At 41.9% G+C, this 51702-nt stretch overlaps 1 protein-coding gene across 1 annotated transcript; it reads right to left on the bottom strand.

The window, feature by feature from the left end:
- Positions 1–18055: 18055 nt before the first annotated feature.
- On the bottom strand, positions 18056–45943 carry LOC123741767 (NLR family CARD domain-containing protein 3). The gene is made up of 11 exons (XM_082972975.1): positions 45158–45943; positions 36515–36582; positions 34721–34909; positions 29443–29559; positions 29025–29109; positions 28668–28896; positions 26487–28281; positions 26025–26198; positions 24746–24919; positions 20650–20696; positions 18056–20287 (listed from the first exon to the last, which is right to left on the bottom strand). Exons 3-11 carry the CDS (start codon positions 34891–34893, stop codon positions 19740–19742), a joined length of 3342 nt encoding a protein of 1113 aa, XP_082829101.1. The 5' UTR covers positions 34894–34909; positions 36515–36582; positions 45158–45943; the 3' UTR covers positions 18056–19739.
- Positions 45944–51702: the final 5759 nt, after the last annotated feature.

The following is a 51702-nucleotide window of genomic DNA, read 5'->3' as shown; positions in this document are numbered from 1 at the left end:
TTGGCCCATAGAGACTAAAGGACTATGCTGTGGCCCTCACCAACTGGCCACCTGGCCCATAGAGACTAAAGGACTATGCTGTGGTCCTCACCAACTGGCCACCTGGCCCATAGAGACTAAAGGACTATGCTGTGGCCCTCACCAACTGGCCACCTGGCCCATAGAGACTAAAGGACTATGCTGTGGTCCTCACCAACTGACCATCTGGTCCATAGAGACTAAAGGACTATGCACTCTATGCTGCACACCACATCAAGCCGTCTCTGAACTGGACACTAAATAACTGAACTATACTGCATTAGATATCGGTTCATCTCTCTTAGATATATTTATACTGATACTGTAAATGTGGACATCCACTGTTTATCAACTGTATATCCACTGTACTGTATATCAACTGTATAGCCACTGTACTGTATATCAACTGTATAGCCACTGTACTGTATATCAACTGTATATCCACTGTACTGTCTATCAACTGTATATCCACTGTACTGTATATCAACTGTATAACCACTGTACTGTATATCAACTGTATTGCCACTGTACTGTATATCAACTGTATAGCCACTGTACTGTATATCAACTGTATATCCACTGTACTGTATATCAACTGTATAGCAGGTATAAACTGCTGAGTCGTAGGCCTGGGTTGTATTCATTAGTTTACTCCACAGCCAGCAGTTTTCAAAACTTGCATCAACAGTTTTCTCTAAACACTCTGCAACGTTACCTAAATGGTTTCTGTTTGCCAAACATTTTGCTACGGTTGGCACTAATGAATACACTTAACCTATTTTGAGGAAGTGTAATTTGTTGTTAGGCTTTCCACAATATTTACAAGTCTCTCTTTCACACAGCATTCCTTCCTGAGTGAAAAGAGTTAACTGTAGATTAGAAAGAGAAAATGTTTGTTTGTTGCTTGTTGTGTTTTAAACCTTGTGGCGGATGAATCAGAATTAGTTGGGTAACATAGATAATGAAGATGTTTTATTTGCATAATATGCTTATGTGATATACTTGATCATATTGATCATATTACTCCAGTGCTAGCCTCCCTATACTGGATTCCTGTTAAGGCGGGGGCTGATTTCAAGGTTTTACTGCTAACCTACAAAGCATTACATGGGCTTGCTCCTACCTATCTTTCCGATTTGGTCCTGCTATACACACCTACACGTACGCTACGGTCACAAGACGCAGGCCTCCTAATTGTCCCTAGAATTTCTAAGCAAACAGCTGGAGGCAGGGCTTTCTCCTATAGAGCTCAATTTTTATGGAATGGTCTGCCTACCCATGTGAGAGACGCAGACTCAGTCGCAACCTTTTAAGTCTTTACTGAAGACTCATCTCTTCAGTAGGTCCTATGATTAAGTGTAGTCTGGCCGAGGAGTTTGAAGGTGAACGGAAAGGCTCTGGAGCAACGAACCGCCCTTGCTGTCTCTCTGTCACTTGAGTGGGTTGAGTCACTGACGTGGTCTTCCTGTCTGGGTTGGTGCCCCCCCCCCTTGGGTTGTGCCGTGGCGAGATCTTTGTGGGCTATACTCGGCCCTGTCTCAGGATGGTAAGTTGGTGGTTGGAGATATCCCTCTAGTGGTGTGGGGGCTGTGCTTTGGCAAAGTGGGTGGGGTTATATCCTGCCTGTTTGGCCCTGTCCGGGGGTATCATCGGATGGGGCCACAGTGTCTCCTGACCCCTCCTGTCTCAGCCTCCAGTATTTATGCTGCAGTAGTTTATGTGTCAGGGGGCTAGGGTCAGTCTGTTACATCTGGAGTATTTCTCTTGTCTTATCCGGTGTCCTGTGTGAATTTAAATATGCTCTCTCTAATTCTCTCTTTCTTTCTCTCTCTCAGAGGACCTGAGCCCTAGGACCATGCCTCAGGACTACCTGGCATGATGACTCCTTGCTGTCCCCAGTCCACCTGGCCGTGCTGCTGCTCCAGTTTCAACTGTTCTGCCTGCGGCTATGGAACCCTGACCTGTTCACCGGACGTGCTACCTGTCCCAGACCTGCTGTTTTCAACTCTCTAGAGACAGCAGGAGCGTTAGAGATACTCTCAATAATCGGCTATGAAAAAGCCAACTGACACTTACTCTTGAGTTGCTGACTTGTTGCACCCTCGACAACTACTATGATTATTATTATTTGACCATGCTGGTCATTTATGAACATTTGAACATTTTGGCCATGTTCTGTTATAATCTCCACCCGGCACAGTCAGAAGAGGACTGGCCACCCCTCATAGCCTGGTTCCTCTCTAGGTTTCTTCCTAGGTTTTGGCCTTTCTAGGGAGTTTTTCCTAGCCACCGTGCTTCTACACCTGCATTGCTTGCTGTTTTGGGGTTTTAGGCTGGGTTTCTGTACAGCACTTTGATATATCAGCTGATGTAAGAAGGGCTATATAAATACATTTGATTTGATTTTTATTTGATTTATTAGATTGTATCACTTTGGACTTTTGTGTTGGCAGTTGTAATTCTTCCCTCAGCTGGGGCTCAGTCACTTGGGGCCCAGAGAGGGGAGAGGTCAGGATTGTCTTTTACATGTCTCTGGTGCTATGCAGAATATCAGAAAGGGAAGAGGACAGGATGGAACATTGTCTTCATATGTGAATGTGTCTTTTAAACCATGTGAAGGGATGGCGTGATTAAATGGCTGTAAAATAGTCATATGTTTGAGAAATTGAAGTAATAGGATTTTTAAGGTTTTGAAAATCGCGCCACAGGATAGCAGTGGCTGTTACGTAGGTGGGACGAATTCGTCCCGCCTAGCCTAGAGAGGTTAATGGGGAACCAATTACTGGTCTCCACAATGTCTGTGCGCAAGTCACTTCCTCCTTTTCTATTGGGGGAAGGTGTATGGCAGTGTCTGGAATCATTGTATGTCCTCTCTCATGTTGCACTTATCCTAGGATAGTGTATGACCTAGAGGCTCACTCCCCTCAGTGACCTTGTCCAGGAGTGGGGTCAAGAGGGGGTTTACTTGAGATGGGAGTATCTAGAGTTGACAATTGATTTATGCCATTGGATGAGTTGGTGGTTTTGTACTATGAAGTACCAGGAACGAGATTAGAACCTCGTCATAGGGACCAAACTGAATGATAATTTATAGCGAATGCTATCTGGCTATGGGATACTCCTCTCTCAAGTAAAAGTCTTTCTTTGTGAACAGTTCCTAAATATCTGTGGTTTGTCATGTCAAAAGGGGGTGGATCTTTGCTATAAAAGATCTCAGTAGCCATTGTGTTGTCACTTTCAATGGTTCATTAGAAATGGTGAATCGTTGAAAGTCATTGCTAATGCAAAGCTTTTATTATTAAAGATGTAGTTTAAGTATAACTCTGACTGGTGTGTGAAGTTTATCTCTCCTTATTTGGTAATACAGAAATTATCACCACATTTGGCGACGGGGATGGGATGTGAATCTCTCTGCTATCTATCTATCTGCTCCTGACGACCTGGGTAAATCGTGCGCAAGGGATCCCTCAAACTTGGGATCTCAGGGAGACCAAACTTCGGGAATGGAGCAGATGGATCAACCTAAGATCTGAGAGGCAGCGAGCCGAGTGGATACCACATCCGGAACATAGTTTGAAAAAAAAGAGGTGAGCAAACCACACTTGAAGTCGAGTTTTTAGAAAAGCATCTGTTACGTAGGCTCTGAGTGTGTATTCCTTTTTGAGGGGGGCACCTTGGAGGCGTAAGCAGGGCCGAGTCAGAGGAGAGTAATCTGTGAGTTTGTGGACTCAAAGATCCTCTGCCACTGGTCGGTTGCAGTGACCTAGAGCCGTCCTAACACTGAATTGATCACAGTGGGGATTGGTGCGGTTTGTGGGGGTGAGGGGCCAGGGTGACTGTGTGTTCTGTGTGAAACACGGTACTTGGTGAAGCCCTATTGGAAGAAGGACCTCGTTCTGAAAGTGTCTGTGTGACTGTCTAAGTGACCCTCAGAAGTGGTGAATTCCAATTATTTTAAATGTGCTAGCCAGGTATGCCCTGGGTTACTCTGTGTGGGTGTTTTGTTTTGTAGGAGCGTTCTGTATGAGCGGGTAGGTTGACTCTGTGTGGGTAACCTTTCAATTATGTTCTGATGTTCTGTGTGGACATCTGACCGGTTCTGTGTGAGTATCTGACCAATCCTGTGTGGGTGATGATTAATGTTCTGTGTGAGTACCTAAGGCATTTCTGTTATAACTGTTTTTCTCTCCCTGTGTGTGTGTGTGTGTGTGTGTGTGTGTGAGTGAGATTTTGTGTTTGTGTGTGTGTGACTAAGGAGCCATGGGGCCATGCGCGCCGGTGCAAAGAACCAGGCATTCCAGGCCCTCCTACTGGAGCCTTGAAGGTTATGGTAGATAAATGGGGTAGGGATATTCTGGAACAGGTACCACTATGGCATAGAGAGGGTGGTTTTCCTTTGACAGGGACACTAAGTGTGATGCTGTTAGACGAGATAAGACAGAGATTGGTAGAGAAGGAAGGTAAACTAGGGAAAAAGGATCAAATTGACTGGGTGAAATTCAGGAAATGGGAAAGGGAAGCTGACAAACGAAAGAAGAGAGAGGACCCATTTCGGGGAAAACCCTGTCAGAATATGGTAGTTCAGACTGAGGAAGGAGAAAAGAAGGGGAAAGATGAAACAGTGAGAAGGAATAGGTAGGATGATGATGACAGAGACTGTCCCCCTCCCTACTGTACTCCTCAAATTCTCTACCCAGTGTTGCCGGACCTCCCTCCTCCTCAGCCGCCTCCTGCTGATCCTCTGGATGCAAGACCACTACAACCTGCAGCCCCACCCCCTGTCTCTCCCAGCACCACGGTGATTGATCGTCTGGCACAGAGACTGGCTGAAGTCCTGAAATTGTCTGGAGGCGCGGCCAGTCCCACTGGAGGCGCGGTGAAAGGAGCACGCCAGAAGGGTAAAAAGATCAACAATCCTTTTCTCAAGGCTCCTCCACTGAGCTCCAGTGAGGAAAGTGAGGATGGAGGGACACCCCAGCTGACTCACCCATTGAAGGACCGTCTACGGGCCAGGACGAAGAGGCGTGTCTCTACCCCCTCCCCATACGACCCAGCATCAGACATGTATCGACAATTCCCTCTGATGGCCTGTCCCAACCCTCAGCCTCGACCTGATGATGCTAATGCTGCTGCCGCCGCAGCATGGAACCCCATTGTGTATGTCCAGAGGACGTGGAGACATGATGAAATCAAAGACATTGTAGAAGACCTACCAGAACCAAGTAAGGACGCTGTGAAATATTCAGCAGAGATGAGGGTATTGGTGGGGCAGTACAAACCATCTGCTGCTGAGATAGCCCATATCTGTAAAAAGAAACTGGGACTCAGGTGGGTGGATGTACAGGGACAGTTTGATTGCAACTACCTGTGGGCTGAGAATGGTGCGTATCAGGACCAGATAACGGCTCTGCTGGCCAGGATTGTTGAGATGTATCCAACTAAGACCGACTGGACTGCCATCAGAGAATGCACTATGAAGAAAGATGAGGGCCTGGAGGCTTACAGAAAGAGACTTGAGACCTGTTTCAGGCTACACAGTGGTATCAGACCAAACGAACATGCATATGGGGATCTGCTGAAAGATGCCCTGGTGAGGGGTCTGACACAAGGCCTGGAGAAAGCTGTGAGGACTACCTGCATCAGTTGGGAGACTGAGCCATTAGCAACTGTGGTACAGCACTGGAAGCATGCTGAGAGACAACAAAGTACTCAGAAGGAAGAAAAAATTAACCTGTTGGGGCTACAGGTTAGCAATGAACCCCGAGCCGGGATTGCTAACAAGGCTGGAAATTCAAAACATCAAAAATCTAATAATTTCAATTTCTCAAACAATCAACTATTTTACACAATTTAAATGATAAACATCTCCTTAATCTAACCACATTGTTCGATTTTCAAAGAGGCTTTACGGCAAAAGCATAAAGTTAGATTATGTTAGGACAGTACATAGCCACAAAAGTACAAACATCCATTTTCAATTCAAGGTCAGGCATCACCAAAAGCAGAAACCAGCTTGAATTATGCACTAACTTTTGTCAATCTCCATCAGATGACACTCCTAGGACATTATGTTATACAATACATGCATTTTTTGTTCCATCAAGTTCATATTTATATCCAAAAACAGCATTTTACAGTAGCGTGAAATTCAGATTTTTTTCTTCTCTGAAATGCTTCCGGTGAACATAACAAAATTACTATTCGAAAACATTGGTAAATTATAATATTGTCATTCAAAGAATAATATATTATCATCTCGTAATTGCTACCGAATGGCCAGATCTCAAAATAACTTTACTGGGAAATCACATTTTGCAATAAACGGGGTGCTATGCTAAGAACAACAGGCTATGCTATACAGTTAGCATCATCTAAAATCGATAATAACATTGTAAATACCCCCTTACCTTTGATTATCTCCATCAGAAGGCAGGATCCCAGGTCCGGAAGGCATTCCAGGTCCGGAACAAATGTGGTTTCTTTTGACAAAGTTCATAATTTATGTCCAAATAACACCAAGTACTTAGCGTTCATTATGCTCCCACAAAACGTGGTGTGGGGCTGGTAAAATCACGCCGAAAAGCTAAAAAAACCTAGTAAATAATCTATTTATGTTCGTTCAAACATGTCAAATGTTGTTTAGCATTAATCTTTTGGTCCATTTTTAACGTTAAACATCAGTAATATTTTCACACAACCTATCCTATGTCTAGATAAAAAATGATGACAAACTCACGTTTCTCAGATTTATGCGCAGGCGCAAAAAAATGAAGTGATGACATGTCAACTTCCTTGGATTCTAATTTGCTCTCTGTTTATCATAGACGCTTCAAACAACTTTATAAAGATCGTTGACATCTAGTGGAAGCCGTAGGTGTTGCGAAATGAATACTTTCTCACTATGGTATCTATAAAACAATGACACTAAATAGTACAGTCACAAAATTCAAATTTTTTTGGATCTATTTTTCACAGGTTTTTGCCTGCAATATGAGTTTTGTTATACTTACAGACACCATTCAAACTGTTTTAGAAAATTCAGAGTGTTTTCTATCCGAATGTGTTAATAATATGCATATCCTAGCTTCTGAGTTGGTGTAGGAGGCAGTTAAAAATGGGCACATATTTTTTTCAAAATGTCTCAATACTGCCCCCGAGCCCCAACAGGTTTTAAGGAAGAAAAAGTGAAGACACAGAAACTACAGGCTGCCCAGATGATGTTTTACCAGGGAGCAGCCCCAGCAGGGACAGGACAAGGGGGTGGAGTGCGCAAGTGCTACAACTGTGGGAAGCCGGGTCATTTTGCTGCTGACTGCGCCGAGCCAATGAATCCACAGAGGAACAAAGGCAGGGAGAAGAGGTGCCCAAAGGGAGGGGGCTAGAAGAGGAAGAAAAGGAGCACATGCATGGACAGCCCCATTCCAACAACAGCCGTGGCAGCCACGTCCCAACCAATGGCAGGTCGGGCCACCTCACGTGGTCCAGCAACAGCAACAGTGGAGTCCACAAGGAGTCCCATCAGGCAGAGGACAACCTGGAGTCTGGCAGATGGGGCCGCCGGCACAGACGACCCTGTACAATCCAGGATAGGGACAGGAGGAGGTGTATTGACATGATGAGGAGTCAGGGACAGTTGTGCTAAAATCCTCAGAGCAACAAGAGCATTTGTTTTTAAAGTGTCACACCCTTCCGAGAGTAGAGCCAACCGTGGAGGCTTGCGTCAATGATGAGTCAATAATATTTCTTGTTGATACTGGGGCTGCTATGTCTGTGATTAACTGCAAGGCTATGACAAAGCCTCGCATGTCTAATGAAACAGTCAAAACTGTAGGGGCTTCAGGCCTCCCATTCAGAGAGCAGGTAACTTTGCCTCTGCCTGTCTCCTTTTGTGAGGAGAAGTGTCAACATCGATTTCTCTACTCTGACCGCTGTCCTGTCAATCTGATGGGCAGGGACCTCCTGTGTAAACTGGGCATCAACATAACATGTGGCCGAACTGGTTTAACCATTATTCATGAGGAAGAGGAGGAAGGGGGGGAGCAATTGATGTTAATGTCTGAGTTTTGTGACTGGTATTATGCATGGGATGTTGATGATGAGGTGCCCAATATTGCTCGTGTTTTCTGTATGACCAAAACCCATTAGGGCCACAAGGGCAGTTTCATGTATGATGCAGGCTTACATTGCACCTCCCATTTTTCACCATTGACAAGAGATCTCCATTATGAGAAACAATGACTGTGTGATACATTACAGAATGAGTCAGTGCAGTGTGAGGGTTTATACTGTAGCAGTGATTTTTGTGCTTTAGGGGTTAATCTAACACCTGCACAGAAAGAGCTCTACCTGTTTGAGGATATAGCACCACATGTGTCCCTGGCAAAATCAGACAGAGTAGAATGGGTGGATACTGGAATTTGGATGAAATGCTTGGTTGATGCTATAGACTGGGAGATGCGCCCTGATGGGTCAACTTATTCACCCAGCACACTGACAAGTTGTTACCCACTCAGTTGGGAAACGCCAACTGAGAGGGGTGTGCATGGGGTTGATCAGGTTTCTTTTTCTACCAATATCATGTTGTTGAGTGAAGACTCACCCCTCCTGAGAGGGGTCCCTGAATGCCTATGGGCAAGGGACAAATATGATTTTGGAAGAATAAAGGGAGCTGAACCAATGGTAGTCACTCCTAAAGATACCAGGCGCCCATCTAGAGCACAGTATCCACTCAGTAAGGAGGCAATAGCAGGTATTACTCCTGTTAATGCATCCCTGTTAGCTAATGGCGCTTTAATTCCCTGTCCAGAATCACCCTGTAACACCCCTATCTTGCCTGTTAGAAAACCTTCAGGACTTAAGGCATGTGAACGATGCAGTTTTTGCCCATGCCCCGGTGGTTCCTAATGTTACTACTCTGTTGGGGGCGGTACCACCCACAGCAGAGTGGTTCTCTGTGATTGATTTGACGAATGCATTTTTCAGTATTCCTGTGGCACCAGAATCTCAGTTCTGGTTTGCCTTCACGTTTCTAGGTAAGAGATTTATGTGGACTGTAGCTCCTATGGGTTATGTGAAATCCCCCCTATTTTTTCGGCAGCTTAAGCGCAAAATCTGGAGGGTTTTATACCCCTTGAGGGCAGCACTGATTCAGTATGTGGATGATTTGTTGTTGTGCTCCAGCTCAATGGAAGCTTGTGAAACTGATACTCGTGCTCTGTTGATATTTCTCGCTGAGAATGGCCACAAGGTTTCAAAGAAGAAGTTACAGTTGGTTTCACAGACAGTGAAGTATCTGGGTCATGACATCTCTCCCAATGGCAGGCAGCTGGGTAAAGAGAGGATACAGGCTATTCTCTCCGTCCCACAGCCGGTTACTAAACAACACATGATGTCATTGACTGGGATGGCAGGGTATTTTAGGGCGTGGTTACCTGACTATGCTGAGGTGGTGCAGCCGCTTGCTGACCTTATTTATGGCCACAAAATGGCTATGAATGACAAAATGAAGTGGACACCAGAGGGACTGACTGCTCTGACCAGACTGAAACAACTCATGACTACTTCTCCCTGTTTGGGACTCCCTGACCATTCTAAACCTTTTAACCTCTTTCTTTGTGAGAAAAATGGTTCATGGAGGAAAGCAGCGCCCCGGTTGGGTATTATTCCAAACAGCTGGACAGTGTAGCCAGAGGTCTGGTTTGTTGTTTGAGAGCTGTGGCTGCTGCTACTGAAGCTGTGTTGGCTTGTGCAGACATTGTTGCCACGTGTGAACTCACTGTACATGTTCCTCATGCTGTACATGCTCTTATTTCACAGGCAAAGACGGCCCATCTAAGACGGCCCACCAGCTCAACTGCTCCATTATCAGAATGTTCTCCTGACAATGTGTCATGTGACCCTGAAGAGGTGCACTGTGTTAACCTGTTATGGATAGGGGGCAGTATTTTCACGTCCGGATAAAAAACGTACCCGATTTAATCTGATTATTACCCCTGCCCAAAAACTAGAATATGCATATAATTATTAGCTTTGGATAGAAAACACTCCAAAGTTTCTAAAACTGTTTGAATGGTGTCTGTGAGTATAACAGAACTCATTTGGCAGGCCAAAACCTGAGAAGATTCTGTACAGGAAGTACCCTGTCTGACCATTTCTTGGCTTCTTGATCATCTCTATCCAAAACAAGGGATCTCTGCTGTTACGTGACACTTCCTACGGCTCCCATAGGCTCTCAGAAGGCGGCAAAAAGCTGAATCGTGGCTTTGCAGGCCCTGGCAGAAAAACATTAGCGCGTTTGGATAGTGGTCGGTCAGAGTACTATGAGACTGAGGCGCGTGCACGAGGCGACCCCATGTTTTTATTCTTTCGTCTTTGAATGTAAACAACGACTCCCGGTCGGAATATTATCGCTTTTTTACGAGAAAAATAGCATAAAAATTGATTTTAAACAGCGGTTGACATGCTTCGAAGTACGGTAATGGAATATTTAAAAAATGTTGTCACGAAACGCGTCGGGCGTGTAACCCTTCGTCACCCTTGGATAGTGTCTTGAACGCACAAACAAAACGCCGCTATTTGGATATAACTATGGATTATTTTGAACCAAATCAACATTTGTTATTGAAGTAGAAGTCCTGGGAGTGCATTCTGACGAAGAACAGGAAAGGTAATCAAACTTTTCTAATAGTAAATCGGAGTTTGGTGAGGGTCAAACTTGGTGGGTGTCAAAATAGCTAGCCTGTGATGGCGTGCTATCTACTCGGAATATTGCAAAATGTGCTTTCACTGAAAAGCTATTTTAAAATCGGACATAGCGAGTGCATAAAGGAGTTCTGTATCTATAATTCTTAAAATAATTGTTGTGTTTTTTGTGAACGTTTATCGTGAGTAATTTAGTAAATTCACCGGAAGTGTTCGGTGGGAATGCTAGTTCTGAACGTCACATGCTAATGTAAAAAGCTGGGTTTTGATATAAATATGAACTTGATTGAACAAAACATGCATGTATTGTATAACATAATGTCCTAGGCGTGTCATCTGATGAAGATCATCAAAGGTTAGTGCTGCATTTAGCTGTGGTTTTGTTTTTTGTGACATTATATGCTAGCTTGAAAAATGGGTGTCTGATTATTTCTGGCTGGGTACTCTGCTGACATAATCTAATGTTTTGCTTTCGCTGTAAAGCCTTTTTGAAATTGGACAGTGTGGTTAGATAAAGGAGAGTCTTGTCTTTAAAATGGTGTAAAATAGTCATATGTTTGAAAAATTGAAGTTTTTGTATTTTTGAGGAATTTCTAATTCGCGCCACGCCTATCATTGGATATTGGAGCAGGTGTTCCGCTAGCGGAACGTCTAGATGTAAGAGGTTAAATCCTGCTACTTTGTTGCCCACCGAGGACGGTGGAGAGCCGCACGACCGTGCTGCCCTGGTGGACCTTGTCTCTAAAACAAGGTCTGATTTAACTGATGTCCCTTTGCAAAATGCACATTTGGAACTGTTTGTAGATGGCTCTGCTCAGCGTTCTGAGAAAGGAGAACCATTGGTTGCGTATGCGGTTACTACTGCCTCAACCACACTGGAAAGTGCTGAATTACCCTCCCACCTTTCTGCTCAAGCAGCAGAACTCTTTGCACTCACTAGAGCTTGCATATTAGCTGAAGGCCAGTCTGCTAATATCTATACAGATAGCAGATATGCCTTTGGTGTGGTACATGATTTTGGTACTCTGTGGAAAGCGCATGGCTTCCTGACCTCCTCCGGTAAGACAATCTCTCATTCAAAACTTGTTGATAACTTGCTAAAGGCTATTTTGCTCCCTTCTGAAGTTGCTGTTTGTAAGTGCCTTGCTCATGCTAACTCTTCTGACCCTGTCTCCAAAGGTAATGCTATGACTGACTTGGCAGCTAAGGCAGCAGCTGTCTCCTTGGAGGCCCCTGTGTTACAGATGGTTTTACTTCCTGATCATAACCTCTTCTCTCCCCCTGATATCTCTGACTTGCAATCTTCTGTAGGTCCTGTTGAGTTGAGGAAGTGGAAACAACTATGTACATATGACCAGGTGCAGAAACTCTGGCTGGGCCCGGCTGGGCTACCAGTCTTACCACGTTCATGTTTCCCCAACTTAGCTAAGCTGTAACATGGTAGGGATCATGTGTCAAAGGGGGGAGTTGTTGATTTTGTAAATACATTTTGGTTTGCACCTGGGTTTTCTGTGTTTGCTGAACAATTTTGTGCAAAATGTGTGATTTGTATGACTAACAACATGGGAAGAGGGATTCCGATGCCACTGTCGACTCATCCAACCCCTGAAGGACCATTTGAACACATAATGATGCATTTTATTGAACTCTCTCCTTGTCAAGGTTACAAATATTGTCTGGTGATAGTGGATGCCTTCTCCAAGTGGGTAGAGGCTTTCCCATGTCGACATTCCACTGCTATGGCAGTAGCCAAGAATCTCCTTAGGGAGATCATCCCAAGGTGGGGGTTACCATCTAAATTAACCAGCAACAATGGCTCCCACTTTGTGAACCTGGTGATACAGACCTTGTCTGAGAGTCTGCAGATAGGCCTCAGGACCCATTGTAGCTATAGGCCGCAATCTGGCGGTTTAGTTGAACGAGCTAATCAGACCCTTAAATCTAAGATGGTGAAGCTTATGGCAGAGACAGGGCTTTCCTGGGTCACTGTGATGCCCCTGGCTCTGATGTACATGCGAGAGCGGCCCCACAGAACCACTGGATTAGCTCCTCATGAGGTTCTGACAGGTAGACCAATGAGGATGATCAATTCTCCCTTCCCACAGAACAAGCTGACACTGATGGGCTGTGACGATGACATGGTAAGTTATTGTACTGCTCTAAACAATGTTTTGAAGGCTATTTTCCTCAGGGTGAAAGCGTCTCTACCCTAGCCTCTGGTGGGGATCCTGCACAAACTGCAACCAGGTGACTGGGTGGTGGTGAAAGTCCTGAGACCAAAGCATTGGAACCAGCAGAGGTGGACTGGACCATACCAGGTGATGCTGATTACCCCCACTGCTGTTCGCGTAGCTGAGAGGTCTACTTGGATCCACGCCATCCACTGCAGGAAGGTGCCATACTGCCCACCAGACCCTGAGGATGGAGGACCAGAGACGCCGGAAGTCACCGACTAGATGGCCATGGGAGGATCAGGCCCAGACTCTACGCATAATGTTTCTTGCTCTTGTCTTGAGCCTTCTCATTACAGTTGTCATATGGACAGTGACTCAAGGACAACCGGTCCTGGAAAGACAACATGGTACGGACTTGACTGATGACCATTCAGTCCCATGGCGGGACTTAAATAACAGCCACTCCAGCTCAAGCCAACAGCAAGCTCAGGACAGGAGTCCAGCAAACAATAGCCGCTCCCATATCGAAAGAAGAAGAAGGTCGATGCATCCACTGGATGAGCACCATAGTAGGAATCACGAGGGAAACACTTGGTGGTCACTGCTTAACTATACAGTATAGACTGAACTGATGTTAGGAAATACCTCCTGTTATGTATGTAGCTTGTTTCCACATACAGAGATCTCCCCATTCTTACAGTATTCAGTAGAGGTCATCATTAATGGCACTCTATGTGCACTAGAAGTGCTCTTGTCCAATGAGAACACAGGGGGTCAACACTCACTAGGTAGAACACTGAGGGATAAATGCATTAATGGTAATTTGTCATCAACAAAAGATTTACGGGGGGGATTTGATTGTTCACATTGGTGCAGTAGAATCATCTTAGAACCTAGATCTCGTGTACCAGAACCTATTCAAGTCCAACCCCGGCGAACCCCATTTAGGACCTGTCATTGTCACAACCCAAGCAATATTTCAATACCACAATTTAATGAATCCTATCTGGGAATGTCAACAGGTGTCAATTATAGTGTTTTCCCAATAGGATGTAGCTGGAAGAAGGGAACATGCAGCTCTGGAAACCCCATTAGACTGAGGGTGGGGCACACAATTATTGATGTGGAAACTGACGATCGTTCTCCTCATCAATTTGGCTCAGCAACATTTACTGATCATTATTGGATCTGTGGTGATAATGCCTACCTCTACCTACCAACAAATTGGACAGGGTGCTGTATTTTTGGTAAACTAAACATCTCCCTTGTGGTAATGCATAAAACTAATTCCTCCATTCCAAGCAGGTTAAGACGAATTAAGAGGGGCATCTCGCAATCCAATTATGTCCCCAGTAACTCGCGACGATCCTTGAAATTGGAGAAGTTCTGGCGCGGTTTAATCCCCTGGTATGGGGCATCGGAGAATGCACATGAGTTGGATAGGCTAGGATATCATTTGGAATCCCTGGTAAATTTGACCACTGCAGGGTTTCTATGATAAGACCAGAGTTGCAAGCCACTCGACTCATGGCAACCCAAAATAGGGTGGCACTTGACATGTTGCTAGCACGTGAAGGAGGGGTGTGTCAAATTATAGGAGATCACTGCTGTACATTCATACCCCAGGGAGATTAAAATTAAACTAATGTAGTGGAACATTTGAAGGAGCTTAGTGGTGTTCTCGATAGGGAACACCAGCCTGACATCGACTGGAATCCGTTAGGGTGGGTTCAGTCAGTGTTTGGTGCTTGGGGAGCGACTATTTTCCACTGGCTCATCTATGGTCTAATATTACTGATTGCTCTGTTGCTAATTATCATTTGTGTGAAGAAATTGTTTAACCTCTTACATCTAGACGTTCCGCTAGCGGAACACCTGCTCCAATATCCAATGATAGGCGTGGCGCGAATTAGAAATTCCTCAAAAATACAAAAACTTCAATTTTTCAAACATATGACTATTTTACAGCATTTTAAAGACAAGACTCTCCTTTATCTAACCACACTGTCCGATTTCAAAAAGGCTTTACAGAGAAAGCAAAACATTAGATTATGTCAGCAGAGTACCCAGCCAGAAATAATCAGACACCCATTTTTCAAGCTAGCATATAATGTCACAAAAAACAAAACCACAGCTAAATGCAGCACTAACCTTTGATGATCTTCATCAGATGACACGCCTAGGACATTATGTTATACAATACATGCATGTTTTGTTCAATCAAGTTCATATTTATATAAAAAAACAGCTTTTTACATTAGCATGTGACATTCAGAACTAGCATTCCCACCGAACAATTCCGGTGAATTTACTAAATTACTCACGATAAACGTTCACAAAAAACATAACAATTATTTTAAGAATTATAGATACAGAACTCCTTTGTGCAATCGAGGTGTCCGATTTTAAAATAGCTTTTCGGTGAAAGCACATTTTGCAATATTCTGAGTAGATAGCCCAGCCATCACGGCTAGCTATTTTGACACCCACCAAGTTTAGCCCTGACCAAACTCCGATTTACTATTAGAAAAGTTTGATTACCTTTGGTGTTCTTCGTCAGAATGCACTCCCAGGACTGCTACTTCAATAACAAATGTTGGTTTGGTCCCAAATAATCCATAGTTATATCCAAATAGCGGCGTTTTGTTCGTGCGTTCAAGACACTATCCGAAGTGTAAATAAGGGTCACGCTCACGACGCATTTCGTGACAAAAAAATTCTAAATATTCCATTACCGTACTTCGAAGCATGTCAACCGCTGTTTAAAATCTATTTTTATGCCATTTTTCTCGTAAAAAAGCGATAATATTCCGACCGGGAGTGGTGGTTTTCGTTCAAAGACGAAAGAATAAAAACATGGAGTCGACTCGTGCACGCGCCTCAGTCTCATAGTACTGTGACCAGCCACTATCCAAACGCGCTACTGTTTTTCAACCAGGGCCTGCAAAGCCACGATTCAGCTTTTTGCCGCCTTCTGAGAGCCCATGGGAGCCGTAGGAAGTGTCACGTAACAGCAGAGATCCCCTGTATTGGATAGAGATAATCAAGAAGGCCAAGAAATGGTCAGACAGGGTACTTCCTGTACAGAATCTTCTCAGGTTTTGGCCTGCCAAATGAGTTCTGTTATACTCACAGACACCATTCAAACAGTTTTAGAAACTTTGGAGTGTTTTCTATCCAAAGCTAATAATTATATGCATATTGTAGTTTCTGGGCAGGAGTAATAATCAGATTAAATCGGGTACGTTTTTTATCCGGCCGTGAAAATACTGCCCCCTAGCCATAACAGGTTAATAAAGTGGTTGATGTTGTTCTTACTATGCCCTTGCTTGCAAATCAAGTAGGTGTAGATGAAGAATCTGAGATTGATGGATGACAATCAGGTTAACACAGGGAAATATTCTCACTGGACAGTGTAGATAGGGAGGGTTCACAGTATATGAATGATTTCCCTGACCTAGTCCCTATTCCTGACTACATCTCTAATGGTGGGGAACCCAATTCTGAGCATGAGGACTCAGAGGGATGACTGTCCTATCTGTTGTGATGAGGACTGTGTTTAGACACTGGTTCTCCTGTAATTTAGGGAGTATTTCTATGTTCTGTTTTTTTGTATTTTACTCAACAATATATTATTCTGTATGATTAAACATATGCAAGTCTGTCTTGTAGTATAAAGGTTGTAAACTCAGTTTCTGAAGGGAGAAATCTTACATGGAAATAAGGTACTCGACTTTGAAGGGATTTGTTTCACTATTTTCTTTCAATTTTCATTATGTATTTTTTTATTTTAATAATTCATATACTATGCAACTACTGTTAGTAAGGTACCATGTTACTGTTCTGATTCTCCAGAAGGGACGGAGTCCCTTGAGAGGGGAATGTGGAATCAGAATTAGTTGGGTAACATAGATAATTAAGATGTCTTATCTGCATAATATGCTTATGTAATATACTTGTTATTAGAATGTATCCCTTTGGTCTCTGGTGTTGGCAGTGGTACTTCTTCCCTCAGCTGGGGCTCAGTCACTTGGGGCCCAGAGAGGGGAGAGGTCAGGCTTGTCTTTCAAATGTCCTTGGTGCTATGCAGAATATCAGAAAGGGAAGAGGACAGGATGGAACATTGTCTTCATATGTGAATGTATCTGTTAAATCACGTGAAGGGATGACGTGATTAATGAGGAACCAATTACTGGTCTCCACAATGTCTGTGCGCAAGTCACTCCCTCCTTTTCTATTGGGGGAAGGTGTATGGCAGTGTCTGGAACCATTGCATGTCCTCTCTGATGTTACACTTATCCTAGGATAGTGTATGACCTAGAGGCTCACTCCCCCCAGTGACCTTGTCCAGGAGTGGGGTCAAGAGGGGGTTTACTTGAGATGGGAGTATCTAGAGTTGACAATTGATTTATGCCATTGGATGAGTTGGTGGTTTTGTACTATGAAGTACCAGGAACGAGATTAGAACCTTGTCATAGGGACCAAACTGAACGATAATTTATAGTGAATGCTATCTGGCTATGGGATACTCCTCTCTCAAGTAAAAGTCTTCCTTTGTGAACTGTTCTTAATATCTGCGGTTTGTCATGTCGACTAGGGGGGTGGATCTTTGCTATAAAAGATCTCAGTAGCCATTGTATTGACACTCTCAACGGTTCATTAGAAATGGCGAATCGTTGAAAGTCAGTGCTAATGCAAAGCTTTTATTATTAAAGATGTAGTTTAAGTATAACTCTGACTGGTGTGTGAAGTGTATCTCTCCTTATTTGGTAATACAGAAATTATCACCACATTTGGCGACGGGGATGGGATGTGTGTGCTATTGCAAAGCTCTTATTACATTTTACATTTTAGTCATTTAGCAGACGCTCTTATCCAGAGCGACTTACAGTAGTGAGTGCATACATTTCATACATTTTTTCCGTACTGGTCCCCCGTGGGAATCGAACCCACAACATGCATGGCGTTGCAAACACCATGCTCTACCAACTGATCACACAGGGGGTATTATTAAAGACGTAGTTTAAGTATAACTCTGACTGGTGTGTGAAGTTTGTCTCTCCTCATCTGGTAATACAGAAATGAACCACCACACCATATCGAATCACCATCATAGTTGCATCATAATTTACTTTAACATCATTGAAAAACACATCCCAGCATTTCCATGTATTTTTTATTTGTATCTATTTATTCCATAGCAATTGACATTTCATATGATCATGAAAGAAACCTTGCATTACTCTAGAGACGGCTTCGCTAAAGTACAAATGTATTCTATACAATATGTTATTATTCCCCAATGACCCTATTCTGGTATCTTCCCCTTGCTTGTTGTAAATATATATATAAACTTGTAGACAAATACATAAAAAAGATAGACAAACAACAAACATGTTAAATGATAAAACAGTTCTCGACAATAGTGAGAGAGAGAGAAGAGAAGAGAAAAGAGTGAGAGAAGAGAGCAAGATCAGTTGTGTATGTGTGTATGTATAAGTCCTTATGTGTAAGCGAGCATGTACGTGTGTGTTAATATCCACTTCGTAGTGTTCAGATATTTTTACAGTTCCCATACTTTCTTTTTTTCGCAACCTGAAGTCCCTGTAGAATTTAGTACAGTCACGGTGTTATGGAGCTGTCTCGGAATAGCTGTCTATCTATAAAGAGTTTGTCCACAAGGAGAAAGGCACGCATACCCTTCTCCCTCTGTTGCCTCTGAACCGGATACATTCTCTTATGACGTTCGTTTATCTCACTTGGAAATTGGTAATTGAGACCGAATTTGGTCCCTTTAAGTTCCCTTCCCCTGCTTTTGATCAGCTCCTTTTGTTGGTAGCGTTCAAATTTTGTGATGATCGGTCTGGGACCATTGGTCTTGTCGCTTCGAGCTCCAAGTCTGTGTACTCGGTGGAAAGCCACCTTGTTTTCTCTATAGGGAGTTTCAAGGCAGATTGCATGAATTCTCTGATCGCGCCCTCTGGATTATTGGATGCGTCCTCAGGAATCCTAGAAAAAAATAGATTTTCAACCACGCTACGACTTTGTATATCTAGCAGCGACACCTTCATCACCCTATTTTCCCTGAGTAGACAATCCATGTTGGAATCGTGTATTTTTATCTTGGCTGTGAGTGCCTTGTTCTCTCCTTGGAGCGTGAGAATTTCACTCTGGCTGAACTCCAAACTCCCCCTCAGCCCTGCTACCTCCTCACACAACTTTTCCAGTGTTGCACGGATTCCAGTCAGAGCACTAGCCTCTACTTCAACAGTAAGTAAATCATCCGTGTCTGTAGATTCATCTGTTTTTCTTTTTTTTGTTGGGTTAGTCGGACAGCTGGTTGGCAACTCAGGATTTTACTCCCAAGAACCGGACATTATAATAGGACACATACTCAGTTATGTGGACACATACAATTATCATGTTCCATTGCAGTGTGTATGTGTGTCCAGTGTGTGTGTGTCTTTGTGTGTGTGTGTGTGTGTGTGTGTGTGTGTGTGTGTGTGTGTGTGTGTGTGTGTGTGTGTGTGTGTGTGTGTCTGAGTCTCTGTGTGTGTGTCCAGTGTGTGTGTGTGTGTGTGTCCAGTGTGTGTGTGTGTGTCCAGTGTGTGTGTCAAGTGTGTGTGTGTCCAGTGTGTGTGTGTGTGTCCAGTGTGTGTGTGTGTCCAGTGTGTGTGTCAAGTGTGTGTGTGTGTGTGTGTCCAGTGGTTGTGGCGCATCTAAACTGTTCTTTCAGGATCACAGAAAGAGACAGAGTTACTACTTACAGGAATAAACTGGCCCAAACTGGTGTGTGTTACTCCATGTATTTAAATGTCATATTCTGATCAAACATAAAACACACGATTAGAGTGAAACATCATGACACAGGGACACTGAGGAGTAGTCGTTGACATCCCAAACCCTAAACCCTGGATAGAGGGGCTCAGTGAATGTGGAGGTGAATGTGTACAGGTGGGTCAGTGTGTCAGAGGAGACTCTGTAGAAGGACAGAGTGCCGGCTGGCCAGTCCAGATACACTCCTACTCTGTGGGAGCTGGAGGAGGGGATGTCTATGGTAGTGAGATTATTATTGTGCCTGGCAGAGTAACTTTTGTCATAGCAGATCAGACTCCAGGACTTGTCATTGTAACCAATCAGACAGTCATTACCCCTTCCTCTCCTGTTGATTCCTTTATATGTCACTCCTATATCAGCCCCCCCACTCCACTCTACCTCCCAGTAACAGCGCCCAGTCAGACCCTCTCTACACAGCACCTGTTCATAGTCCTCAAATCTCTCTGGGTGATCAGGATACGGCTGCTCCTCTCTCCTACATGTCACCTTTCTGTTCTCCTCAGACAGAGAGAGGTGTTTGTTTACTGTGTTTAGGTCCAGTGTGAGATCACAGACATCTGATGGATGAAACCAGACACAATATTAGAAATCATCATCATTTATATTAGAATGTTAACTCACTTTTCACTAATTCATTTAATGTAGATGTTTCTAGGTATCAAAAAGAGAAGAGACTTGTTGAATGATCAAATGTTAAACTGTGGGGTAATATAAAACACACTTATTCCCATTAAATATACAGACACAAACATTGTCAAAGCAACTCTTTGTAAACTTTGTTGTCCCTGATCTCTGCTTCTGTAGAACTACAGCTGATATTTAATATGACCAAGTAAGTAATGATGGTGGTCTTTGACTTTGACTTAACTTGAATTAAGATTTATTCTTAGTCATATTCTTCACAGCAGTCAACACTCACATTTTCTAAGCCCAGGTTTCATTGTGTTCTCTCCACCATGTTCCACACTGCAGCGGTAGGCAGAAGAACAGACAGTCATTGAGTGATACACACACACACACACACACACACACACACACACACACACACACACACACACACACACACACACACACACACACACACACACACACACACACACACACACACACCTTTGTCCAAGTGGTGGTAAGACTGTTTGTCTTAACTAGCCTTAACTAGTCAAACATGTCTGATATGAACATTGACATAAACCCTCTACATACTTGAGTTTCTCCAGTCTGCATTGTGGATCCTCCAGTCCAGCAGAGAGCAGTCTGACTCCTGAGTCTCCTGGGTGATTGTAGCTCAGGTCCAGCTCTCTCAGGTGTGAGGGGTTTGACCTCAGAGCTGAGACCAGAGAAGCACAGCCTTCCTCTGTGACTAGACAGCCTGACAGCCTGCAAAGAGTCAAATCATATTAAAATCACACTGCTATTCTTTGGTGGTGAAAATAGGGGCAGTATATTATTTCAACATATTCAGATACATCAGTGTCCTGAAACCTGCCATATCTATTCAGAAATTAATGTATCACGTTAGAAAATTACAAATGATCAAAGTAGTGCTTTAATTTATAGGACAAATATTTGAGTAGACTGACCAGACCAGTTTAAAAAGCAGTATCAGTCAAAAGACAGACAGTGAGGTATCAGATTTAGATTGTATTGAGTATACAGTCCACACCATATCTATTTTGGCAGTGAAGCAAACATTTTAAATGTGGCTCTATAGTCCAGCATTTTGAAATAAAGATCAAATGTTTCATATGAGGTGACAGTATATAACGTCACCTTTTATTTGAGGATATTTTAAGACATATGTTTCAAGTTTCGAATTGAAAGCACTTCATGTATCTAGTCCCCCTATTTGAAGAAGTCATAAGTATTCTAACCAATTAACATAGTGTATTAAAGCAGTCAGATTTTAGTATCAAGTCCCACTTGTTGGTTGCGTTTGCAGTTTGTTTTGGGTTGTGTTTTGCCCAATAAAAACTGAATGGTGGATGATGACCGGAGTCATTTTCTGTCTAAGTGAGTAGATAACATGTTTCTAAACACTACTAATGTAATCCTGGTGCCATGATTAAGAAAAATCATGAATTAATCATGAAAAATTGTGAGTAAGTTACAGAGGCTACAACAAAACATGCTAACCTCTCGCCATACCAATAACAGAGGCTACAACAAAACATGCTAACCTCTCACCATTACCAATAACAGAGGCTACAACAAAACATGCTAACCTCTCACCATTACCAATAACAGAGGCTACAACAAAACATGCTAACCTCTCACCATTACCAATAACAGAGGATACAACAAAACATGCTAACCTCTCACCATTACCAATAACAGAGGCTACAACAAAACATGCTAACCTCTCACCATTACCAATAACAGAGGCTACAACAAAACATGCTAACCTCTCACCATTACCAATAACAGAGGCTACAACAAAACATGCTAACCTCTCACCATTACCACTAACAGAGGCTACAACAAAACATGCTAACCTCTCACCATTACCAATAACAGAGGCTACAACAAAACATGCTAACCTCTCACCATTACAAATAACAGAGACTACAACAAAACATGCTAACCTCTCACCATTACCAATAACATAGACTACAACAAAACATGCTAACCTCTCACCATTACCAATAACAGAGGCTACAACAAAACATGCTAACCTCTCACCATTACCAATAACAGAGGCTACAACAAAACATGCTAACCTCTTACCATTACCAATAACAGAGGCTACAACAAAACATGCTAACCTCTCACCATTACCAATAACAGAGGGGGTATGATCCTTGTACCTCTGTAACTTTGTCATTCATCATCATTCTCGATTCATTCATGATTATTCATAATCATGGTAGCATCCACATGAATGTAGAAGTGTTCAGAAACATCTTATATTCTTACTGACAATACAAGTGAAGTGACTCCAAAATGACAGGACATTATTCACCAATCAGTTTCTATTAGGAAAAACGTCATCCAAAACACAACTAAAACAAACTGTAAATGCATTCAACAAGTTAGTAGAATCACAAGCTTGATGTAATCACTGCAGGCATGGAACATGGGACCAAATAATAAACTTATGACTAAAAGAATTTGTCCAAATAATTAAGACTTCTAGATACATGAAGTGCTTTCATATCTAAATGGTGAAACAGATATGCATGAAAATACCCTCAAATAAAAGGTGACATTCTGTACTGTCTCCTAATATGAAACATTGTATCTCAAATCCAAAATGCTGGAGCATAGCACCACATTTAAAACTGTAAGCTTCACTGTCCAAACACATATGGTGTGGACTATGTGTGTCTGGTAAACACATGTGGATCTGGTGAACAGTTATCACTTGTTGACCAACTACAGGAATACTGACCTCAGAGTCTCCAGTTTACAGTGGGGATTCCCCAGTCCAGCAGAGAGCAGCTTCACTCCTGAATCCTTCAGGTCATTGTTTCTCAGGTCCAGCTCTCTCAGGTGTGAGGGGTTTGACCTCAGAGCTGAGACCAGAGAAGCACAGCTTTCCTCTGTGACTAGACAGCCTGACAGCCTGCCAAGAGTCAAATCTTTTAAAAACACAGTGGTGAAAATAGTGGCAGTATTTTTTTGAACATATTCAGATACATCAGTAACCTGAAACATGCCATATCTATTAAAACATGTATGTTTCATTATTAGAAATGACAAATGATCGAGGTATTGCCTGCAGATAGAATCATGTATAGTAAAAATATTTGAGTAGACTGACCAGACCAGTTTAAAAAGCAGTATCAGTCAAAAGACAGACAGTGAGGTATCAGATTTAGATTGTATTGAGTATACAGTCCACACCATATCTATTTTGTCAGTGAAGTTAACATTTTAAATGTGGCTCCATACTCCAACATTTTGGATTTCAGATCAAATGATTTAAATGAGGTGACAGTATATAATCTCACCTTTTTATTCGAGGATATTTTAATAGGTATCTGCTTCACGTTTATTAATAAAAGCACTTTATGCATCTAGTCCCCCTATTTGGAGAAGTCATGAGTATTCTTACCAATTCACTTATATTGTATTAAAGTAGTCAAAGCATAGTATTTGGTCGTAAACTTCCTGGTTGCATTTGCAGTTAATTTTGGTTATGTTTCGGTGATGATGACTGGTGTAATTATCTGTTTAAGTGAGTAGACAACATGTTTCTAAACACTACTAAATTAGTCCTGATGATGCCTTGATTGAGAAAGATCATGAATGAATCATTAATAATAATGAGTGAGAAAGTTACTGAGGCTACAACAAAACATGCTAACCTCTCACCATTACCAATAACAGAGGCTACAACAAAACATGCTAACCTCTCACCATTACCAATAACAGAGGCTACAACAAAACATGCTAACCTCTCACCATTACCAATAACAGAGGCTACAACAAAACATGCACATCTCACCATTACCAATAACAGAGGCTACAACAAAACATGCTAACCTCTCACCATTACCAATAACAGAGGCTACAACAAAACATGCTAACCTCTCACCATTACCAATAACAGAGGCTACAACAAAACATGCTAACCTCTCACCATTACCAATAACAGAGGCTACAACAAAACATGTTAACCTCTCACCATTACCAATAACAGAGGCTACAACAAAACACGCTAACCTCTCACCATTATCAATAACAGAGGCTACAACAAAACATGCTAACCTCTCACCATTACCAATAACAGAGGCTACAACAAAACATGCTAACCTCTCACCATTACCAATAACAGAGGCTACAACAAAACATGCTAACCTCTCACCATTAACCTCAAATAAAAGGTTACATTCTGTACTGTCACCTAATATGAAACATTCTATCTCAAATCCAAAATGCTGGAGCATAGCACCAAATTTGTAACAGTAAGCTTCACTGTCCAAACACATATGGTGTGGACTATGTGTGTCTGGTAAACACATGTGGATCTGGTGAACAGTTATCACTTGTTGACCAACTACAGGAATACTGACCTCAGAGTCTCCAGTTTACAGTGGGGATTCCCCAGTCCAGCAGAGAGCAGCTCCACTCCTGAATCCTTCAGGTCATTGTTACTCAGATCCAGCTCTCTCAGATGTGAGGGGTTTGACCACAGAGCTGAGACCAGAGAAGCACAGCCTTCCTCTGTGACTAGACATCCTGACAGCCTGTAAAGTGTAAAATCATTTTAAAATCACACTGCTATTCTTTGGTAGTGAAAATAGTGGCAGTATATTTTTCTATATTTTCAGATACATCAGTGTCCTGAAACCTGCCATGTCTATTTATAAATTAATGTATCATTATTATAAATTACATATGAATAACAAATGATCAGAATATTGCTTGTCAATAGAAACCAATTCACTTATAGTGTTATTATTTATTTAAGTGTATTGACGTAGTCAAAACCATAGTATTTGGTCCCATATTAACTTGCACACAATGACTACATCAAGCTTGATTTGGTTGTGTTTTGCCCAAAAGTAACAGAATGGTGGATGATGAGTAGATAACTAGTTTATAAACACTATTAAAGTAATTCTGACTGCCACAATTAAGAAAAATCATGAATGAATCATTAATAATAATTAGTGAGAGAGTGTAATGGGAATTTTAATGTTTGTGCTTCTCTTATAACTCATTTCTGCGTTCCATTCATGAGCTGTTCTATAAACCTATTTCAGTGTTCATGCAAGTGGTTGACTGAACAAATCCTCATTATCAGTAACTGCAATTTGGCAGTAAGCCCACCCCTTGTTTTGAGAAGGAATGAAAGATATCTCAGTTTCAAGGTCTCAGCTTAGAGAGAAGAAGCCCCGTGACGTGTTGGTCTGTCACATGAATGAAACATAACGGTAATGATTAATTAGCCGTATATATAAGACAACTGCTGGGACTGCTCAGGAAGAGCTCCTGATTGACCATGGTGCATTGAGTTGGTTGGAACCTCAAAAGCCTGCTGACAATAAACAATGATTAATTTAATTAATTAAATAATTTAAGATTGACTTCAAGTGTCCCTTTCCACCACAAGAGATACAGAGGCCAAAGAGAAACATACTAACCTCTCACCATTACCGTCAAATAAAAGGTTACATTCTGGACTGTCACCTAATATGAAACATTCTATCACAAACCCAAAATGCCGGAAATGTAAAACTGTAAGCTTCACTGTCCCAAATACACATGGTGTGGACAATGTGTGCCTGGTAAACACATGTGGATCTGGTGAACAGTTATCACTTGTTGACCAACTACAGGAATACTGACCTCAGAGTCTCCAGTTTACAGTGGGGATTCCCCAGTCCATCAGAGAGCAGCTTCACTCCTGAATCCTTCAGGTCATTGTTACTCAGGTCCAGCTCTCTCAGGTGTGAGGGGTTTGACCTCAGCGCTGAGACCAGAGAAGCACAGCCTTCCTCTGTGACTCCACAGCCTGACAGCCTGCAAAGAGATCATCATGACTTCACAAACACACTGTTCATTTAACACAAGCAGTGAAGAAGGACAATGGCAGATGCATTTGGTTTATTCTCTCAAACAACATTTAGATTGATCTTCAGTCTCCTAGAATTGTATGGTCTTTTTGGTTTTACTAATGTGAACATCAATGTATTGATTCACTATGTTTTTCAATATAATATATCATATACATTATATAATACATACATTTCTCTAAACTTAATATTTCTTCCTCATTATTAGTACTTAAATGTCATTTTATTTACTCACAGAGCAGCTCTGGAGGCTTTGACCACTGGCAGCAGCCTCAGAAGACCTTCCTCTGATCGGGAGTATTTCTTCAGGTCAATCACATCCAGCTCCTTTTCTGAAGTCAGCAACACAAAGACCAGAGCTGACCACTGTGCAGGTGACAGGTTGGGTTTTGTGAGACTTCCTGATCTCAGGTAGCTTTGGATCTCCTCCACTAGAGAATGGTCATTCAGTTCATTCAGACAGTGGAACAGATTGATGCTCCTCTCTGGAGAGAGTTTCTCCCTGATCTTCTCCTTGATGTACTTGACTGTTTCTTCATGGGACTTTGAGCTGCTTCTTGTCTTTGTCAGTAGACCTCGTAAGTGCTTCTGATTGGACTCCAGTGAGAGGCCCAGAAGGAAGCGGAGGAACAGGTCCAGGTTTCCCGTCTCACTTTGTAAGGCTTTATCCACAGCACTCTTGTAAACAGTAACTTTAGACGTATCTCTAATTAACAGTGCAAAAAAGTTCCTGGACATTGATTTAGGTTTGTCCATTAGATTCTCATTGTTGTTGATGAATGAGAGGAACACATATACAGCAGCCAGAAACTCCTGAATGCTCAGATGCACGAAGCAGTATGCCTTGTCCTGGTACAGCCCACATTCCTCTTTAAAGAGCTGTGTGCACAATCCTGAGTACACTGAGGCTTCATTGACATCAATGCCAGCCTCTTTCAGGTCTTCTTCATAGAAAATCAGATTGCCCTTCACAAGCTGTTGAAAAGCCAGTTTTCCCAGTGACAGAATGCTCTCTTTATTCCAGTGTGGACCTGTTTCTTCTTTCCCAAGATACTTTTCATTCATCTGTTTGGTATGAAACACCACAAGGTGTGTGTACATCTCAGTCAGAGTCTTGGGCATCTCTTCTGTCTTATGTTTCAGCATGTGTTCGAGGACTGTTGCAGAAATCCAACAGAAGACTGGAATGTGGCACATGATGTGGAGGCTCCTTGATGTCTTCATGTGTGAGATGATTCTGCTGGCCAGGTCCTCATCACTGAATCTCTTCCTGAAGTACTCCTCCTTCTGTGGGTCATTGAACCCTCGTACCTCTGTTACCTGGTCAACACACCCTGAAGGGATCTTATTGGCTGCTGCAGGTCGAGTAGTTATCCAGAGGAGAGCAGAGGGAAGCAGATTTCCCTGGATGAGATTTGTCAGCAGAACATCCACTGAGGTTGCCTCTGTGACGTCACAACAGATCTTGTTCTTCTGGAAGTCTAGGGGCAGTCGGCACTCATCCAGACCATCAAAGATGAACAGAACTTTGTACTTGTCGTAGTTGGAGATTCTTGAATGTTTGGTTTCCATTGAGAAGTGATTGAGAAGTTCAAGCAAAGTGTGTTTGTCCTCTTTCATCAAATTCAGCTCCCGAAAAGGGAATGAAAATACAAATTGGACATCCTGATTTGCTTTTGCTTCAGCCCAGTCCAGAATGAACTTCTGCACAGAGACTGTTTTTCCAATGCCAGCGACTCCCTTTGTCAGAACAGTTCTGATAAGTTTGTCTTGTCCAGTTAAGGGTTTGAAGATGTCATTACATTTGACTGCAGTCTCTGGTCTTGCTTGTTTCCTGGTTGTTGTCTCAATCTGTCTCAGCTCATGTTCATTATTGACCTCTCCTGTTCCACCCTCTGTGATGTAGAGCTCTGTGTAGATCTTATTGAGAAGTGTTGGGTTTCCTTGTTGAGCGATCCCCTCAAATACACATTGAAACTTCTTCTTTAGATTAGATTTGAGTTCACGTTGGCAAATCACAGCAAGTTCATCTGAATGAAGAAATAACACAGAGGATATTAATATTACGTTTGTTTTAATGTCTACAGTATTGTAGGACTGTTTTAAAGTTTCAAATTATAATCATTTATTCTCTTAACTGACTGTATAAATGTGTAAATATTTTCATAATGCATTACAGACTGGTGTGACTGATTATATTATTATTGGTATTAATGATGGTATTATTAATGTTGTCTCTCTCCCTCTGTCTAAATTAATCACCACAACACATCCCTGCTGCTACTTGATGAGGTCACTAGGTGTTGTGTTAAGGCTGCTACAATATCATTGAGTTACACAGCTGCTTTAGCTGTACTTTAGCTACAGCTTTTAAATGTTATAAAACAGCATTTAACATGAGGCAGACAGATCTTACAGTTCTCCAGTGTGTCAGCAAGCTCCTTCTGGTTCATTTTCCTCAGGACGTGCAGTGTGATCTTCAGAGCCCCCTCTCTGGCACTGCTCTCCTGCTTCTCATCTTCAGCATCCACCACTTCCTTATCCTGCTTCTGACTCTCAAAGCCTTCTGGGAGTTCTGGACAAAGAATCCTCTTGAACATCTTCAGCTCGTTCTTCACAAATGTAATAACATTCTCTTCAAGCAACTGAAATAAATCAAGTAAATAAGTTAAGCAAGAGAAGAAATGCTTTCTCATTAACACATTAATGAATGATTGACAGGTCAACTTGATTGAGGTAAACAAAAACAAATGTACATAACAGGACCACATACACTGAATATGGAGGCCAGGTCTGTTTGATGACTCTGGGAAGACTGACCACTGAGAATCTCTGACTCTGATCTCTCCTGTTGGTTTCTGTGGACAAAACATGAGATTACATCTCCTCATCCAGGGAGTACACACACACACACACACACACACACACACACACACACACACACACACACACACACACACACACACACACACACACACACACACACACACACACACACACACACACACACACACACACACACACACACACACACACACACACACAGGACTATCAAAAGGACTATGAAATGGATAAAAGGATAATCCTGTAGATTATGAAAACAACAACATGAAATGGGAAAATGGGAGAGGAGAAATGACTAGAGACAGTGTTGTTTAACTCACTGACCATGACCCATGAGTTCTTCTTACCTTTGTTCAGTAGAAAAGTCTCCCTCTCTAAACTTTATAGGTAGACCCATAGACCTGTCACTCTTCATGGACACACAGCTGGGTACAGGGGAGGCTGGTCTCTCCTGCTTGATTGGACTTCAACACAACAGAGACAAACATTACATATCTCATCTACTCTGAGCTCAGATGGGAAACATAAGAAGAGTTTCATTCCAAAACACAACATATCACTTTACAGAAATGTTCGTAAATTAGCTTTTATTTTTAAAAGAAATTATGAAAGAGATTGGTGTTTTTTCACTATCTAATCATGGCATGGGGTTGTTCAATGACAGACATGTATTTGTTTATAATCTATCACTTGATGTATTCATTTCTTTTTCAAAATGCTATATATCTGCCTCACTCTCAAATGTGGCTCAATTTAACTAAATGTGTGGTGTTTTTGGTTTATGTCAGTTTAATTGTTTGTTATGCTATAAATTGTTATTTTATGATTGTAAGTGCTAAAATTAACTAGTAATTCTGAGTAATTACTACTTTAGTAAGGAATAACACATATTTTCAGCACTACTGCAGTTGCTAAATAATTCCAATAGATGGGAACATAAGACCACAATGATATTTCAGAATATTAGTTTAGTTTTCTCCCTGGATGCACCACCACTCCCCACGCTTCTTTCTGTCCCTTTCCACACTGCTAACGCAAGAGGAAGGACTGAAAAAGCATTTAACAGATTACTGTGAAGTAATATAACGATGATTCATGTTTATTATTATCTGTTTTTATGTTCATGTTTTACACTTCATTAATATACTACTCAAAAAAATAAAGGGAACACTTAAACAACACATCCTAGATCTGAATGAATGAAATAATCTTATTAAAAACTTTTTTCTTTAAATAGTTGAATGTGCTGACAACAAAACCACACAAAAATAATCTATGGAAATCCAATTTATCAACCCAAGGAGGTCTGGATTTGGAGTCACACTCAAAATTAAAGTGGAAAACCACACTACAGCCTGATCCAACTTTGATGTAATGTCCTTTAAATAAGTCAAAATGAGGCTCAATAGTGTGTGTGGCCTCCACGTGCCTGTATGACCTCCCTACAATGCCTGGGCATGCTCCTGATGAGGTGGCGGATGGTCTCCTGAGGGATCTCCTCCCAGACCTGGACTAAGGCATCCGCCAACTCCTGGACAGTCTGTGGTGCAACGTGGCGTTGGTGGATGGAGCGAGACATGATGTCCCAGATGTGCTCAATTGGATTCAGGTCTGGGGAACGGGCGGGCCAGTCCATAGCATCAATGCCTTCCTCTTGCAGGAACTGCTGACACACTCCAGCCACATGAGGTCTAGCATTGTCTTGCATTAGGAGGAACCCAGGGCCAACCGCACCAGCATATGGTCTCACAAGGGGTCTGAGGATCTCATCTCGGTACCTAATGGCAGTCAGGCTACCTCTGGCGAGCACATGGAGGGCTGTGTGGCCCCCCAAAGAAATGCCACCCCACACCATGACTGACCCACCGCCAAACCGGTCATGCTGGAGGATGTTGCAGGCAGCAGAACGTTCTCCACGGCGTCTCCAGACTCTGTCACATCTGTCACATGCTCAGTGTGAACCTGCTTTCATCTGTGAAGAGCACAGGGCGCCAGTGGCAAATTTGCCAATCTTGGTGTTCTCTGGCAAATGCCAAACGTCCTGCACGGTGTTGGGCTGTAAGCACAACCCCCACCTGTGGACGTCGGGCCCTCATACCACCCTCATGGAGTCCGTTTCTGACCGTTTGAGCAGACACATGCACATTTGTGGCCAGCTGGAGGTCATTTTGCAGGGCTCTGGCAGTGCTTCTCCTGCTCCTCCTTGCACAAAGGCGGAGGTAGCGGTCCTGCTGCTGGGTTGTTGCCCTCCTACGGCCTCCTCCACGTCTCCTGATGTACTGGCCTGTCTCCTGGTAGCGCCTCCATGCTCTGGACACTACGCTGACAGACACAGCAAACCTTCTTGCCACCGCTCGCATTGATGTGCCATCCTGGATGAGCTGCACTACCTGAGCCACTTGTGTGGGTTGTAGACTCCGTCTCATGCTACCACTAGAGTGAAAGCACCGCCAGCATTCAAAAGTGACCAAAACATCAGCCAGGAAGCATAGGAACTGAGAAGTGGTCTGTGGTCCCCACCTGCAGAACCACTCCTTTATTGGGGGTGTCTTGCTAATTGCCTATAATTTCCACCTGTTGTCTTTTCCATTTGCACAACAGCATGTGAAATGTATTGTCAATCAGTGTTGCTTCCTAAGTGGACAGTTTGATTTCACAGAAGTGTGATTGACTTGGAGTTCCATTGTGTTGTTTAAGTGTTCCCTTTATTTTTTTGAGCAGTGTAAAACGATTATCATTAAGCCTGAACATTAATTCAGTCACCTCTGGTCGAGAAAAACGTATTTTCCCAGCACATTCATTCTCTAATTCATCAACCAGCATCGACCTGCTCTGCCTTCTCGAGCAAGCCAGGGGCATGTTGAGGTAAATTTAATTTAAAGGTAAAATGTTGAGGTAAATTTACTAACCGGGAGGGTTGAATTATGTAATTTATTGGCGGGCTGGAAGACGCGGTCATCTTTTCTGTTCCGAGGTTGTTTACTCACAATATCAGATATTAAGATGATTTTTTATAATGCATGTATACTGAGGTTGAAGTTCTGAGTAGTGATCATTTACCCGGGGTTCAATACCTGCTATAGTGACTATTTTGTTGCTCTCCCAAAAGCAACACAGCCCTAATACGAGATATATAGCTAACTAAAGTAATGAGTGACCATTTTAGAAAATCATGGGACATATAGTCTGTGGTTGCATGCTATTTTATGTCAATCATATTGCTGCATGTAATGTTAGCATATAACTGATGTTTCGTGGTCTTATGCTGCCATCTTTTGAAAATATTTAGCAATTAAAAGTTATTAATTTACTTACAGACATTGGTGAGGCAGCTGAGAATAAAAAAAAAATGGAATGTGCCCAGCCTACTTGAGGCGCCCCGAAAATAATATTCAAAAGATTGGTCAATGGACACAGAGGGGTTAAACATTAAAGTTACCGTCCATCTAGTGAAGAGAGGAGAACCGGACAGAGGTAGCCAGCATCCGTCAACGAGAGAGGGGGGATAAGATAACTAGGATTCTGCTGGTAGAGTAGCTAGCTAGCTAGCTTACCTAGCTGTACCGACTAGTTAGGATAACTAGGATGCTGCTGGTAGAGTAGCTAGCTAGCTTACCTAACTGTACCGACTAGCTAGGATAACTAGGATGCTGCTGGTAGAGTAGCTAGCTAGCTATCTTACCTAGCTGTACCGACTAGCTAGGATAACTAGGATGCTGTTGGTAGAGTAGCTAGCTAGCTAGCTTACCTAGCTGTACCAACTAGCTAGGATAACTAGGATGCTGCTGGTAGAGTAGCTAGCTAGCTTACCTAGCTGTACCGACTAGCTAGGATAACTAGGATGCTGCTGGTAGAGTAGCTAGCTAGCTTACCTAGCTGTACCGACTAGCTAGGATAACTAGCAGGTCGTTCATCTGTCTCAATGATGATGACGAATCAGGTGAACCACAAAATTAAACAAGGATAGAGAGTGAAAAGGATCTGGCTACAAACATACTGTCCCTGACCTTAAAGCAAAAAGCAAATTGAACAATACATTTTGGCATCTCAACACTGTAGCGAACTCCATCGTTGTTCCCCAAGATCACCTCAGCCCACTCTGCGCGTAACCAGACAATATGCTTGGCGCCACACCGGACGTGGACGCGGACAGTTCTGTACGGGGACGCGGGCAGTTCCAGAACGCGGACATGAGCAGTGCAACACAATCAACTAAACCCACTCTTTACAATGGGTTACATTAGTAATATTCATTTTTTATTCTTATGTTAATAAGCAAACATTCAACTTTTTTTATAACAATATTTTGAGATCTAGGCCTGTATCCACAAAGCGTCTCAGAGTAGAGAATTGGTCATATAAGTGCTGAGAATAAAGACATTTTACACTTATGTGTATAAATTAAAGCCATGCATGAAGTCTCTAGTCCCACCTAGTCGGCAGATATTTAGGACACCTCGTGAGCTGTCCTAAGTAGTTAAGAGTTAACAGCAGGTGTCTTGATAATACTATAGAATAATGCAGCGAGTCAGTAGTTCCTGCTCCACATGTAAATGCTTTGTAGTAGTTAAAAATAATGTTTTGATATTTGATAAACCCATAAATAATGTAGACCTACATGCAACAGTATGTCTTGTGCTTTTGGCAATGATTTATGTATAATACTTATGTATAACAAGTGATACCATGTATGTCTCCAAAGCATTTTGTCTTCATTTTGGCAGATTAATTTATGCTAATTTCTGAAGATTAACTCAGGTTTTCGCCCAGCGGCTAAGGAGTTGGAGCTGTGGCAGGAGTTGGACCTGTGGTCGAAAGGTGGCTGGTTTATATCCCGGTCCAGGCACTGGAAAAAACGGGAGGAATTGATCTGACCACTGGAGGGCTGCTGGGTTCATATCCTCTAAACATTAACCTTTCATTGATCAGAACTCTAGAGGTTCTTCTTCACTGAACCCACAAATATATATCACTTTTAGTGGTTCCATATATTAAGGAAGTGATAGAAGCCTTTTTGGTTCTATAAGGAACCTTCTTTTCTAAGAGCGTAAAACAAACACATTTATCTTTTGATTATTTAATTATCTTCATCATGTTATTTCAAGTTCTCCCTTTGGAGCACAACATCACGTTGTTAAAAACAATCCTAAATTGGGCATGGCTACAAATTGGGCAATTGAAGGCATCTAGGGCGTAATATGTGTTCGATGAAAACGTTGTAGAAAACATTATTGGCAAGGGACTTGATGCCTACTATGCCAAAGCTATTTATCGTTGTTAAACGGGTGTGAAGAGTGTGTTGATATAACGGTAATATTGTCAAAATTCTGCTTGTAACAACCATCACAATTAGTTAAAAACCGATGCATTCCATTATATTAGGCAATAATTAAGAGTAGGCAAAGTGGTCGTATCATGTGAAAATTCTATCAAATGTCTTACATTGCAACGAGTACAGTCAGGGTGCCGTGGAACCCCTGCAGTACCTCCACAGACCCCGGATTGAGAACCCCTGATTTAGCAGATGCTCTTATCCAGAGAGATTTACAGTAAGTGCATTCATCTAAGATAGCTATTTATATTGGAAATAAACTTAATAAATTCTTCATAAAATTGTTATCTCACCTCTTAGCTTTGGTGTCATGTCCCCCAGAGAGATGTATTTTAAAGGCAGGGCCCCCCTCCTCTCTCTCCCCAGAGAGACTCATTTTAGAGGCAGGGCCCCCCTCCTCTCTCTCCCCAGAGAGACTCATTTTAGAGGCAAGGTCCCCCTCCTCTCTCTTCCCAGAGAGACTCATTTTAGAGCACTGACCCCTAAACAGAGATCCAGCATGTTGGTTGTGGTTAACACAGTGACAACTAAACAGAGATCCAGCATGTTGGTTGTGGTTAACACAGTGACAACTAAACAGAGATCCAACATGTTGGTTGTGGTTAACACAGTGACAACTAAACAGAGATCCAACATGTTGGTTGTGGTCAACACAGTGACAACTAAACAGAGATCCAGCATGTTGGTTGTGGTTAACACAGTGACAACTAAACAGTGATCCAACATGTTGGTTGTGGTTAACACAGTGACAACTAAACAGAGATCCAGCATGTTGGTTGTGGTTAACACAGTGACAACTAAACAGAGATCCAGCATGTTGGTTGTGGTTAACACAGTGACAACTAAACAGAGATAAAACATGTTGGTTGTGGTTAACACAGTGACAACTAAACAGAGATCCAGCATGTTGGTTGTGGTTAACACAGTGACAACTATTTATTGAAGGTCAATTGTTCTATTAATTATCTCTTAGAAATAAAACATTAACTAACAGACAGAGAAACAGTCAGGTGATTTAATGCATCACATGAACATGTAGTTGTGATTGATATTTTTCACATTTTCTCCATGTAGTGGAGATTTTATGTTGATGTTACATGATGTTATATTATGTAAAGTAGACTAGGTTATAATGTATTGTAGTGGGTTGTTAGTGATATGTAGATGTTATATTATGTAAAGTAGACTAGGTTATAATGTATAGTAGTGGGTTGTTAGTGATATGTAGATGTTATATTATGTAAAGTAGACTAGGTTATAATGTATAGTAGTGGGTTGTTAGTGATATGTAGATGTTATATTATGTAAAGTAGACTAGGTTATAATGTATAGTAGTGGGTTGTTAGTGATATGTAGATGTTATATTATGTAAAGTAGACTAGGTTATAATGTATAGTAGTGGGTTGTTAGTGATATGTAGATGTTATATTATGTAAAGTAGGCTAGGTTATAATGTATAGTAGTGGGTTGTTAGTGATATGTAGATGTTATATTATGTAAAGTAGACTAGGTTATAATGTATAGTAGTGGGTTATTAGTGATATGTAGATGTTATATTATGTAAAGTAGGCTATGTTATAATGTATAGTAGTGGGTTATTAGTGATATGTAGATGTTATATTATGTAAAGTAGACTAGGTTAAAATGTATAGTAGTGGGTTATTAGTGATATGTAGATGTTATATTATGTAAAGTAGACTAGGTTATAATGTATAGTAGTGGGTTGTTAGGTGATATGTAGATGTTATATTATGTAAAGTAGGCTAGGTTATAATGTATAGTAGTGGGTTATTAGTGATATGTAGATGTTATATTATGTAAAGTAGACTAGGTTATAATGTATAGTAGTGGGTTATTAGTGATATGTAGATGTTATATTATGTAAAGTAGGCTAGGTTATAATGCATAGTAGTGGGTTATTAGTGATATGTAGATGTTATATTATGTAAAGTAGACTAGGTTATAATGTATAGTAGTGGGTTATTAGTGATATGTATATGTTATATTATGTAAAGTAGGCTAGGTTATAATGTATAGTAGTGGGTTATTAGTGATATGTAGATGTTATATTATGTAAAGTCACTTACAGTCACTGGTGCAGCCGCCTGTTTTCTTGCAGATGAAGTAGCTTTCATAGGCAACTCATTCAACCAGCCTAAACAACAGTAAATAAAATATGTCAAATGGTCAAAACCAAATCCTGATATAGCCATATACATTAGAGAGAATAATATTGTTACAGATGTTGGATCTTAATTTGACCTAGTTTGCTACAGCAGGAAAATAATCCTGCAGAAACAGGACAATTGAATTATTATGTGGATTATAATTAATGAACAATTTAAAAATGGAAAAGTGGAATTTATCATCATCTCAAACCTTTTAAAAGCGTAAATACACTCAAATATACGACACGTTTTAGTTTTCCTGTAACAGGGTGATCATATTTTTCTTTCCCCATGATGTGGCCCTCACCAACTGGGCATCTGGCCCATAGAGACTAAAGGACTATGATGTGGCCCTCACCAACTGGCCATCTGGCCCATAGAGACTAAAGGACTATGCTGTGGTCCTCACCAACTGGCCACTTGGCCCATAGAGACTAAATTACTATGCTGTGGCCCTCACCAACTGGCCCATGGAGACTAAAGGACTATGCTGTGGCCCTCACCAACTGGCCCATGGAGACTAAAGGACTATGCTGTGGCCCTCACCAACTGGCCACCTGGCCCATAGAGACTAAAGGACTATGCTGTGGCCCTCACCAACTGGCCCATGGAGACTAAAGGACTATGCTGTGGCCCTCACCAACTGGCCACCTGGCCCATAGAGACTAAAGGACTATGCTGTGGCCCTCACCAACTGGCCACCTGGTCCATAGAGACTAAAGGACTATGCTGTGGCCCTCACCAAAATCTAGTTGTGTATAATGTTGTACGTAAACTTTGTGTAAACTCTTCTGTCTGCATTCTGTCTCTAAATATTGTCATCACTAGCAGCACCATATCACCATGTAAAATGATGTGTACAGATGTAGGATCTTAATTTGATCACCCCTCACTGCAGAATAACTTTTCCAGGAAATATAAAACTTGTAGTGTATTTGAAGTTTAAAAAGGCTTCTGAAGTTTGTAATTTCCATTTAGTCATTTCAGATTTGAGCTTCCCTTAACAAAAAATGTAGTAACCCCTACAAAAATGTCCATTAATTATAATACACATAATAATTCACATTTCCTGTTGCTGCAGGAATATTTTCCTGCTGTAGTAAACTGACTCAAATTAAGATCCTACATCTGTATGTGCAAATGTACTTGGTGAATAAAGGTGATTGTGATTCTACAAAGGTTGAGTCTCTAGATTCCCTTGCTGCTCTGGAGAAATAATGACATGGTTGTCATGGTGATTTAAACAGGGACTGGTTATCTCCCAACTCTGATGTCATTTGTTACATTTCACCCTGTTGATAAAGGCAGCTACAAGGATGAACCCAGAAGACAACTCTAAATCAACACTTACTGATATTATCCTAAAATCCTTTCATTCGTATTATTGTACTACTTTGTTAATATTTTAGTGAACAGAGGGGCAGGGCAGTGAACCCAGATCGCTGGTGAAAAAGGAAAACACCCTATGCATGGCTGCCCATCCTGTGCAGCTCAGACGTTCGTCGTCGCCGGCCTTCTAGCTGCTGCTAAACCTGCTGCTGGCAAACGCCCTTCAATCATCTACCCCGGACTTGTCTTGTCATCATTACTCACACCTGGTTCAAATCAACGCTCTATCTCTATGTACGTATAGTCACTTGTCTTTGTTGGTCATTGTAAATGTTGCTTGTTTTCCTGAGAGGAATCTATCCTACTGTTTTCTGAGTACTTTATTATTTTGCAATTTGGGTTTCGTCCCGCTTTTATCTATGGTGCGTAAATAAATTCAGTAGTTCTAAACCTGTGACTGCCTCCTGCCTACTCCTCTCTACACCAGTGACAATCTCTGCTCCTGACAGAAAAATATAATTTAAAAAAACAATCGCATCAATAGGGTTAACCCAGTATCAGTTTAAATCAAATCAAAGTTTAGTTGTCACTTACACCGAATACAACAGGTGTAGACCTTACAGTGAAATGCTTACTTACAGGCTTTAACCAATCGTGTGAAAAAAAAGGTGTGTGTGTGTGTGTGTGTGTGTGTGTGTGTGTGTGTGTGTGTGTGTGTGTGTGTGTGTGTGTGTGTGTGTGTGTGTGTGTGTGTGTGTGTGTGTGTGTGTGTGTAGGTAAGTAAAGAAATAAAACACCAGTAAAAATACATTTGAAAATAAGTGTAGCAAGGCTATATACAGACAATGGTTAGTCAGGCTTATTGAGGTAGTATGTACATGTGGTATGGTTAAAGTGACTATGCATATATGATGAAGTGGTGATTGTGGGTGGTGTTGGCGGGTGGTGGGACACAATGCAGATAGCCCGGTTAGCCAATGTGCGGGAGCACTGGTTGGTCGGGCCAATTGAGGTAGTATGTACATGAATGTATAGTTAAAGTGACTATGCATATAAGATAAACAGAGAGTAGCAACAGTGTAAAAGAGGGGTTGGGGGGGACGGCACACAATGCAAATAGTCCGGGTAACCATTTGTTTACATGTTCAGGAGTCTCATGGCTTGGGGGTAAAAACTGTTGAAAAGCCTTTTTGTCCTAGACTTGGCACTCCGGTATCGCTTGCCATGCGGCAGTAGAGAGGACAGTCTATGACTGGGGTGGCTGGGGTCTTTGATCATTTTTAAGGCCTTCCTCTGACACCGCCTGGTGTAGAGGTCCTGGACGGCAGGCAGCTTTGCCCCAGTGATGTACTGGGCCGTATGCACTACCCTGTGAAGTGCCTTGCGGTAGGAGGCTGAGCAATTGCCGTACCAGGCAATGATGCAACCGGTCAGGATGCTCTCAATGTTGCAGCTGTAGAACCTTTTGAGGATCTCAGGACCCATGCCAAATCTTTTTAGTTTCCTGAGGGGGAATAAGCTTCGTCGTGCCCTCTTCACGACTGTCTTGGTGTGTTTGGACCATTCTAGTTTGTTGTTGATGTGGACACCAATGAATTTGAAGCTCTCAACCTGCTCCACTACAGCCCCGTCGATGAGAATGGGGGCATGCTCGGTGCTCCTTTTCCTGTAGTCCACAATCATCTCCTTAGTCTTGGTTACGTTGAGGGATAGGTTGTTATTCTGGCACCACCCAGCCAGGTCTCTGACCTCCTCTCTATAGGCTGTCTCGTCGTTGTTGGTGATCAGGCATACCACTGTTGTGTCGTATTCAAACTTAATGATGGTGTTGGAGTTGTGCCTGGCCATGCAGTCGTGGGTGAACAGGGAGTACAGAGGGGAAAGAGCACGCATCCCTGGGGAGCTCCAGTGTTGAGGATCAGCGTGGCAGATGTGTTGCTACCTACCCTCACCTGGGGGCAGCCCGTCAGGAGGTCCAGGATCCAGTTGCAGAGGGAGGTGTTTAGTCCCAGGTTCCTTAGCTTAGTGATGAGCTTTGAGGGTACTATGGTGTTGAACGCTGAGCTGTAGTCAATGAATAGCATTCTCACATAAGTGTTCCTTTTGTCCAGGTGGGAATGGGCAATGTGGAGCTCAATAGAGATTGCATCATTTGTGGATCTGTTTGGGCGGTATGCAAATTGGAGTCGGTCTAGGGTTTCTGGGATAATGGTGTTGATGTGAGCCATTACTAGCCTTTCAAAGCACCTCATGGCTACGGACGTGAGTGCTATAGGTCGGTAGTCATTTAGGCAGGTTACCTTGGTGTTCTTGGGCACAGGGACTATGGTGGTCTGCTTGAAGCATGTTGGTATTACAGACTCAATCAGGGACATGTTGAAAATGTCAGTGAAGACACCTGCCAGTTGGTCAGCACATGCCCGGAGCACATGTCCTGGTAAACCGTCTGGCCCCGCAGCCTTGTGTATGTTGACCTGTTTAAAGGTCTTGTCTCACGTCGGCTACGGAGAGCGTGATCACACAGTCATCCAGAACAGCTGATGCTCTCATGCATGCCTCAGTGTTGCTTGCCTCGAAGCAAGCATAGAAGTGATTTAGCACAACTGGTAGGTTTGTGTCACTGGGCAGCTCGAGGCTGTGCTTCCCTTTGTAGTCTGTAATAGTTTGCAAGCCCTGCCACATCCGACGAGCGTCGGAGCCGGTGTAGTATGATTCAATCTTATCCCTGTGTTGACGCTTTGCCTGTTTGATGGTTTGTTGCAGGGCATAGCGGGATTTCTTGTAAGCTTCCGGGTTAGAGTCCCGCACCTTGAAAGCGGCAGCTCTACCCTTTAGCTTAGTGCGAATGTTGCCTGTAATCCATGGTTTTTTGTTGGGGCATGTATGTACAGTCACTGTGGGGACGACGTCCTCAATGCATTTATTGATAAAGCCAGTGACTGATGTGGTGTATTCCTCAATGTCATCGGAAGAATCCCGGAACATGCTCCAGTCTGTGATAGCAAAACAATCCTGTAGTTTAGCATCTGCTTCATCTGACCATTTTTTTATAGTCCGAGTCACTGGTGCTTCCTGCATTAATGTTTGCTTGTGAGCAGGAATCAGGAGAATAGAGTTGTGGTCGGATTTACCAAATGGAGGGCGAGGGAGAGCTTTGTACGTGTCTCTGTGTGTGGAGTACAGGTGATCTAGAATGTGTTTCCCTCTGGTTGCACATTTAACATGTTGATAGAGATTTGGTAGAACTGATTCAAGTTTCCCTGCATTAAAGTCTCCGGCCACTGGGAGCGCCGCCTTTGGGGTTAACCCAGTATCAGTATAAATAGGGTTAACCCAGTATCAGTATGTCACAGATTTCTTCGTCGTCAGACGATATAGCGAAATCATCGTCGGAGAACGCAGAGGAGTTAGTGCTCATCATCTTAAATTATTAAATGAATGTGCACACGTGAAAACAAGAAAGACAAATGACAGTTTTTCGCCGGTTAAAACTAACAGTGCAAAATACAACTACCTACAACCTACCAAACAAACACACACCTACTTATAGGACTCCCAATCAGAGGCAACTAGAAACACCTGCCTCCAATTGAGAGTCCAGCACCCAAAACTACACATAGAAAAACAAACCTAGAACCTATACCAAAACTAACACACCCCACTACACCACACACAAAACCCCATAATACAAAACAAATATACCTCTGCCACGTCCTGACCAAATATAATACAAATAATACCTAAATATTGGTCAGGAAGTGACTTAATAGGGCTAACCCAGTATCAGTATAAATAGTGTTAACCCAGTATCAGTATTAATAGTGTTAACCCAGTATCAGTATAAATAGGGTTAACCCAGTATCAGTATCAATAGTGTTAACCCAGTATCAGTATCAATATTGCTAACCCAGTATCAGTATAAATAGTGTTAACCCAGTATCAGTATAAATAGTGATAACCCAGTATCAGTATCAATAGTGTTAACCCAGTATCAGTATAAACAGGGTTAACCCAGTATCAGTATAAACAGGGTCCTATAGCTGCGATGGGAATTGTAACCTGGCTGACACTGCTCCCTATAAAAGCAAGTCACGTGCTTCAACTACTCAGACCCCTCACACATCCGGTCCATGCATTCTGATGGCCTCACAGACACCATACCACTTCTGACACCAATGTAGCAAACAGCTGGGCAGGGAAGCGAACCCAGGTCACACATGTAAAAGGCCAACAACCTACGCATCGCGACATTGGCACCAACTGTGTAACTTGGTTGGAATTGTGACGTGGCTCATATAGAGAGGATCACTACACTATAGAGGAACTATGATACAATTACATTATCATATGAAATGTAGAGAATAACTACACTATAGAGGAACTATGATACAATTACATTATCATATGAAATGTAGAGGATCACTACACTATAGTGGAACTATGATACAATTACATTATCATATGAAATGTAGAGGATCACTACACTATAGAGGAACTATGATACAATTACATTATCATATGAAATGTAGAGAATCACTACACTATAGAGGAACTATGATACAATTACATTATCATATGAAATGTAGAGGATCACTACACTATAGTGGAACTATGATACAATTACATTATCATATGAAATGTAGAGGATCACTACACTATAGAGGACCTATGATACAATTACATTATCATATGAAATGTAGAGGATCACTACATTATAGTGGAACTATGATACAATTACACTATCATATGAAATGTAGAGGATCACTACACTATAGTGGAACTATGATAGAATTACTGTCACGTCCTGACCAGCAGAGGGAGTAGTTGTTTAGTATTTTGGTCAGGACGTGGCAGAGGGATGTTTGTTTTGTATGGTGTGGGTTTTGTGTGTGTTGTAGAGGGGTGTTTGATTTATGTGTTCCTGGGTTTTGGGTGTATGTTCTAGGTTAGTATGTTCTAGGTTGTATTTCTGCATTCTGTCTAGTTTAGGTTTTCTATGTTTAGGTTTGGGTGCTGGACTCTCAATTGGAGGCAGGTGTTTCTCGTTGCCTCTGATTGAGAGTCCTGTATATGGGTAATTGTTTGGTGTAGTGTTTGTGGGAGATTGTTTCTTGTTTTGTGTGTGTGAGCATGACAAGACTGTTTTGTTGTTCGTGAGTTCTTCTTTTTGTTATTTTGGTGTTCACTTTGTTTTAAAATAAATGCAAGATGAGCATCCACATTCCTGCTGCGTTTTGGTCCTCCATTCCCGACGACAACCGTTACAATTACATTATCATATGAAATGTAGAGGATCACTACACTAAAGTGGAACTATGATACAATTACGTTATCATATGAAATGTAGAGGATCACTACACTATAGAGGAACTATGATACAATTACATTATCATAGGAAATGTAGAGGATCACTACACTATAGTGGAACTATGATACAATTACACTATCATATGAAATGTTAAATGTAGAACTATAATATCTGAATATTGATATATTGAATTTGACTTGACCACGTCCAGTCAGCTACATTTTGTCTGATTAAACTGACACCAACCTGTCTCAGTAGTAGTAGACTGTTAGGAGTGTTTTACTGTCATTCACTATACTAACATTACACCAACCTGTCTCAGTAGTAGTAGACTGTTAGGAGTGTTTTACTGTCATTCACTATACTAACATTACACCAACCTGTCTCAGTAGTAGTAGACTGTTAGGAGTGTTTTACTGTCATTCACTATACTAACATTACACCAACCTGTCTCAGTAGTAGTAGACTGTTAGGAGTGTTTTACTGTCATTCACTATACTAACATTACACCAACCTGTCTCAGTAGTAGTAGACTGTTAGGAGTGTTTTACTGTCATTCACTATACTAACATTACACCAACCTGTCTCAGTAGTAGTAGACTGTTAGGAGTGTTTTACTGTCATTCACTATACTAACTAGCCCTGGCAGGATTGTCACCTTGTAGCCTGACTTCATTGAGATTTTTTCTGTTCTGTTCTATATATTCTTATGGATGAGGTCTGAGATGGAATGTGAAGCTAACTGAAACTGGCTATTTTTAGAAAACCAGTATATCAAGCCTGTATCATAGTATACCCCTCAGGCTACGTTCAGGTTTCAGCAAGAGGCAGGTATCAACATGCCAAGTCTTAGGCTACAACCTGGGTTGTATTCATTAGTTTACTCCACAGCCAACAGTTTTAAAATGTTAAATAAAACATAAACAGTTTACTCTAAACGCTGTACAATGTGACCTAAACAGTTTCTGTTGCCAAATGTTTTGCTACGGTGGGCACAAATGAATACACACAACCTGTTTTGAGGAAGTGTAAGTTGTTGTTAGTCTCTCCACAATATTTATTTGTCTCTCTTTCACACAAAATACCTTTCTGAGTGAAAAGCATTAACAGTTGATTAGAAAGAGAAAATGTTTGTTAGTTGCTTGTTGTGTTTTAAGCCTGTTTTGAGAAGACAAGTTTATAGACCTATGATAAAGTACACTCTTTGAATAAAGGGTTCCAAACGGGTCCTCCGTCTGTCCCCATTGGAGACACTTTTGGGTTCCAGGTTTAACTCTTCTGGCTTCAGTGTAAAACCCTCTGTGGAAAGGGTTCTTCATGGAACCCAAAAGTGTTCTACCTAGTACCAAAAAGGGTTCTTCAAAGGGTTATCCTATGGGGACAGCCAAAGAATCCTTTAGATTCTAGATAGTGTAGGAGCGATCACCCTGGGGCACACAGATGGGCACAGAACGAATTCACCCCCCGCATCTAATTTATATCAAAAACATTTTAAGGAGAGTAGGACTATTATAACACTGTCCACCAAAAATATCATCAACTATATGAATACACACAACAATACCATCAACTATATTAATACACATGACAATATCATCAACTATATGAATACACATAACAATATCATCAGCTATATGAATACACATAACAATATCATCAACTATATGAATACACATATCATCAACTATATTAATACACATAACAATATCATCAACTATATGAATACACATAACAATATCATCAACTATATTAACACACATAACAATATCATCAACTATATGAATACACATAACAATATCACCAACTATATGAATACACAGAACAATATCATCAACTATATGAATACACATAACAATATCATCAACTATATGAATACACAACAATATCACCAACTATATGAATACACAGAACAATCGTCGTCTTACCTTTTATCTCTCTCTCAATAGAAACAGAGTCTGAATGATCATTCGGTCGTTGAAAGTTACTTTCGTTTGCTCTGTTCATTTACATATCAGGTTCTGCCTGTTCTCTCTCCACTCCCTCTCTCTTAACAGCTCTTACAATGTGCCTTGGCATACATTCTACAACTGTCTGGAACTCTATTGGAGGGATGTGACACCATTCTTCCACAAGAAATTCCATCATTTGGTGTTTTATTGATGGTTGTGTTCAACTCGGTTGAGACCTGGTGACTGAGACGGCCGTGGCATATTGTGAAACATCAGCAAGTTCAGCAGTCTTCATCACTGAAACTCCTGCCAATCGTGCCCCAACAATCACCAATCGTTAAGCTCTTATAGAGCAGGGTCGCAGTCTCTCCTGGTTGCAGCTCCTCTCTCCGCAGGGGTAGCAGCTCCTCTCTCCGCAGGGGTAGCAGCTCCTCTCCCCCCAGGGGTAGCAGCTCTTCTCTCCCCAGGAGTAGCAGCTCCTCTCTCCCCAGGGTTAGCAGCTCCTCTCTCCCCAGGGGTTGCAGCTCCTCTCTCCCCAGGGGTAGCAGCTCCTCTCTCCCCAGGGGTAGCAGCTCCTCTCTCCCCAGGGGTAGCAGCTCTTCTCTCCCCAGGGGTATGGCTCCTCTCTCACCAGGAGTAGCAGCTCCTCTCTCCCCAGGGGTAGCAGCGCCTCTCTCCCCTAGGAATTCTCTCCATCATATCCTGTTCTTCTGTTACTATCTCTGTGTCTTGTCTGATATCTCTCTCCATCACTGGAAAGATTGGTGAGGGTTAGGTCCATTACAATACAACATTCACAACATGACAACACTACATAACACCATTAAATACAGTTGGTTACTACAATACAACATTCACAACATGACAACACAACACCATTAAATATAGTTGGTTACTACAATTCAACGTTCACAACATGACAACACAACTACATAACACCATTAAATACAGTTGAGGGTTACTACAATACAACATTCACAACATGACAACACAACTACATAACACCATTAAATACAGTTGAGGGTTACTACAATACAACATTCACAACATGACAACACAACTACATAACACCATTAAATACAGTCGAGGGTTACTACAATACAACATTGACAACATGACAACACAACTACATAACACCATTAAATACAGTTGGTTACTGCAATACAACATTCACAACATGACAACACAACTATATAACACCATTAAATACAGTTGGTTACTACAATACAACATTCACAACATGACAACACAACTACATAACACCATTAAATACAGTTGGAATGTAGTTAGAACTCTCAAACTGTTTCCATCAAACAGAAAAACAACCAGAAATCTGGATCAACACATTTAGATTTCTAGATGCTGCTCTTTGCTGTTTCATTACCCAGACAGCTGTTTAAGGTCATACCAAGGCAGAGTGTAGTATCAGTATTTTAGGGGTCATAGGTCAGATCAGTGGTCATGGTTGATATTCATGGCCAAAAAAACTAACTTGAAAACCATTTTTCTCAGACTCACTGTTTGTGTAGATGCTCTTTGTCTTTGTAGGACAGTAGTTCAGGTGGCTGTTTGTGTAGATGCTGTTTATCTTTGTAGGACAGTAGATCAGGTGGCTGTTTGTGTAGATGCTGTTTGTCTTTGTAGGACAGTAGATCAGGTGGCTGTTTGTGTAGATGCTGTTTGTCTTTGTAGGACAGTAGTTCAGGTGGCTGTTTGTGTAGATGCTGTATGTCTTTGTAGGACAGTAGATCAGGCGGCTGTTTGTGTAGATGCTGTTTGTCTTTGTAGGACAGTAGTTCAGGTGGCTGTTTGTGTAGATGCTGTTTATCTTTGTAGGACAGTAGTTCAGGTGGCTGTTTGTCTTTGTAGGACAGTAGTTCAGGTGGCTGTTTGTGTAGATGCTGTTTGTCTTTGTAGGACAGTAGTTCAGGTGACTGTTTGTGTAGATGCTGTTTGTCATTGTAGGACAGTAGTTCAGGTGGCTGTTTGTCTTTGTAGGACAGTAGTTCAGGTGGCTGTTTGTGTAGATGCTGTTTGTCTTTGTAGGACAGTAGTTCAGGTGACTGTTTGTGTAGATGCTGTTTGTCTTTGTAGGACAGTAGTTCAGGTGGCTGTTTGTGTAGATGCTGTTTGTCTTTATAGGACAGTAGTTCAGGTGGCTGTTTGTGTAGATGCTGTTTGTCTTTGTAGGACAGTAGTTCAGGTGGCTGTTTGTGTAGATGCTGTTTGTCTTTGTAGAGCAGTGGTTCAGGTGGCTGCCCTTGTACTTAGTCTGCCTCCTGTCCCTCCTATCGTAATGGTTACACCTTCCTGAAAACAATGACACCATACTTCGCTGAAACCTGTTCTGCTAGTTCAAGTCCTTAAAGACTAGAATGTTCCAATGTGATTACCCAAAAAGATGACAAGATAGTTCCCACATTCATCATCCAGGGTAACTGTCAAACAGATATGTGACATTTCTGGTTTGTCAATAACATGAGAACACTTTCTGCAGTGAGAGTGTAATGCAAGTCAAGCTGTCCTTGGATGAATGTCAACAAGATTTATAAACAGTATTGTTAATTAACTGTTGTAATAAAAAAATCTATGCTGTCATTTTCTTTATGTTAGCTAGCTTTTTAAAATGTTTTATTGTTACAGACACCAGATTGGTGCAGTGAAATGTGTTGTTTTACAGGGTCAGTCATACTATTACGGCACCCCTAGAGCAAATTAGGTGTAAGTGCCTTGCTTAACCTCTCTGGCGCCGGCGTTCCGCTAGCGACCCACCTCGACAACATCCGGTGAAATTGCAGAGCGCCAAATTCAAAATACAGAAATAGTCATAATAAACATTCATAACAATACAAGTTTTATACATCGGCTTAAAGATGAACTTGTTGTTAATCCAGCTGCTTCGTCAGATTTCAAAAAGGCTTTACGGCGAAAGCATACAATGTGATTATCTGAGGACAGCGCCCCGTTTTCAAAAGCATACAATCATTTTACAACCAAGTAAAGGAATTACAAAAGTCAGAAAGACCGATAAAAGTAATCACTTACCTTTGAAGATCTTCATATGGTTGCAGTCACAAGAGTCCCAGCTACACAATAAATGTTTGTTTTGTTCGATAAAGTCCCTCTTTATATCCCAAAATCTCAGTTTTGTTGGCGCATTGTGTTCAGTAATCCACTGGCTCCAAGGTGGTCAAACCATGCAGACGAATACATCCTAATAGTACCGGTAAAGTTCGTCGAAACATGTCAAATTATGTTTCTAATAAATACATTTACAGAGTGAACCTCTATCACAGTTTAATACATTTACAGAGTGATCCTCTATCACAGTTTAATACATTTACAGAGTGATCCTCTATCACAGTTTAATACATTTACAGAGTGAACCTCTATCACAGTTTAATAGATTTACAGAGTGATCCTCTATCACAGTTTAATACATTTACATAGTGAACCTCTATCCCTATCACAGTTTAATACATTTACAGAGTGATCCTCTATCCCAGTTTAATACATTTACAAAGTGATACTCTATCACAGTTTAATACATTTACAAAGTGATCCTCTATCACTATCACAGTTTAATACATTTACAGAGTGATCCTCTATCCCAGTTTAATACATTTACAAAGTGATCCTCTATCACTATCACAGTTTAATAAATGTACAGATTGATCCTCTATCACAGTTTAATACATTTACAGAGTGATCCTCTATCCCAGTTTAACCTGTTAGGGCTAGGGGGCAGTATTGACACGGCTGGATAAAAAACGTACCCGATTTAATCTGGTTACTACTCCTGCCCAGTAACTAGAATATGCATATAATTATTGGCTTTGGATAGAAAACACCCTAAAGTTTCTAAAACTGTTTGAATGGTGTCTGTGAGTATAACAGAACTCATATGGCAGGCAAAAACCTGAGAAGATTTCATGCAGGAAGTGGCCTGTCTGACAAGGTGTCGTTCTTCTTGCCTCTGTTTATTGAAGACTGAGGATCTCTGCTATAACGTGACACTTCCTACGGCTCCCATAGGCTCTCAGAAGGCGGCAAAAAGCTGAATCGTGGCTTTGCAGGCTCTGGCAGAAAAAAAGTAGCGTGTTTGGGTAGTGGCTTGTTACAGTACTGTGAGACTCAGGCGCGTGCCCGCGTCGACCGAATGCTTTGTTTTCTTTCCTCTGTTTACCTAAACGCAGATTCCCGGTCGGAATATTATCGCTTTTTTACGAGAAAAATTGCATAAAAATGGATTTTAAACAGCGGTTGACATGCTTCGAAGTACGGTAATGGAATATTTAGAATTTTTTTGTCACGAATTGCGCCATGCTCGTGACCCTTATTTACACTTCGGATAGTGCCTTGAACGCACGAACAAAACACCGCTATTTGGATATAACGATGGATTATTTTGGACCAAACCAACATTTGTTATTGAAGTAGCAGTCCTGGGAGTGCATTCTGACGAAGAACATCAAAGGTAATCAAACTTTTGTAATAGTAAATCTGACTTTGGTCAGGGCTAAACTTGGTGGGTGTCAAAATAGCTAGCCGTGATGGCTGGGCTATCTACTCAGAATATTGCAAAATGTGCTTTCACCGAAAAGCTATTTTAAAATCGGACACCTCGATTGCACAAAGGAGTTCTGTATCTATAATTCTTAAAATAATTGTTATGTTTTTTGTGAACGTTTATCGTGAGTAATTTAGTAAATTCACCGGAGGTTTGCGGGGGTGTCATCTGATGAAGATCATCAATGGTTAGTGCTGCATTTAGCTGTCTTCTGGGTTTTTGTGACATTATATGCTGGCTTGAAAAATGGGTGTCTGATTATTTCTGGCTGGGTACTCTGCTGACATAATCTAATGTTTTGCTTTCGTTCTAAAGCCTTTTTGAAATCGGACAGTGTGGTTAGAGAGTCTTGTCTTTAAAATGGTGTAAAAGAGTCATATGTTTGAGAAATTGAAGTAATAGCATTTCTAAGGTATTTGAAAATCGCGCCACGGGATTCAACTGGCTGTTGCGTAGGTGGGACGAATTCGTCCCGCCTAGACCAGAGAGGTTAAACTCAGCAGATACACCATCAGTCCCAGGAGACCTCCAATAGAAACAGTTCTGTTAAACTCAGCAGATACACCATCAGTCCCAGGAGACCTCCAACAGAAACAGTTCTGTTAAACTCAGCAGATACACCATCAGTCCCAGGAGACCTCCAACAGAAAAGGGACTAACTGGTGAGAAACAGTTCTGTTAAACTCAGCAGATACACCATCAGTCCCAGGAGACCTCCAACAGAAACAGTTCTGTTAAACTCAGCAGATACACCATCAGTCCCAGGAGACCTCCAACAGAAACAGTTCTGTTAAACTCAGCAGATACACCATCAGTCCCAGGAGACCTCCAACAGAAACAGTTCTGTTAAACTCAGCAGAAACACCATCAGTCCCAGGAGACCTGCAACAGAAACAGTTCTGTTAAACTCAGCAGATACACCATCAGTCCCAGAAGTCCTCCAACAGAAAAGGGACCAACTGGTGAGAAACAGTTCTGTTAAACTCAGCAGATACACCATCAGTCCCAGGAGACCTCCAACAGAAGCAGTTATGTTAAACTCAGCAGATACACCATCAGTCCCAGGAGTCCTCCAACAGAAACAGTTCTGTTAAACTCAGCAGATAAACCATCAGTCCCAGAAGTCCTCCAACAGAAAAGGGACCAACTGGTGAGAAACAGTTCTGTTAAACTCAGCAGATACACCATCAGTCCCAGGAGACCTCCAACAGAAACAGTTCTGTTAAACTCAGCAGATACACCATCAGTCCCAGGAGACCTCCAACAGAAAAGGGACTAACTGGTGAGAAACAGTTCTGTTAAACTCAGCAGATACACCATCAGTCCCAGGAGACCTCCAACAGAAACAGTTCTGTTAAACTCAGCAGATACACCATCAGTCCCAGGAGACCTAAAACAGAAACAGTTATGTTAAACTCAGAAGATACACCATCAGTCCCCAGGAGACCTCCAACAGAAACAGTTCTGTTAAACTCAGCAGATACACCATCAGTCCCAGTTGTCCTCCAACAGAAACAGTTCTGTTAAACTCAGCAGATACACCATCAGTCCCCAGGAGACCTCCGACAGAAACAGTTCTGTTAAACTCAGCAGATACACCATCAGTCCCAGGAGACCTCCAACAGAAACAGTTCTGTTTAACTCAGCAGATACACCATCAGTCCCGGTAGACCTCCAACAGAAACAGTTCTGTTAAACTCAGCAGATACACCATCAGTCCCAGGACACCTCCAACAGAAACAGTTCTATTAAACTCAGCAGATACACCATCAGTCCCAGGAGTCCTCCAATCAGAAACAGTTCTGCTTAACTCAGCAGATACACCATCAGTCCCAGGAGTCCTCCAGCAGAAAAGGGACTAACTGGTGAGAAACAGTTCTGTTAAACTCGGCAGATACACCATCAGTCCCAGGAGCCCTCCAACAAAAACAGTTCTGTTTAACTCAGCAGA

Source organism: Salmo salar, chromosome 03, assembly GCF_965601325.2.
Source record: "Salmo salar chromosome 03, fSalSal1, whole genome shotgun sequence".
NCBI lineage: Eukaryota > Metazoa > Chordata > Actinopteri > Salmoniformes > Salmonidae > Salmo > Salmo salar.
Note: the sequence above shows the minus strand (reverse complement) of the source record. Positions and strands in the feature narration are given on the sequence as shown.

Excerpts from the sequence above, each read along its gene's own strand:
- LOC123741767 (XM_082972975.1), bottom strand. The coding sequence starts at position 34,893 with ATGAGTCTCTCTGGGAAGAGAGAGGAGGGGGACCTTGCCTCTAAAATG. Across the intron at positions 29,110-29,442 it reads GACTTTTCTACTGAACAAAG|AAACCAACAGGAGAGATCAG; the intron begins GTAAGAAGAACT and ends TTTTGTCCACAG. Across the intron at positions 20,697-24,745 it reads TGTAAACTGGAGACTCTGAG|TGTGGAACATGGTGGAGAGA; the intron begins GTCAGTATTCCT and ends CTACCGCTGCAG.